General features: G+C 42.6%; 1 protein-coding gene across 1 annotated transcript; it reads right to left on the minus strand.

Annotated features, from left to right (window-relative positions):
• Positions 1-928: 928 nt before the first annotated feature.
• On the minus strand, positions 929-9,275 carry ST8SIA3 (ST8 alpha-N-acetyl-neuraminide alpha-2,8-sialyltransferase 3). The gene is made up of 4 exons (XM_039230487.1): positions 9,021-9,275; positions 7,489-7,611; positions 4,512-5,069; positions 929-1,720 (listed from the first exon to the last, which is right to left on the minus strand). The coding sequence occupies exons 1-4, from the start codon at positions 9,197-9,199 to the stop codon at positions 1,438-1,440; spliced, it is 1,143 nt and encodes a 380-aa protein (XP_039086418.1). The 5' UTR covers positions 9,200-9,275; the 3' UTR covers positions 929-1,437.
• Positions 9,276-72,089: the final 62,814 nt, after the last annotated feature.

Consider the following 72,089-nt stretch of genomic DNA (forward strand, 5'->3'; position numbering starts at 1 on the left):
GTGGGAGTGATGTGATTTCTACTTCTAAGGCTGAAATAATAATAATAATGAAAAGACACAATGGCCAACTAATTCCTTCGTGGCAGGTCTACACAGTTTAAATTCCAAGGGTTATTTTATATCAAATCTTGCCACTTCCTAACAACTTTTCCTTATGAAGCGCTTAATTTTTAGATATACAGATCTGATTTCAGTGGGGAAAGGGACTATCCAGTGTCTACAATTGTCTTGAAGAGAACAAATGGTTCTGAGCAGTGCTGATGGACACAGCGACACTGAAGATGACCTCACCTCAGCACTATTCACATGGGGGCCTGTCCCGGTCAACCTCCAGTCTTCTACTTTGCTCTAACCCTTTGTTTTTCAAAGACTCTGAAAGGGCACCTTGGTTACAATGCTTTAAGGTATATGAGGATTCCATAACAACTTTTAAGTATTTTTCTTCCTTTTCCTCTCTGTGACCCAGGATCTTAAGCTGACTCATTGCCTCTATATTCTGAGAGAATGCTCAGCCCACCTATTGGGTTGAGATTGTGGGAGGCGCTAAACTCAGGCTGGCACGCCCTCACAGATGTGGCAATAGAATGATCTGCCACAACAGCACTCATGTCAAGAGATGCAATGCCACCCATGACATACATTTTCTTTGTGACAGTGAAAAATGCACTGTCTTATATGCCATTATATGCCGTTCAGCACAGAGGGACCACTCTGCTGTAGAATGACAGCATGGACTAGTGAGAACCTGGCAAGTGGCATTTCTTATAAAAGTAATCATAAGGGGATCCATCATGATTTGGTCAACATCAAAGTTACCCAGAGCCTTGATCACATCAAGCAAGTACAGGTGCAACACATACAAGCAAAGCTAATTTAATATGATTCCTAGCAAATTATTAAACTCCACAGTGGTGGGGCAAGGGGTTGTAGGAAAGAGATTGAGAACGACAGCGAGAAATAGAGAGTGAGAGATGAGATATGCAAGTGGTTTTTTGTTTGTTTGTTTGTTTGTTTCCATTTTGAAGAGTCTGATCCCACCCAGGCAGAACTGAAATCCTGCCCAAATTGGCCAGAGGCCTGTGACAATGAGGACTGTCTCTCATAGCTGCAGGAACGACAGCTCTCGTCCTCATAAAAAATGGGGAGGCAGTTTATTATCAAAACACAAACACAAAAATACTTCCGACCATTTCGTTAGCAGCATGGTTCCCAATGCAACATTCCCTTTATCAATCAAGTTTACATCATGTGGCTTCAATTCGTTTGTCTTGCCAAGACCCTTAAAAGAGCAGGTGCAGAAAGAGGGAGAGAAGACATCTTTCCTTTTAAGCAGCAGACAATCGTTATAAGGAATTCTCTAGGGTTCTATTCTGAAGACTATTCCGTTTGATTTGGGGCACTTTTTAAATGGCCATTTGGCACTTTCTGTTCAGAGTCTTAGGCACAGTGTGACAGAGTCAGCTTGGTGAGCCCTTCCCCGTGCATTCGATACAGCAGCTGAAACTCGGCAGGCAGCTGGTGTGACTCCTGCCACTTGGTGGTAAATTTGGTTCCTTTTTTGTCATAGTAATGGTATGGAAGATCTTCCCTTGTGTTGGGGTCAAATCCAAAAGGCCAAAATCCATACAAGTGGATCTCTTCACATATCGCTGATGCAAGGGTGTACATAAGGATACCTGTGCTCAGTCGTTTGGGTGACAAGTGTTTGTTTTTCCAGTACCTGTGGAACAGTAAGTACATGTGGATTCAGAGGCCAGTGCTGGTTTCAATCAGATAGGTCAATATGACTGGGCCGGGAGGTGGATTTGGACATGAAACTTAAATAGTACTTGCCTTTTTTTTTTTTTTTAATAGTATTTGCTTTGAATCTATATTTTAGAACACCTCTGGGCAGGACCGGCTACGTAATTTGTGAGACCCAGTGCAAAACAAAAATGTGGGCCCTTCCTTCAAAACTCACGGAGTTTTGAGAGGGGGATAGCAGAGCATTAAACCAAGCGCCGGCTCTTCTGAGCACAGCTCCTGTGTGACAGCACAGGTTATACATGTGTGACACAAGCCCCGCCTCTTGGCTGTGCTAAGGAGTGGTGGCTCTGACTTATTGGTGACCCCGCAGAAGGCCAGGAGCAATGGGAATGACTATGTTTCTCATACATAAAGTCCCCTTGGAAATGGGGAGGAGGTTGTTTCATCCAAGGGCACCTTCTGTGTCACTTTCTTATCCAAATCTAGAGGTTAAATGCTGTTTCTTTGGTCTGGAGAGATTGTGGGGCCTTATTTTTCAGTATCTTCTTTTAAAAAATCATATTCCCTGTTCCGTTGTTTTCTATGGGATTCCTGAGCCCTTCTTTAGCATGCCAGAACCTAAGAAAAGCATTTAAACGCTTTTTGAATCTAAAAAAAATGCTAGATTATGGCTGTTTTTCCTTCCATATTTAGACAGTAGTTTGAAGCCTTCCTACCTATACAGCCAAATATTTGAGACTGCTGCGGAGTCAGGAAATGAGTTCATAAGAGTGTGTATCATTGGCTGTGGAGGCAAAATTAAACTGTTCCTGAATCAGGTTCCTATGGACTGTATTTCCTTTGAGTTTTCATTGAACCAATGTGTTCGGTTCCAGCCTGAGGGGCTGTGAAGCATTATGGCTCACTCCATGGCCTTTCTGAAAAGCTAGGGGCAGGGGAGGGCATTCAAGCCAATTTCCTAAAGTTTCTAAGCACATGTCATTCCTTCTTTACTATTTGAAAGCTTCACAGACCTTTCCCCATTCCAGTTGAAATTTAAAACTTTAGTCTTGGGGCACCTGGATGGCTCAGTTGGTTAAGCATCCGACTTCGGCTCAGGTCATGATCTCGCGGTTCGTGTGTTCGAGCCCCGCGTCGGGCTCTGTGCTGACAGCTAGCTCAGAGCCTGGAGCCTGCTTCAGATTCTATATCTCCCTGTCTCTCTGAATCTCCCCTGCTCACACTATCTCTCTCTTTCTCTCTCTCTCAGAAATAAATTAATTTAAAAAAACATTATACAACTTTAGTCTTGGTTTTCTTACTAAGGAGATACAGTGACTTCTGACAAGTCCTTTGGTATGGCTGAACTTAAATAAAGTAAGACAGGAGCAAAATGATGAGGTCAAAAGGCCACAGGAGGACAGGTTGCTGGGAGGCATGGCTTCTAATTCTAATTTTGGGCAGTGACATTAGGTGGTAAATAATTCCTTTTCTTTGTACCTCAGTTGACTCATCTTTAAACTTAAGAGTTGGGCATATCACCTCTCAAAAAGATGGCCACACATCTTGGGAAGCTGGGATAGTCCCAATTTTTATTTGTTATCCTATTGTTATTAATAGCACCCTCTTTCTCTTAAAGACAGAGCTCCTGTTTGGACTATGTATTATGGTGTCACCCTACATGTTAGATACATACCACTTTATTAGATGATGATTCCTCCCTCTATGAGAGGTCAACTAAACAGGTCTTAAGTTTGGGGGACTTCAGAGGACTACAGGAGGGAATGATCTACTATGGGATAAAAGTCTTTAGAACTCCCTGAGTACCCATTCTCCCAGAACCCAATTTAATGTGTAGGACTATCCGGACAGTATGTTAGGACATGGAGGCTACTTGCACAGGGGAAATTAGAGTTGAGGCAGTTTCCTCAGATGATTTAAATAAAAATATCCTGCAATTAATTTTGCTTTATAAAATGCCCTGGATTAGTGGCTCCCAATTTTGACTGCATATTAGAATCATCTGGGGAGTTATTAAGAAAAACAGGTACCAGGGCCCTTCTCCTCCCCCTGCCAGATAAATTACATTAGGATCCCTTGAAGTGGAGCCCAGGCAACATAGTTTTAAAAGTTCTCCAGGTGATTCTAAAGTACAGCCAGAGTTAAGACTCATCAGACTAGACAAAAATACTGCATTTCTGGTCAATGTCTCTATCAAATTACAAGGGATAATAGCAAGCTCATAAAATATCTTTCACATGTTTTGTCACTGGAATCCCAAATTTTAAAGGCCGATTATACAGTTTATGATTTCTCTAAGTGGCTATCTAATCTTGGACATCGACAAAACCAAATACAAAAATCAAAAGGAACATTTTAAGTCAATTGCATCTTTTTCAGAAAATTGCTTGGTTTGGCTAAGTCAGCCATTGGCATTATTGGGACATAGCTCTCCATTAAAGACAGTTCTTGATTTTTGATGATTTCTGTGATTGGCTGTTAGGCTTACCACCAAGGGAGGGGACAGGGATTAGAGAGGGCAGACTGATGAAACACCAGTCCCCTCCCCACCCCCCCATTTGGCACTTTGTTACCAGCTGGAAGTAGGAGATTGAACTTCTTACTGAGAATGATTCATTCTTTCATTATAAAAACATAAGAGTTTGCCTTAAAGTGCTAAGCTAACCACAACAAGTAACTAATCGGATACCTCCCACCCCCAAGAGATTACAATATTGATTTGCCATCTGGTGGGGTAAGACTTAAAGGCAATAAAATATACACACCTGTTGACATGTTGCATTATATTTCCAGGCCAAGCCAATTGGACCTTTAACTGACCTCTGTGTTCAACAAAAAAGTCAACTAATGTCCTGGTAACAGTTGCTGAAGTGTGGAAGAAAAATGCAGGGATCCAAAGAATGGCCCCATCGAGCTTTTTTAAACTGAGGAAAAAGTTGTTACGGTCCTGAATAGTCAAAAGATTGTTGTAATATTTTTCCAGAATGCTGGGGTTGAAGGTGGTAAGGTTGGTTTTCCTTCCAACATCTCTTTGGAAAGCCTCCGTAGGGGCAAAATTGCAACGGAAAACAAAATCTGACTTATCTATTTCTTGTCCACACCGGCTCCCTGTCAGGATCCCACTATTTCCAACCACAGCACAAATATTAAAATGCTTATTCATAATGGGTGACACATCTGGAAGCAGTGATCGGAAGTTATTGCTAATAGAGAAAACATATTTATGGCTGGAATAATCATAGTGCATCAGTTGTCCGATCCGAACACTATTCTTGGTCAAAGAAAAATTTTTTATTACATCGACATGCTGAAGAATTTCTTGCCTAAAATGAAAAGAAATTCATTAAATGCATCCCATTCAAAAGAATTGATTTTCCATCTTATGTCTTATGCTGCCATTTCATTCAGACAAGAATCGTAGGCCCATTGTATCTAAGAAAGATTAAACATTCATAATAATTGCGGTCATTGGGGGAAAGACTGCTTCAGAATCTACAGATGTGCTAATTTCTCAATCAAGTTCTGGATGTAATCCTTCAAGGCTTATAAATGTTGTCACTTACAGTTTTAGCTGCCATTCTTTGGTTTTCTGCTCTATGTATTTGATCAAGGAGGAGCCATAGGTCAAACTATGTCAGAAAATATAGGGAGACAATTTACACAGGCTCCAAAGAGCTCAAATTAATGCATAAACATTGGTGACTTAGAGTTTGTAACCAGGTACTATTTGTTTGCTATTGGACTGTAGTGTTCAAGGAATATCAAATATCACTGGTATCCAAATAAAAGCCAAATAGATATGAGTCACTATAGTACTATCTATTATTAAAATATGGAAATGGTAACAACTGTGAATGTAGTTGCATCTTTAATAGAAATGAGGTGATAATCTCATTAAGGTCCTTTGAATAATGAAACGGGAATATTTTTCTACTTGATTATATAGAAACACAATTTAGTTGGAGTAACTTAATCCTTAGAAAAAGAGGCTATTGTGAATCCTGAAAATGTGTGTATACTCTAAGAATTAAGAGGATAAACAAGTCAAGGGTGATACTTAGCACTAATTTCAGGTCTCTTTCATGTTGAGCTTTAAGTAAATTGCGCATTTCCTCTTAAGGTTTCAGCTATTTAAAACATTTATGAGAGACCAGTAACATGTTACTTTGCTACTAGATTCTCTAATTCTAAGAAATCACGTTGTGAATTTCCTAAGTCTTTTGCCTAAAAAAAAACACAAAACAAAACAAAAACAGGTTTGAAACTAAATGCTGTGCATATCATCATTTTAACTGGAATTTTATTTAAAAAAAAAAACCACTTCATTTGTCAAAGTATAAAGCAACATAAACTGAATGCTTTAATCTAAAACTTCCAAAGTTACCAATACTGTTCTTTACAAGCTAGTCTTTACCTGTCATAAAGGTAAAGTAAATTTAAAATGATACTGGGAAAATTAAAGTTTACCTAATAAATGGATTGAAAGGAGGGAAGTTTTGAGAAGGAAATATTGTTCTGACTGGTCATTTGGGTTACATGGCCTAGTGTGGGAAGACAATTTTTACTGAGTTTGAAATATGTTTTGGGAAATGTATAATGTGTTCTAGCATGAAAGTTTTCTGGGTTGTCTATAAAATATCGGACTAAAATATTGGACTAAACCCAATGGGTTTTTTTTAAGGCACTTCTTTGGTTTTAGAATTAATCAGTTATTGCCATGGACTAGTTTCTAATTGAATAGTATTTTAAAAATTTTAATATAATCACATGACTATATGAGCTTTTAATGACACCATAGATATTTACTGAATTGGTTTTAATTCTATCACTCAATTAAAATAAAAAAGGTGCAGTAACCAGAAATACTATGACCAAACACAGCTCCCTAAATGAGTGGTAAAATGATTATTCGTAAAATAAATATTCACACCTCTAATGAATACACTAGATGGCTCACATTCCACTTAGTAGCATAATAATCCCACCAAAAAGGAAGATGTAATGACTTATCTGGGGTTGCTAAGAGTAGACCAGAATCACTCAGGATAATAAATTTGAATAAATCTCATCCTTCTTCCCCACCACACACAAACACACACTCACACACACACACACTCCCTCATGTGTAAACCAGGCTGTTACAAGCCAACAACCTATAAAAATGATGTTGGGTAGCTTTTATAATATATTAAGGGCTATAAAGGTTTAATGAAAACAAATAGGCAAAACCAGAACAAAACCATACTTAAATACCTGCAAATATTTGGGCCAAGATTTTTTACTAGTAATTGATAAGCAGATTATACTATTTTCTGTGTGTATCAGTGTGAGACAATTCTATTTTATTTCACTTTTAAACATTATCTCAGTGGGAGAATGAAAATGCATTAGGTGGTCTTTATGCAATTAACTCTTTTTTTTTAGTAGATGGCTTTGGCAGTGTTACCCATGCATGTTAACTAGAAATCATTGTGCTCAATTAAGCCCAAGTTAGGGAGCATATTGGAAATATCTTTTTCTCTTCCATTCAAATTGGTCTTCTTGATATTTTCTTTTTATGAGGGCACTGCGCCCATAAAAAAAGAGTTACCAATCAGCCTTTGTGCAGTCAGGTCTAGAAGACAATGCAAGTAACACCTCGCGGTGGGGGATAGATTTTTGTGGTTTTGGAGTATTTTGTTTTGTTTTGTTTTGAACTCCAGAATTCAAAAACACCTTTCGGATCTTTTCCCCCTATCCTACCTTTGATGTAAAAACGCTGTCCGATTAAATGTCCACTTAGAAGGTTTCTCTTGGAGTTCGTGGGTCAGAGAATTCGTAATGGGCACAAATGACGGATCTAGAAACTTCAGCGCAAATTGTGACCTGGAGAGGAGCATGAGTACACAGACAAACGTGCTGGCCTCAGCTGGGGGAAGCCAACGTAGCCATTAAAGTCCAGGCTGCTGGGGGCGGTGCGCGTGGCGCGGGGGGTGGGGGGGAGTGGGGGTGCACCTGGCACAAGCACTGGCTCCGTCCCGCCCCAGAGCCCCTCTCATTTGGTCCACTCCCTGCTCCCACACACACCCGGGGGGAGAGAAGGAAAACTAGGGAAATCCGCCTCCATTGTCCATCCCTCCGGGTGCGGGAGAGACCATAAAATGGCCGTCTCGCGGAGAGCCGGGGCGGGAGCCGGGCGCACTGCCGGAGCCCGAGGAGCCGCGAGGACCGCGGAGTCAGCACCGTGGACAGCGGCCGCGCCCCCGCCGCTGCGACCCGCGGCGCCCCGGCTGTCCGGGTGAATTGATTTTTGGAGAAAGGGCAGAGGAAACCGGAGACCCAGGGGAAGACTGGGGGTGGCTCCTGCCTTAACCTCTTACTTCCCGAGCCGAGTCTGATTTCGCTCCCTGTCCCCTGACTGGGGACCCCGGAGGCCGCAGGCAGCTCCACTCTTGCGCCCAGGTGGGGCTTCTCTAGGTTCCGCACCTCTGGCCCCTTGGACCACAGCTTGCGGTTTGTATTTGCCACCTGCCCCCGGGAGGTCCTCCTGGAAGAGCTCCTGAGGTTCACAGGTAGAGGCAGGGGTTCTCGAGGAGCTGCGCCTGGAGCCTTCCCTGTCCAGCCCCTCGCGCGGCGGCGACTTGGCCCAGGGGCGAGGGTAGGCGGCCCTTCGGAGGCTTGCTTCCCGCAGAGGGCGGAGGAATTGCAGAAATCCGGGAAAGGGGGGTGGGGGGCCGTGGTGGCAGCAGTGGGGAAAGGATCGAGGTAAAATACCCCAGGGGCTTCAGGAGAATAGACCAGCGCATCGTTTGATGGGGTGGGGCGTGACGGAGAAGAGGGAGCACCGCGCTCGGGGAGTCCGGCGCCTGCGCCATTAAGTCGCCCCGGACCGCCCGGAGCCCGGCCGCGGAGTCTGCGGACGCCGCCCCGGGAAGGCGCTCACCTCCCGCGCGTCCATCTCCCGGCTCACCGCCCCCCTCCCACACACACTCATTGCCTCTCCCTCCACCATCATTCTCCTTAAACCCTCCCCCCATTTTTGAAATGGGGGAAGGGATGCCGAGGAAGAATACGAGAAATGCAATCACATCGATTAGGACAACGGCTTTTAGGGGCTTCGGGTTAAAAATAAATAAATAAAGAAGGGGGAAGGGAGAATCAGAGAGGAGTGGAAGGACCACGCAGTATCTTGCCCAAAGTGTCTCGGAGAAGCCAAAACACCTATCACCTCCCCACCCCCCACCCCCCAAATAAACCAGATACCCGAGGGCTCTCCAATAGAGGCCCACACTCACCGGAATCCCGCGTGGAACATGTACATTCGGGGCGCCCCCGGGTTGGCGTACTTGGGAGTGGTGAAGATGTTCTCCTTCTTCAGGGACACGTAGCTGATGAGCGATAAAATCAGCAGGGCGACGCTGAGCATGACCAGTCCCAGCACACTGGCGACCCGGGCCATTTTGCAGTTTCTCATCCCGGGCTGGGCTGGGATCAGGGGAAGCAGGGAAATCGGTCCATTGAGCGGCCAGCAGCTCGCTGGAGTGCCAGTGTGTGTGTGAGTGTGTGTGTGTTCGCGCGCGCGTGTCAGCGTGTGTGGCGGGGGAGGGGACCGGGAAGGGGAGCCGCGGAGGCTCGGGAGGTGGAGAAGGGCAGGAGCCCCAGAGGGAAGCCGACCCCCCAGGCAGGGCCGAGCGGGGCCAGGAGTCTGGGCAGGAAGATGGAGGGTCTGCGCGGCGGCGTTGGCGATGGAGCGCGCCGCGCTGTGCGTACCGGCCGCCTGCTCAGGCTCCCCCGCGCGTTTCCAGCGAGGCTGCCATCTCCTCCGCCGCCTCTGAGATAAATGTGATTGGAATAATGTTACAGTTCGATCTAAGCACAGGATTTAATTAATGAACTCTAATCTCCCAAATAAGCGGGGGGAGGGGCTGTAGAGGGGAGGGGGAAAGGGGTAGCAGAGGGAGGGGAATTGAGGCTGGAAGGCTGCAGCCCACGTTAGTGGGCTTCCCGGCTGAGGATTTGCGCGAGGAGGTGGCTGGAGCGAGACAGAAGCCCAAACTTGCTTCAGCGGACCGTTCATTACTTTATAAATATGTTACAGGATAGGGTGATAACCAACTGGATTTGCTGCCTTGTTGGTTACACAGCAACTGCGTGCTTCTCCTAGATGCAAGGAGAGCAGTTTTAGGAAGATAAATATTTAAAAGTTTCTCTCTCCTCACTTTGAGGCACTACCCTGTGCCCCATGGGATAGCATGCGCTCAGGCACCCCAGCCCCGCCGGCAAAGAAGCCCGAAGAGCAGCTGGCCCAGCTTGGCTTGTGAGCACTTAAAATCTCCCTAGAAATTTCCAGAACCTCTCCCCTATCCACTTCCTTTGCCCACCACTGACACTGCTTCTCTCTGAAAGGTGGGCAGTGCCTAGCAAAGCTGTGAGGTGAGCTGTGAGTGGGGAGGGCCTGGCTTTGCACACCACAGGTGGTCAGCTAGGCAGTGTTCCCCAGCTGACCAGACCTGGAGCAATTCTCCCTGATTTAACTCTTCATTGCCCACTTTCCTCATACATCCCTGGGGCCAGGTCTTGGGGGTGGGCCACCTCACTTAGTCTTGCTTGGCCCATAAACGTTTATCAACCACTCTATAAATGCATGGAACTCACTTTTGAAGGAGTCCAAGAACCAGGTAAGAGTGGCTGCTTCTGAGGGTGGAAGGAAAGCTCACTGCCTAACATTTTGTATTGCTTGCCCTTCAGTTTGTTTTAGAATATGCATATGTTGCCTGTTATAACATCCATTGGGAATAAAAATTAACCCATTTTCAGTGAGGTTGCTGGATACTCAGAGGCAACCCAGCTATTTCTTTAGCTCTGTTCTTGGCAATTAACTTGTGGCATCTTCCACCCTAGTCTTACCCTTGGCCTGGTCCTCCCAATACTGGCCAATAAGCACTAATGAGAGAAGCTGGAGGTGAAAAATTGTTCTCCGAGAACCTTTTCCAGTAAAGCGAATTGACACTTTCCAAAGGTTTTATGATTTCTTTCTCTCCTGAACTTCTTGCCTTATGGACTTCGGTGGGCCTAATGTTATGGCCTGTCTGTGGCCCTCAGATTCCTGAAAGGGGTCAACTCCTGGACTGTAAACTCCTGCAGAGATAGGGCCATGTCGCCTTCCCTGCTGTTTGCACATACTGCCTGGCAACTGTCCCATGTAGAGGGAGGCCATGCTTCATAAATGTTTGAGGTCCCTTGTGAAAAGCATCCATCTGGTTGTGGACAGAGGCATGCAGAATGCAAGTGTCTCTTTCCAATGATTGACAAAGGGAGCTGTTCAGTTTGTACCCACTGAAGACATTTTATACCAAAACCTAAAAATGTGGGCCGAGAAGATACAAATAATCTTTTATTCATGGGGCTTATGTTATTTAACAAATGTTAGAAAAGGCCTGCACATCTGTATATGATGAACACTTGGGCAATATTTTTTGAATAATTACTGTAGTTTCTTTTAAAGAGAAGATCATAAGAATATAGTATAAAATGCCTAAAGGAGTAAGGTCATGTCTTAGCGAGCTGTCTAATAACTAAACGTGTTGGAAAAACTCTTCTTGAACACGGAGTCAAGGAACATGCCACAGAGCTCGGAGTAATGGTATTACTTTCAGGCTCTGGAACCAGCAGACCTGACTTCAAAAGCTTAATCTGGCACCCACAGCTGTGTGACCTTGGGTAAGTTATCAGCTTCTCTGTGTTCCAGGCTCCCCATCTGCAGAACCAGAATAAAAACCTCCCAGGAATTGGGGGAAGATTAAAAGACACGTAAAGTTCTTGGCACAGCTCTGGTTCTTTATTAAGCTGTTAATAAATATGAGCTAAACAGCTTGGGCAAATTTTCTGTGTATTTCTCTGACCCCATAAATGACCCACTACAGAGTTCATGGAAAGGGATGTACTTGGAGAGGCATTTTCCTACAGAAAATGGCAAGGATCAAGAAGCTCTTTGGTTTTCTTTATAAAAGAACATAGCAGGCTTTCCTGGGTCATATGATACAGCCTCATTCCACCCAGATTTAAAAACTGATACATTGCTTATGTTTAGCATACCTTTGTGAACTTTCTAAAGAAAATCCTAGTAGGATGATCCCCATATTGAATATGGGCCATTGAAAGCCATAGATGTAAAGGAACCAAATTAGCCAGAAAATGAGCCAGCAGGCAGGAATCCTGTGCCAGGCCTAGAGGTGGAAATGACAATTACCAGAGGAAAAATTTCTGGGGATGGTGCTTCACAGAGTGGTTGTAGTACTGGATATGGGATTTTTCAAGCCTGGGATGATAGCTACTTAATAAATTAAAACATAATGACATTTTTGTAGACTATCACTTAACAAATTTCATTAGAAATGAGACCTGTATGGGAGAACAGGAGGGTGAAAACAAGAAATACAGAAATGAAAGACCTCTCTGACTTCTGTTTTCTAAGGGAGCTGTTAGTTTGGACAAAGGTACTTCCCTCTCCTACCTCTGTTGAGTGCACACTTTTTGCAAACATGTCTCTGAGACCCTGTCTAGGTCCTCACCAACTCATACCTACCAAGAGTAGCTTCCAGACATTTTGGATGGGAAAGCTGGGAAGGATGATGTCTTTGGTAAGGAAGAGCTTCCTTCATTCCTTTATTTCTGTTTTCTTTCATCAATTCATTAAATAAAATGTGTTGGTTATCAGACATCTTGCTGGACAGATAAAGGGTTATAAAATCATCCTTGACCGCCCAATGCTTATGGTCTTGTGGGAGAGAGCTCAGTAAGCATAATGGCAGTGTCGTGTGAGTGGGCGCTTGGGTGGTACCATGGAGTAGACATACTGCCAGCACTACGGAGAGCTTGTCAACAGAGGGCTGATGGGAGAGGCAGAGAATAAATTGTGACAGGTTGGGGGGGTTCTTCAAGGAGGGCAACATCTGAGCTGGGCTTTAAAGTATTGGTGTGATTCATTAGGTAAAGAGGTTAAAAAAGGACCTTCCAAATAGAGCGGTGGTGAGGAGGTAGGGAAGATTAATTATGGTGGGCTTGACTAACAACAAGAGATGTGAGGTGACTGCCACAAAAGAAAAGCCCAGAAAAAGAGTGAGGGCCAGATTGTGAAGGGTCCTGGATGACTTGCTAAGGAGTTGGCTGTGCTTACAACTGTCCAACGTTTAAGAGAGGAATGGCTCAATCTAATTTGCACTGAATGGATGCAGGAGCAGCTGGACGCAGGCCCATGGGGAGATGGGAACAGCAGCTGCTCATGTGGACATCAGCTGATATGTTCTCTCCTTGTGCCAGAAGCATCAGTGTGCCTTAATTTATCAGTGAACCAAGTGACCATTTTCTGTTATGAGACACTCCTGAGTAAGGCACCAGGGAGTTGACTTTTGGAAGGGCAAGTGACCCCTCCTGGATCACATGGAGATCATAATCAAGGGAGCTCGGGAATGGTCCACTGGAAAGCTGTTTTTTGGCCACAAGTTACTGGAGTCTTTTCTGCACATTATTGCCTGACTTCTTAGTTCCTAGTAGGTCTAACAGTGGCCACAGGGGAAAGATTTGGGGACTCTGGGGGTTTCTTTATGACCTCAGGTGTGGGAAAGCCATTGTAGTCAAAGAAAGCCTCTCAAAAGCCCTCAGATGGGACTGGGACTAGAAAGATGCATGGGAATTTCCAGAGGTGGAGATTGTAGAAGAGGGCAGGTCAGGCAGCGCCAACCAGGCTGAACAAAGATGTGGAGGCAGGAGAAGAAAGGCATGTTGGGACCAGCGAATAGATATGCCCACTTGGAGTAAAGTGAAAACAGCCACGATGTAGAGAGCACTTCTTATGCGCCAGGAGCCTTTTATACGTAATCTGTCATCTTCACCCCGATCTGGAGAGGAAGGTATAATTATTTTCACTTCATAATTGAAGAAACTGATGGAAATGATCTTGCTCAAGACAAAGCTGCTTTGACTCTAAACCCCACCCTATCCACTATTCCAAACTGCTTGGAATTGGTTCCTGAGACAGAGTTGGAAGTGTGTGCAGCCCTGGGAAATCTGAAGGCATCATCCTTTGAGAGTGAGAATCCGTTAATACTGGTGAGGAGGAGGAGAAGAAGAAGGAGGAGAGAGATGATGTCATATAACATTTATTGTTCACCTACTATGATTTGGATATTACCGTAGGCATTTTAACAACTGATCTCATTTAATCTCTATTCCATCCCTCTGAGGATGGAGAAAGAATAAAGAAACTGAGGCTCAGAGAGATTAATAATTTGCTAAGGTCACACAACTAGTGTGTTCCAGAAGAAGATTGGACTCCACTGGTATTCCAGAGCTCAGAGGAAGAGGGGCTTTAACTTTCTCTCTTGGTTATTGTATCTCACGCAGGATGACTAAGGAAGAGAGTGCATAGCCTCTTTGAAGAAGCCATTTAATCATAAGGGTGGAGTGCCAGGGCAACCAGGAAACAACCAGAATGATTCATCTGAAGGGCAGGGGCTGCTCTGAGGCTGGAAGAAGGTTGGGTAGGGCTGGAGCCTGGGGACAGAGGGCCAGCCCTCCTGTGGGGTTAGCCAGGAGACAGAAACTTACTTTCCTTGTATCCTTTAGTGCCAGCACACCACTCAGCACAGCTGATGCTCAGTTTGGAAAGAAGGCAGGATACTCCTCTGCTCTACAGAATACCTGAGGTCCAGAGTGGGGAGAAGTTAGGTCTCCAGTACGGACTGTAGAGAAAGACTGTACACCTCAACTAGGGTAGATGAGTTGACTTACCTATTGAAGAGACCATGTTTAATGGAAATTAAGTAGTTAGATCAAGCTAGATTGATATTAATACATGTGCGTAGTACAGAATATAAAGCACAGGAGGGATGCAGGGGGAACAGTAAAACTCCCTCCCATCTTATTTCCTCAGAGACAGCCACTGTTGCTGTCCAAAGATGCCCTATGCGTTCACAAGCATCTCAGTATTAATTTTTAAACCTAAGTGTGGATGATATTTAAAATGTTTAAAATGATATTTATTTCAAGGTTTTTGTCTGCATCTTTACAAAAGACATTTTGCATAAATTTCAACATTTCGGATGTTTGCAATGATTACCTTTTCTAGAAGCTGAGGAATTACTCACTTTGCGCCTACAGACGAATGCTTCTCTTAAAGCTCAGTGAAGCGGCTCTGTGTGAAAGGAATAGAAGAACTTCAAATAGCCCTTTCTTCATTGAATAAATAAAATATATTTGGAAAGCCGTTTTAAGACTTTTTGTGATCCAGTCCCTAGGAAATGTTTTGGAAGGAGCTATTATGTTCAATTGTGTTAATCTCCTGGGTCCTTGCATAGAATTTCCACTTTTTAAATGTTTGCAGCGATTACTTCTTCTAGAAGTTCAGGTATTATACTTGAAGAAGCTACTTGAAAAATAATCTTACAGTTAACTCTTAAGCTATTCTTATGTCTATTGTATCTTTTTATTGCACTGACTGTGGGTATAGGAAATCACCCACGGTTAGAGCCGCCACAGTAATATTACCAGCGTACCATTAGGGGCGGTGTTTTAAAAAGGAATCTGATTTTAGCCTTCATCTTGAGTTTTGGGGCAGTTTTTGTCCCTTATGCTTCTAAAACTGTAATTGTCAACAACCTATCTTTGAGAGCAGGAGAAAAAAACCACTGTTTTGTTTGTATATTATTATAACAAAAGCTGGCAAAATTTTCCTTGTAATTATTAAAAATGCACTACCACTTGCTGATTTATTGATAGGTGCTGCTTACACAGAGGAAATGGTAGGGATTGTTGATGGATAGATTTCCAAGTACCCTCCTTTCTGAATTCTGGACCCCTTCTCCCAATTATAAGCATACACCCCTCACCTAAGATTTATTTTATGGTCATAGGAAATTCACAGAGATAAGAGATTGCTGGGCTTCTCAATATTGAAAAATCCAGTCTCAGTAGAGCAGTGGGTTAGGAGACTGAGCTACAACATGTTTTATTTTATGGACATCTATGTTCTATATCAAGTCATGTGTATAGTAATGCTATGTGATAGCATTTTATTCTTTTCCACAGTTATGGGAAAGAGAGACTCAGTGAGGTTAAATAACTTGACCAAGTTCACAGCAGCTTTTTTTTTAAATGGGATTTTAATATAGGACTGAATGACTGGACGATTATGCCTCTTTTCACCAAACCTTGTTGCCTCCCATGCTAGAAGCTTAGGGTTTGTGCACTGGGACATGACAGATTTTACCTTGAAGTGGTATTTCTCATTAAAACAAGAGCCAAGGATGTGGTACCCATCTTGGCTTCTGTACCCCTTTCTCCTCATGGTTAGCTTTCCTCCAGAACATCTGAATACAAGGGAAGTGACTTCTCAATGGATGAGATGATCAATAAAAACCTATGACAAATCTCTTATCTCTTTGTTTCAAAATTTTATTTTGTTCTGTAGCTTTAGAGCTTTACATGCTAAAGCGATTGAGTTCTGTTGAAGGTGGTGTAAGATGAGGTGATGTCTGGCTTTGGGTGTCTGTACTTTTGAGGAAGGCAGTTTTGAAGTAAGACGATCCGCAGGTGGAGGAGGTTGGCGGAGCGTATCAGAGAAGTGGCAAGCAGATCAAGAATGTAATTAGCACCTTCTCCCTAATAGCATCTGGAGTAGAAGGAGCCAGGGCAGGCTTAGAGGCAAGAGCGAGGTAACCGATCTTCTACAGGGTATCTCTGATGCTTGCACCAGCTATCTGACACCTGCCTAAATTCCTATGTAGAAGTGTGCCTTTCTTTTTATTCTTGCTCTGAGTTCAACTTGCTTAGTAAGGGAAAAAAAAAAAAAAAACCTCAATCATTATGTATGCTGTTTCCTTGATGAAGAATTATATTTCTTGTATTTTTACTGAAGGAAAACGTCAAGCAAAAGTGAGTAGAAAGCATGTTATAATACTGCTCTTCACATCTGTCATCCGTGATTAAAGTAAGTCCACCTGTTGCACATTAGTCACCACAAAGAGGTATCGCTGCTCACCCAGGGGCAGGTGCTACGTCAAGGGTAGTCAGAGAGCAGAAGACGGAGAGTATTGCTTCATTTCTTGGAGACCCGACATGATATACCGTGGAGATAGGCATATTCAGGTACCTGAAGTAGACCCCAAGGCGGTCGCTCAATTCTGCTTTTGGTTTTGGCTCAGCTCTTGGATAATCTTTCCCCATCTGGCAGGGGAATTAGGCCTTTCTGATCCTGCCAACATTGACTGCTAGCACAGATGTCTCTTCACCTCTCCTCTCCCTTCCTCCGTCTCTTTAACCAAGTAGGATTGACAAGTAAATGGAAACCTTATAACATTAAACTTACTTTTAAGTCTCTGTAGCAGCATGCTTAACTCTTGGGTTTTATGCTGGATGGTTGTGTGATTTAGCAATATTAGGTCGGATTTGCAAGACTGTGGACACTGCATCTATTATAGGTCCTGTGCAAGGCTAGCTGTGAAAAAGTGAGAGTTGCAAACAGCCTTAGACCTTTAGATAGTGGCTGTGAGCACTTATCAAACGATGCTTTCTTTGTGAGCTCAGTGGAAAGGGATGCTGGTTCCACGTAGGTCTTTATAGTTGATAATCACTATCTTTAGGGCCATCTTTGGGGAAAAAACTGACAACCATATAAATCTTACATTTTTATAGCACTTCAATCTTTTTTCAAAGTACTCTCACATCTATTATCCCATCTTGACCTCCCAAGGAAACTGTGAGTTGGGCACCGCAAGTATTTCTATCCTGATTTCACAGATAAGACACAAGGAGGTTAAATCACACAGACAGGCAAGAGGAGACTGAAGCTAGACATTCATGTCTGATGTTAAGACTGCTAGTTCCTCTACTAAAAAAAAAAAATACCCTCTTTTTTCCCCTCTGCCTTTAGCTTCTACTGTTGATATCGCTTTATTTAAAGCACTGTTTCTCAACACTGCCTGTTTATTTCAGTCACTTGAACAACTGAAAAATAATTCCAGGGTCCAGGCCGCTCCCCAGACCAATTAAATCAGGGTCTTGCAGGTAGCTCCCAGGCATCCGTGTGTCTTAAAGCTCTTCAGGTGATTCTGATGCACAGTTAGGATCAAAAACCATTGTTAGAAGCTGGCCAATGGCAACCCTCATGTCAAATTCAGTGGTTTTTTTTTTTTTCTTCACTGCTAGCCTGGACCCATTGGACATTAATTTCTTCTTTAAACTCACTCCTTTCTGGTGTTTTTTTTTTTTTTTAAACATTTTTTATTTACTTTTGAGAGACAGAGTGAGACAGAGCGTGAACTGGGGAGGGGCAGAGAGAGGAGACATAGAATCCGAAACAGCCTCCAGGCTCTGAGCAAGCATTCAGCACAGGGCTCGAACCCACGAACCATGAGATCATGACCTGAACCAAAGTCGGACACTCAACTGACTGAGCCATCCAGGCGCCCCACTCCCTTCTGGTTTTAATGAAAGGACACTCTCTCGGTTCCCTTTCTTTTCTAGTGGCACCCTTTTATTTTCTTCTTATTTTTTTATTTTCTTCTTCACCATCTTTGTTTTGTCTTCCCAACTTACATGACTTTGATTTTGCTCTTTTTCTGCCTGGTTACACAGGGTACAAAGGAATCGTGTGGGGGGGTTGTGCAAGGGGTCATTTATTTGCAAGGGCTTGGATGTTAGAACACAAGCCACGTAAAAGCAGAGGCTTTGTTCCAATCATTGCTGCGATTCTAGAACCTAGGACCATTCTAGAACCTAGGACAGACACATGCTCAATAGCTTGGTGAATGGATCTAACTTGACTGAATCTCAGATCTGGGTATACAGTTCCGACTTGCATTCCAGTCTTGCCCCTTTAATGCCATCTCTTGGATGTGCTACCATCTTCTCAAAACAAACCTGTTCAAAACTAAGCATATCTTCCTTCCTTCTACAAAACAGCTCTTTATTTATTTATTTTTAAATATTTTATTTTTATTTTTGAGAGAGAGATAGAGACAGTGTGAGCAGGGGAGGGTCAGAGAGAGAGGGAGACACAGAATCTGAAACAGGCTCCAGGCTCTGAGCTAGCTGTCAGCACAGAGCCCGATGTGGGGCTCGAACCCACGAACCGCAAGATCATGACCTGAGTTGAAGTCAGACGCTTAACCGACTGAGCCACCCCGGGGCCCCTACAAAACAACTCTTTAAAATGCTTGCTACGCACATCACTGCTTCCAACAGCCTCATTCTTCCAGTCTTGGAAATCAGCTTTGGATCTTCTTTCTCCTCTGCCCAGAGCTACATCATGGTCTCTGCATTTGGCTGACACTGCCCTGCCTATGGCCCCGGTGGGGAAACAGTGCTAGGCTGTGCCTGGGGCGCTGACTGGACCAGGAGTGGGTCCATCCGCCCGTTGGCCAGTTGCTCATAAAGCAACCAGGGAGGAAGCTCTCAGTTCCCTTGGAAAATGAAGAGACAACCTGGAGAACATGAATGGCCGATTTGGAGGAACTATCAGTCTGACTTTGTGAGGCAGCTTGCTTGGACACTGAATAGTTTTTAAAATTCAGTTCCAGGTCTTGTGAATCCTTTGTAGAAATTCAGTTTTTCTTAAGGGTGCTGACATGAGACTATTCTGACGACACCCATCCACGAACAATGATGTCAATGTCAGTACTAGTATTTCTTCCTTTGAAAATAATATGCTTTTCAATCTGCCTAGTTTTTGCCACCTTTTTTTGTAGTTAGGACCATCTCACCGGATCCTACCTACCTCCTGCTTGAAACAGGTAGCGACTTTTTAGCAGGTTTACTTGTTCCTTCTGCCTAGACTTCCTACCTCTAGTTAAACCATCTGGATTTAAAACTTGTATTTGTCCCTTTGAAAAGCTTTTTGCAAGATTAGAGAGGGAGAATGGCCCAGGGATTAAATAAAAGAATGGGTCTGGGGTCTGCCTGCCTGGCCTTGAATCCAGGGATCAGTGAGCTAAACTGGTGACCTGGGAAAATCTGGTTAATTTCTCCATGCCTCAGTTTCCTTATCTTACAATAGGAAAGAGTAGTAACTATGTCAGAGGGCTACTGAAGGGATAAAAACTAGTTAATTACGCAATGCACTTAGCACAGTGCCAGGTATATAGTAAATGTCAAGATATGTTAGCATTATTATTGGCATCTCCTTTGAGAAAACATCCCAGTTTCCTTTTCCTTCCCTACTCATTCCCCACTCTCCACAGAAGATTTAGAATTAGGCTCTTCTCTGCTTTCATCAATTACATAGTCTCCTATTATTTTGTAGTTTAGGGCTAAGCAATCTTTTCACAATCCAAATATCACAATGATTATTACTTTGAAATTTGGGTAACTTTGTACCTTCTACCTCCTACCTCAGAACAAAGTGATACTCCTGACTGGGTACCTGTAACTGACACTGTTGGCAAACTCTGTAACACTTATCTTTAGCTCTTGAGCAGAAATGGTAATTACATTCTGCCTTGAGGGGAGCATGGGCTCCTTCTGGCCAATGAGTCATGAAGGGAAGTGTCTGGGAGGATTTTTGAGGAGGATTACTACGTCAAATTTAAAATGATTCCTAAGCAAGAGCAGTTGCTCTCTTTCCCTGGACATTGTTGTGAGGTTTGGAATGGTGGCAGCCATCTTGGGACCATGAGGGGAGACAGCTAAGGATAAAGCTAATACTGTAGATGATAAGGTGGAAGGGCAGAAGGAACTGGGTCCTTGAGGATTTTTCAAGGAATTGATCTAACTGATCTTACAGCATCCTTTTGCCATGACCTCTAGCTATGTAAGAAAATAAATCTTCCTTAATGTTTAAGCCAGCTGAGTTGGGGTTTGATTTGGCCAAAGGCATTCTAACTGACATAGTGCCCATTCCACATTGTTTAAATTCTGATTGTTAAAAAAAATCTAGTCCCTGGTCTAATGACTCTGGGTCTCTTGAAGAGGGACTTTTTTCTGATAGTGGTAGATAAGGGGCAACATTTCAGTATCGATGAGAAGAGATTAAGAAAAGGTGGGAGGAGAGAAGGAAGACGATGGGGAAGAGGGTATAAAAGGTGAGGTGGCTTTGCCTGGCTCCCTGCCCCTTCTCAGTCTATGTGAAGGACAGTTTTCCAGCCTTATAAGAGCCCCCAGGGGTATGGTCCAATACCTTCCCTGCATAAGGACGCAGCTCTTCGTTTCTCTGCTGTAGCTCTTGTCAATTACTTGCTAAAACAACACGAAGAGTCAGTTTGTTTATTTCTCCTTTACTATTGCTTAAATAACTTGTTTCTAATATATTCTTCCAAAGCATCTCTGAGTTCACCTGAATACTATGCCTTCATTCACTAAATATTTAATGAGAACACACTGTGTGCCCAAGCAGTGTTGCATGCTCTGGGGATCTAGACATGAATGAGATAGAGAAGGTCCCACCCTCATGATACGGTGGAAGTGACAGATGATAAGTGAACAAAATTATTTCCTATGGTGCTGGATGCTGTGTATAAACTGTAAAAGGAAATGTGATAGAGGATGCGACTTTTCAGCTGAGGCCTAGAAGAGAACAAGGAGCCAACCAGATGGTGCAGGAAGAGGGAACAGCAAGTCAGTGGCCCAAAAGTTGGACTTAAGCTGGCATGTGTGAGATACAGAAAGATCAGTGTGGGAATATGACGAGAGGGAGACTGGCTCCAGATCCCATAGGTCCTTGTAGCACGTGGGGTTGGACTTCATCCTGGTTGCAGTGGGAAATCCTTGGGAGGTCTTAAGCAGCAGAGCAATAGGGTTAGATTTACAGTTTTGGGAAGCCACTCCTCATACCATGTGAAGAATGGCTACTGGGGGCAGGGGGCAAGGGTTGAAGTAGGGAAGATAGCTAGGAGCCCACCACCATGGTCCAGATAAGAAGAGAATCGTCGACAAGATGAATAGGACTTCTGTCCTCACAGAGCTCATTGTCCTGTTAGGGGTATGGATGAATAAACTGGAGATTGTGATAGAATATGTGCTACAATAGGAAATCTTACAACTTGCATCCTGTTACAATAGTTTCCCTATTATGCTGCCTGATGCTATGGGCACGTGGTTTGTAGAAACCAGATTGGGTAGGTGGCCCAGGGACGCAGCAATTGAGACGCAGGTTTCTCCATCTAGTAAGGAGGGAAAGAGCCGTCAAGCATTTTTATACATGCACATTTTGTGCTTTTTGATGTACATATGCCTTGATTTTTTAAGTGAGATTTTTAGTTCCTTTGCAGTGAAGTGGTACTTTTTTTTTCCCTTTTTGTAACCTAAGTGAAACCTGGTATACATTAACTGCTCGATCAGTGTTATTCAAGTGTTTGTCAATTATTTCTGCACTCAGTTAAGAGAATAAAGAAGAGTCTGGAAAAGAAAAGAATCTGGTACTTACTAGCAAAGAGAACTCAGGAAAGATCTTGGGAGGAAATAGTAAACACCACCAAACTGGGCATCAGAAAAAGTTTAATAGGGGTGTAGGCAGGGCTTATGGAGGCCATTAAGGGATGATGAAGCGTCATGGGACTAATGACGGTGAGGAGCTCTTACGCCCCTCCAGAAGGACAAGAAAATAAGAGGTCACCAGAACTTGGACAGGGTAGGTGATAAAGGGGACAGCCTATAGGAGCCGTGGCCTTTAGTAGAGAGATGCGGCCAACATGTGGCAAATAGATGCATGACCTCATACTTCTTCCAGTCTCTGATCTCCACCTGGGGTCTTTATTTTATTTTATTTTATTTATTTTTATTTTTATTTTATTTTAGAGAGACCATGAGTGGGGGAGAGCGGCAGAGGGAGAGAGAGAGAATCTTAAGCAGGCTCCATGCTCAGCATGGAACATGACACAGGACTCCATCTTTTGACCCTGAGATCGTGATGTTAGCCAAAATCAAGGGTCTGATGATCAACTGACTGAGCCACGCAGGTGTCCCTGCAGGTGGGGTCTTGGGTTAGCTGAACCTAACGCTGGAAGGCAAAGAAGCTCATTGATGCAGTTCAGATCCAAGTCTGTATCCCAGGGCTTGGAGCAGAGTGGATCAGAGTGGATCGTGACTCTGGAAGTGTCTTCTGTTTGAAGACAGCTGATAAGAGTGTCTTGCCCCTTCCTATCTCCCTTGTTTCTGGAGCATGCACTTCAGAATTGCAGGGATTGTGTTTCATTGAAATCAGAGTAAAGCTATCATGACCATCATCATCATCATCATCACCACCACCACCACCACCATTTCTGTTTACACAAAAGGAACCTGAATAGTTCGAGGTAACATAGTTCATATGGCAGAGCCAAGATTTTACCCCAAGCCTCAGGACTCCTGGCTCAGTACTTCCCACCATCACACTCAGTGTCTCCCCAGCCACCTGCTCCTGTCTGCACATGGATGACTCATCTTCATCTTCATACATTAACCCACTCTCAGAATGGCAGCTCACCACAGAGGATCACAGTATCCTCACAGAATCCCCCGAGCCGGCACACCATGGAGCTATTTGTAATTTCTTATTTGTACCATGTGCTACATCACAGGTCCTGGTGAAATTCCAAGGCTGGGACTCTAATTACCAACCCGGGGCTACCTGATCTGAATGGTCTCTCCTCTCAGCAGGACATGGCGTTCTATTGCTGTGCCTGCTGCCGGGAGGGCTGCCTTCCAGGGCTCGCTCCTCTGTGGGCTCACGCAGGCAGACGTCTGTGGCAGGGGTGGCTCTGTTAATTTTGAGATAAAGCAGCTGTTCTCCGCGGCTTCCTCCCAAGACGTATCAAGTGGAGACAACTTGGGGCTGCATTCAACTTTGTACGTTAGAAGTAGTGGCCATTCTTGAAGATGGAGAGCATTTAGGAAGAGGGGCCTTATAATAAAAAGTTAAGAACTAATACTTACCGTGTGTTTATTATGATGTCAGGCACTATTCTAAGGGCTTTAAATGTGTCGTGTAACTGAATTCTTACAACTTTATGTTGGAGGTGCAGGCACTATCCTGGCAGTTCATGTGTATTTCCTGGGTCTTTTCACACTTTTGCTCCACTCACGTGGAGACCTGTCACACCTCCTCCTCTCTCCATACTTCCTTTCTCATTCTTGCTCTCACAAGATGACCTCACTGGGAAAATGGAAGCGACCAGGACAAAACTTCCCCAGCTGCATGTCCTTCCTACCTGGTGAGTCTGTGTCAATGTGATACTCTCTGCCCTTCCTCCTGTTTTCATGGATGAAATGCTGCCCTTGTACTTGTGCACTAGACCCTGTCTGCCCTTGCCTCCCCAAGGGCATTCTTTTCTCCTGCATCATCAAATTGTTGCTGTCTGCTATTTCACTCCCAACTACCTCCCAACACACTTCATCTCTCCCACTCCTAGAACAAAATTCTTCTCTTGACTCCACACCCTCCTCTGGCTACCTCCCCAGTTTTCTGTTCCCTTTTATAGCAAAGCCTCCTCAAAGAGGTGTCTGTTCTTTTTTTTTTTTTTTTAACTTTATTGGGGAACAATTGACAAATGTAATTATATATATTTAAAGTGTAAAATAATGATGATTTGATGTACACATGCATTGGAGAATGATTACCAAGATCAAGACGATTACCACATCCATCACCTCACATAGTTAACATAGTTAATACCCAGAATTATTTTCATGGGGAGAATGCTTCAGATCAACTCTCAGCAACTTTTAAGTAATAATACAGTGCAGTTAACAATATGATATTGTATACTTGAAAAAGTTGTCTATTCTTGATGCCTCCAATTCTCCCCAGAACCCACTGTAACTAGGCTTTTGCTTGTATGTTTCCGGAGAGCCCACTTTTCTCCTAGATTCCCCTAATCTCCCTAAACCCTCAACCACGAAGGACCCCAGGACCCAGAACTCAGCCTGCTATTTTTTATCCACGCTTATTCCGTAGGTGAACTTAACCAGTCTCCTGGCTTTAAATATGCTGAAAACTTCTGAAATATTTTTAGTATTTCATTCATGTATTTATTTATCTATTAATGAGGTACAGTTGACATATAATATTATATTCGTTTTAGGCGTACAGCATAATGATTTGATATTTATATACACTGAGAAATGATTGCTACAGTAAGTCTAGTTGCTATCTGTCACCATATGTAGTTACATCTTTTTCCTTGTGATGAGAACTTTTATGATTTACTCTCTTGGCACCTTTCAAATATGCAACATGCTGTACATTACAGCTGCATGACTTCTTTATCTTATAACTGGAAATCTGTACCTGTTGACCCCCTTCATCTCCTGTGCCTACCACCCAAACTCCCTCTCCTCCATTCTCTATCAATTTTGTTTTATTTTGTTTGTCTTGTTTTTTAGATTCCACATATAAATGAAATCATGCACTATTTGTTGTTCTCTGACTTACTTCATGTAGCATGAAAATGTACAAATTTATATTCCCAGCTTGCATTTCCTCCAATAATCGGCTTATTTTTACCTTTACCTTCTGCCATATATTTTGCTTATTTATTTGTTTTACCACAGACAAATGGTAAACTCTATGAGGGAAGGCAGTTTTTAAAAAACATTGAATTATGGAACATTTCAAATATACAATAAAGTCCCTTATATTCATTATGCAGTTATAATAATCACCAACTCCTCGGGAATCTTGTATCATTCATACCCCCCCCCACTGGATTAATTTGAGGCAAATGATAGCCATCATACCATTTAATCTGTAAATATTTCAATAGATATCTCTGAAAGAAAAGAATACTTAAAATACAATCATAGCAATTGTTTAATATCATCAACTATCTAGTGTTCAAATTTCTCCAAATGATTTTTTATTGTGATAAAATATATATCACATAAAACCAACCATTTTACTAATTTTGAAGTGTACACATCATTGGCATTAAGCACACGGTTGTACAACCATCACTACTATCCATCTCCAAGATTTTTTCATCATCCCAAACTGAAACTCTGTACCTATTATGTAGGTACCCATAGATGACTTTTCAGTAGTGAATTTGTATCTGTACTTACAAGATCCATAGATAACATTTGATTGATATTGTGTTTATGTTCCTAGATTCTCCTCCCTCTTTTCTGCCTTTGAAATTATTGTAGATGAAACTGGGTGGAATTATTATTGAAATTATTGGACCTTGCTGATTGCATTCCCGTGGTAGTATTTAACACATTTCTCTGTCCCCGGTATTTCCTACAGACTGGTAGATCTGGAAGGTTCTTGAGATCTTTTGTTGTTTGCCAGTTCTTCAGAGGTGGTACTGTGTCAAGAGTCACATAGCGTCCAGTTGTCTCTCTCTGTGTGGTATGGACAATCATTGATGATCATGGTCCACAAAGTCATCAGGCAAGATGGTGCTATTCTATCATTTCTTTTCCATTTGTTATCCAAAACATAGAACACACTCCTACAGCATAGACTATCCTCTCCTAAACTATTGAATTACCTTAAGATACAGCTCATTCAGGAAGGGTGAATAAGTGCTTTGTCTTATTTTATTCTTTTCAGCTTTCAGGATAATCCATCCAGCATCCTCAAAATGTGATCATTTGAAAAATATCAGTGTGAACTCATGGATGTTTACAAATGTGACGCATTTCAGTGGCTTGTGATTATTTGTCTTATTTGATGCTCTTCCTCCACCAGTAAGAGTCCCTTCAAGTTGGCTCCTGTGATCTTTTGAAATGACTTTGGGTAGCTGCCTTGTTTTCTTGGATAAAGGGATCTTCCAGGCTCATTATGTAACACATTCTCCTCTAGACCTGTCTATTTTGTTCTTTGCTGTATCCCAGCTGTGTAGTGTACGCCAGAACGCAATCTCTGGTGCATAGTTGGTGCAAAATAAATACTTGCTAAATGAGTGCATACATGCTGTCTTTAAAAGCGACTGAGATAGTAGGGGCTGGCTAACAAGCATGGAGATGGCACATGGGAGAGCAGGGTTTGGACCAAGAGAGTTTGCTTTTCGATTTTGTGCTTTTTTTTTTTTTTATTTCTAGGAGAGAGAGAGACAGCGTGAGCAGGGGAGGGTCAGAGAGAGAGGGAGTCACAGACTGAAACAGGCTCCAGGCTCTGAGCTGGCAGTCAGCACAGAGCCCGACGCGGGGCTCGAACCCACGAACCGCGAGATCATGACCAAAGCGAAAGTCGGACGCTTAACCGACTAAGCCACCCAGGCGCCCCCCGATTTTGTGCTCTTAACGGAAACACTTGTGGGCCTTAACATGGGCCAGGATGAAAATACAAATTGGTCAGAAAGGTGTGACACACATTCATGAATGGTCAATCCAGAGGGCTCCCTGAAGAGAGTAGAGGCTACTGGGGGCTTCCCCATTCCCATGGGCATTCTCCAGTGCTGTTACCTGTAGTTCCGGAACCCATATTTACTATATTTATATAGTAGATGCTGATATGTGTTATTTTATTTACAGTTTGCAACAACCCTGCAAACTATAATATCTGCATTTAACAGGTGAAGTAGCTGTGACTCAGGGAAGTGGAGTGGCTTGCTTTGGGTCACACACCTAGATGGTGGAAGGGTCAGCACTAGAGTCGAGGCCTGCCTGGTTCAAAATGAAGGCATTTTCTTCCCGTGGCTTCCTACATCCAATAGACTTTGGGACGGGATATTCATTAGGGCAGCCCCATCTAGCATATTTGATTACCTTGAGCTTGGAGATATTTGATGACCTTAGGTTTGCAGGCAGTCCTATCCCCCATGGCAATGCCCTGCCTATCCTTCAGAGACCAGCTTACACCACATATCTTTCAGCTCTCCTGTCATATTCCCATGGTCCATTATTTCTCTTACCCAGCTGCCTCGAATCTGAGTGATGCGTGTATCCCCAGTAGCAGAGATGCGTGCTCAGAGAGCAAGTTCCATGCCAACTCATCCTTGCATTTCCCTATATTCTTCTCAGTACCCAGCACAGTGCCAGGCACACCATGGCCACTTAGGCATTTGAATTGTTATAGAATGTGTAAAACTGATCCTTCGAGTTTGAGGATCGTTCTTCCCACCCTCAGACATATTCATCCACGTGACAAAGACATTTATGTTCTTTAGCAAGTTGGCATCTCTGAGACGAATGGCTGAGCAGAGACACAGCACCTTTGGCAAAGTTTAAGGAACAAAAGAGTAACAGACAGTGAGGCTGCTTATAGCCATAGCCTCCAAAGAGGGTTGTACCTGATGATTGGCTGGGTGGAGTAGAGGGAGAAACATTAGATTTCTTTGCATTTAATTTTCGACTCATTCTTCAAAAATGCCTATATCTGTGTATGGTTTATAAATGTGCTAATATAGCAGTGCAGTTGTATATAATTTATAAAATTTTAAATGTACATATATTGGGAGCACATCTAGAATTTCTTACTTATAGAGAAGAGGGATCAAAAAAACTTTGTAGACCACTGATTTCTAGAAATTCCTGGCTGGCACCCTCAGTGGATTCTCATGGAAAATTCCAGGCTGCCAGTACTGGAGAAGAGGGGAAAGGAAACAATTACTCCAAGGCACCAGTGATTTGAGCAAGTGTCTTTGCAAAATGTACCAATAGTTGGTCTATCCCCAAGGGCCCAAATAGTTTTCTCCTCTCTGGGGAGGGTGGTCTGTTCTTGGTTGGGTGAGACATTAGGTATGTGGTCACAACCCTCTCCATCAGAGCCACACACCTTGGTGTCCCTGTAGACAACCCACACAGGCATTGGGGCTGGTTGCCTGCATTTCAGTTTGTAAGCTATTCTTGGGTTGATCTGCTCAACCTTCTCCCCTATCCCTCTACATTTTTCTTCTTTTCAGCTGCCTTAGGTATTGTCTTTGGCTAGCTACAGAGGTGGGTGAGAGGGGTCTGGCCAGGTTGGCCTGGTGTGACATGGTCCCTTAGGACACTGAATTTTGGCATATGGTGTCAGAATTGCTGTCCTCTCCTCCTGGTGCTGGGAAGTAGGGTTCTGTGGGTCGAAGGACTGCAACAGGGCGTCTTCCTCTAAAACAATGGGTGGCAGTGTCTGGGTTGAAGGAATTACCAAGGCTGAGAACCCTGAGGGTCAAGTATGAATCCAGCAGTGACAAGTGGAGGGGCCCCCAAACTGAGAACTAGAAGCAGGTGCTGAACAGGCACTGAGGATGGGGATGGAAGGAGTCCAGAGAGACCCCCTGCTTCTCTAACCCTCAGCGGGGGGTGCCACAGGTGCTGGGGAGGGGTACTTAAAGCCAAAAGATGAATGTGATGTATTTTCTTGCTGTATCAGTTTTACTTGAAGAATGGGGGAACGATTTTTACAGTAAAATAAATCGAGTAAATATAGAAAGACTATGGAATAAAATACAAAAAGCAAATGCATTTTTAAAGTGAAAACAGATTTTTGCTATAATCTCTTTATGCCTCTTCCCAGGTTGCAGAGGATTTGCCTTCCTGGTCCTCTGCTTGTAGGAAGCGTGGCAGCAGAACATTCGCCAATGGGTCTGTTGGGCGTGAAGGGCCAGGGGCGGGAGACAGGACGCCTTCAGCCCCAGGGAGCAAGTGCGAAAGAAGCTGACCCGGCCTGTTGCACAGCACCCTGGTCAGTCTTCACTGGAGAAATCCGATCCCACCCACGGGTGCGGTTTCAGCCTCACTTCTCTCTGCAAGCAGCTCTTGTGTCTCAGTGTCACCTGTACAGGGAGCTGGAACTAGAGAGAAATTTCCATTGTGTTAGAGCCAGGGCCTTTTCTGGGGGAAGGGAGAGTTCTTTTTGGACTGGGTCAAGGCTACTTACTGGGGGTTTGAGTAGAAGGGCATCTGCCTGTCTGGTGAAGAATCGCTGGAGGTTAGAGCAGGGAGGACCTGGTAAATCCTCTGCCTAACTCTGGGAGCCCAGGGAAGCGACTGGCTGGATCGTGGCAGAGGTAGATTCAAAATAACAGCTTTTTTTTTTTAGGTACCTGGGTGGCTCAGTTTGTTAAGCGTTGGACTTCAGCTCAGGTCATGATCTTGTGGTTCACAAGTTCGAGTTCTGCACTGGGCTCTGTGCTGACAGCTCAGAGCCTGAAGCCTGTTTCAGACTGTGTGTCTCCCTCTCTCTCTGACCCTCCCCTGCTTGTGCATTCTCTCTCTCTCTCAAAAATAAATAAACATTTAAAAAAAACCTTTAAAAAACGAAAAATAATTTTAAATTGTATTATGATTAGAACACTTAATATGAGATCTACCCTCTTAACAAAGTTTTAAGTGTATAAAAACCATATTTTTTATCTACAGGCACAATAATATTGTACAGTTAGATCTCTAGGTCCTACTCATCTTGCATAGCTGAAATTTTATACTCATTGACTAGTAAGTCCTTATTTCTCCCTTCACCATTCTATTCTTTGTTTCTACGGGTTTGACTATTTCCACTCATATACGTGGAATCATATAACATTTGTTCTTTTGTGACTGGTTTATTTCACTTAGCATAGTGTCCTCAAAGTTCATCCGTGTTGTTGCATATTGTAGGATTTCCTTCTTCAAAGGCTGGATAATATTCTGTTTTATGTATATACCACATTATCTTTATCTTTTCATCTGCTGATGGGCATTTAGGTTGTTTCCACATCTTGGCCATTGGGCATAAGGCTGCCATGAACATGAGAGTACAGATCTGTCTCTTTGAGATCTCGATTCCAATTATTTTGGACATGCACCTAGAAGCAGGATTGTTAGATCATCTGGAAATGCTACTTTTAATTTTTTGAGGAACCTCCATATTGCTTTTGATAGCTACACCATTTTGCACTCCCACCAACAGTGTGCAAGGGCTCCACTTTCTCCACATCCTCAACAACATTTGTTTTTTTTTTTTTATAATCACATCCAAAAAGATGTGAGATGATATCTCAGAGTGGTTTCGATTTGCATTTCTCTTAATGATTTCTGACGCTGAACATCTTTTCATGTATCTGTTGGCCATTTGCATCTTTTCTTTGGAAAAAATATCCATTCAAGTCCTTAACATTTTTTTAGTTGAGTTATTAATATTGTTTGGTTTTGGCCATTGTGCTTTAGGAGTTCTTTATATATTTTGAAAATTAACACCTTATCAGATACATGGTTTACAAATATTTTCTCCCATTCTGTGCATTCCCTTTTCACTCTGTCAGTTGTTTCCTTTGCTGTGCAGAAGCTTTTTTGGTTTGATATAGTCCTACTTGCCTGTTTTTGCTTTTGGCACCTGTACTTTTCATGTCATATCCATGAACTCTTTGTCAAGACCTGTGCATGAAGTTTTCCCCCCATGTTTTCTTCTGGGAGTTCTATAATTTCAGTTCTTAGGTCTAAGTCTTTAATCTAATATCAGTTTATTTTTGCGTGCAAGATAAGGGCCCAGTTTCATTCTTTTGCACGTGGACATCCAGTTTTCTCAACACCATTTGTTGAAAAGACTGTTCTTTTCCATTATATATTCTTAGTAATATTGTTGAAGTAACACCTTGCACCCCTCAATGCCTTTTGTTTGAGAGGAATGGAAAGGTCGATCAGCTCCAACAAGGCCAGGCCTTGCCATAATGATCAGAATTTCCTAGAACAGTCTGCTATAGATTTATACTAGCAAAATAGTGATTCAAAAAAAGTATACATATCCACAAGGATCTTTATAGTAACATTATAGAAAATAGCAAAATTCTGAGGCAAATCAAAAGATTTTGGTTGTATTCATTATGGAACAACCAGCCAATGCAATGATGTATATCATTAAAAATCTTCTTGCAAAGAATATGCACTGGCACGGGGCCTCAGTGATGATTACAGGGTCAGCGGAAACAACCATGCAATCAATCTCTGCTTGCTGGACAATAGGTGATTTTTATATTTTCTTTGTACATTTCTATATTTTTCAAATTTTCTATAGTGGATATTCATTATATTTCTTTTATATTATTTTACCTTTCAAAATAAAAATGAGTCTTTTCAACTGACTATAGTTACTAGTTAATGAAAAGCTGCCAATGTGCTTTACAATTACTGGGTTCATTGGGTGACTCACCCATTATCTCTACTTTGACTTTTCTTTTTGCTGAAGAACACCTGTTGGTAGTTTATGCAAAGAGGGCATGTGGATAGTTAAATCTATTCATTTTTGTATATTTAAAATGTCTTTATTTTGCCCTTACTCTTTAATGGCCATTTAGCAGACTGTATAGTTTTATTACATTTTCCTTCACCATTTTGAAGATATTCTGTTGTGTTCGGCATCTATTATTGTGTTGAAAGAGCAAGGTAGGTTTAATAAGCATATTTAATGAATACATTTTTTATAGGTAATCTCTCTCTTTCTCTCTCTCTGATAGCTTTGATGATTTTATCTTTAATATTCTGCAGTTTCACTATGCTGTGTCTAAGTGGGGATTTATTTTTTTTTTTAATTCTGCTTGGAACTTGTACACCTCCAATCTGAGGATTTATTATCTCTCCTCAATTCTTAGCTATATCCTCTTTGAATATTGCCTTGATATCAGTTTCCTCAGTTCTCTTCTAAGAAGTCTGATTACATATATGCTTGAATCTTCTGATCCATCTTTTATGGTTTGTATTATTTTTTTAAAATTTGTAATTGAGGTAAAATTTATATACAGAGAAACGCAAAGACCTTAAGCATGCAATTTGGGAAATGTATGCACCTGTGTATCTATAACCCCAGTTAAGATTTAGAACATTTCCATCACCAGGAACATTCCTTTATGTCTCTTTCCAGTCAATTCCCACCTCTCATAGACAATTTTTCTGACTTTTTCCATTCTATATTAGTTTTCCTGTTCTTGAACTCCTTATAAATGCAATCATGTAGAATACAGTTTTTGTACCTCGTCGCTTTCACTCAAAATATTTTTGTGATTCAACCATGTTGTTGTATGTACCAATAGCTTGTTACTTTTTTTATGGCAGAGTAATATTCCATTGTAGAAAAATACCAAATTTTGTTTAATCTGTTTTTCTGAATTATCTGGGGGGACTAGGGTGTCTTCTACTGATTGCTTTTTTTCTTGAATTTAGTCACATAAAATCAGAGGGAAAGTCACTGAAATTGATACTGTGTTACTTCTGCCTCTCAGTTCTGCACTCTGGCCCCCTGTTAGCACCCAGCATTTCTCTCTCACCGCGCTCTTGCTCTTCCCATTCCTCTGCTCTGTCACTAGCTGGGAAGAAATATGGTTGCTCCATATTAACCACTGGGGAGTGTGGTAGATAGAATAATGCCTTCCCCCAAATGTCCTAAATCCTAAAACCTGTGAATTTGCTCCCTTATATGGTGAAAATAACTTAGCAGATATGATTGTTTAATGAACTTGAAGAGTATCCTGTATTATTGAGGTGGACCCAATGAAATCAAAGGATTTTTGTAAGAGGGGGTCAGAGGATCAAAAGCAGAACAGAAGATGTAATGAAGGAAAAGCAGAGTCAGAAAAAAGTGATGTGAGGATGGATGCAGAGAGAGAGAGAGAGGCAGACAGACAGACAGAGAGACGGAGATTTGGAAGATGCTTTGCAGCGGCTTTCAAAATGGAGGAAGACGGTCATGAGTCAAGGGATGCACACAGTCTCTAGAAAGTAAAAAAAGCAGAGGACAAATCCTTTCCTGGAGCTTCCAGAAGGAATGCAGCCCCACTGACTTATCTTACACTTTTGACATGTAGATTTGGGAGAAAAGAAGTTTATGTTGTTTTAAGCCAAAAGTTTTTGATAATTTGTTACAGCAGCAATAGGAAACTGGTCTGGGGATGGAAGGTTTGACCTCCCTTCTAGGTTGAAAATCTAGAATGCGCTCAAAAGAGAAAGGCACGACTTAGCTCAAATGACACTGTAATGGTGGGATTTCAGCCATGCAAGTGGCTGCATACCTCATTTCCAAGGACTGTGCTCCAGGGATGTTCGTCATGTGTTGTAATGCCTGCACTTCTCTTACCACAATGCCACTGCTTTGGAGTAACCTTGTCTAAGAAGGCTCCTTCCACAATGCTACTGAGCCTCAATGCTATTGAGCTACCTTCCCGGCTCAGTATTTATCCCAGGTTTTGTATTTGAGGCACAGATACAAATGTATTTGAGGACAGATACAGTGAAGGAAACTGGGTGTAAAAATATGAGAGGTTCTCTGGTTACATGTTGGAGGCCTCGTGAGGTCCTGGGCTCCTGGGAGGAGATGCCGGGCTGGTGGAAGGAGGCACCCAGGGAGGGCTGGTCCAGTGAGGTCTTGCCCTTCGGTCCTGCACGCCTGGTGAGGTCACGTGGCAGCGGCTCTTGTAACAGACTGTACGGAGGAAAAGTTGCAGTAAGAAACAAAGGTGATTTTACTTCCGATTCTTCAGAGATAGCAATATGTCAGCAGCCCCCAGAGAGGCTGGAAGTAAATGAATCAGTGCTAGAAAGTGAAGGATACCATCCGCACTGAATGGCGAAAAGGACTCCTGAACAGTATCTTCATTGATTTTTCCTGTAATTGACACAGCATCTTGGTTTGCCTTCAGGCTTCAGGAGGAGAAAATGGGGAGCCCATGTGCACAGCTTCCTTGGGTTGGAATTTACTAGAAAAAAAATTCCCTGAATGAGCTTCTCGCCTCCATAATTTCTCTTTCTCTTTATGTCTTCGCTCCACCATCTCCCTTCCTATCCCACTGCTTGCTTCCTTAACTTCTTCCTCCCTCCTCTCCCTTCCTCCCCTCTGTTTTTCTCTTTCTCTCTCTTTCTCATTTCTTTTCATACAAATAAGAACTTAGAGAACACATACCATATGGGTAACCTATTTTTGCTGGATGTGACATTCAGGACTTAAGAAAGAAAAAATGTAACACATTCCATCTTTCATGTTTGATTAAATCTCATTTGGTCAGAAGCTCTGTCTCTTTCTTTGTCTCTGTGTCTATCTCCAGCTCTCTCTCCAGCGTGCTCTCTCTCTCTCTCTCAATATATGCCTGGCACTCCATCTGAGAACTGCCTTGTGGAGTAGGATGCAGGAAGAATCCCAGGCTTCCTTCCCAGGCCCCACCTCACAGGGACAGAAAGATCAGCTCCTGACCTTCTGCCCGGCTGTGTTGCTGGTTACAGATTTCACAGACAGGAAGAGCAGAGGCCAGCCCTATAATTTTCAGAAGAGTCTCCTGAAATGATTCCCTCTGGAGGGCAAGCCTGGTAGCTGAAGTGGAGTGCTGTTCCTGGCTTGAAGCTAGCCTTACAAAGCCTGGGAGCAGAAAAGGATCTCCTGACCCAGAGGGAAGAGCTTTTGGAAAATTTGTCAGCAGTTGGGATGTGTCCAAGGAAAGCAGAATTCGGTGCTGGGGAGGGCAGATGGTTTTAGGATCTCTGTTTGTACCAGGCGTGCTTGTCTAAGTGCTCAGAGAAATGGGAGAGCATCTCAGACAGTATAGCATAAAGATGTCTCATGAGGCCAAAAAAAATTCCTTAACAACTTAAAAATGAGCGTGAGGGTTTTGTTGTTGTTGTTTTTAAGAGTTGGCTTCACCTACTAGAACTAACCTATGAATTCAGCAAAGTCGCAGGGTACAGAATCAATATACAGAAATCGGTTTACATTTTTATACACCAGTAATGAAGCAACAGAAAGAAAAATCAAGAAACTGATCCCATTCACAATTGCACAAAAAACCATAAAATACCTAGGAATAAACCTAACCAAGGATATAAAAGATCTGTAGGCTGAAAACTATAGAAAACTTATGAAGGAAATTGAAGAAGACACAAAAAATGGAAAAACATTCCATGCTCATGGGTTAGAAGAATAAATATTGTGAAAATGTCATTACTACCCAAAGCAATCTACACATTCAGTGCAATCCCAATCAAAATTGCACCAGCATTCTTTTCAAAGCTAGAACAAACTATCCTAAAATTTATAAGGAACCACAAAAGACCCCAAGTAGCCAAAGTAGTATTGAAGAAGAAAACCAAAATGAGATGCATCACAATCCCAGACTTTAGCCTTACTACAAAGCTGTAATTATCAAAACAGTATGGTATTGGCACAAAAACAGACACATAGACCAATGGAATAGAATAGAGAACTCAGAATTGGACCCACAAATGTATGGCCAACTAATCTTTGACAAAGCGGGAAAGAGTATCCAATGGAAAAAAGACAGCCTCTTAAACAGATGGTGCTGGGAGAACTGGACAGCAACGTGCAAAAGAATGAAACTAGATCACTTTCTCACACCATACACAAAAATAAACTCAAAATGGATAAAGGACCTGAATGTGAGACAGGAAACCATCAAAACCCTAGAGGAGAAAGCAGGAAACAACCTCCTTGACCTCAACCGCAGCAATTTCTTACTTGACACATCCCCAAAGGCAAGGGAATCAAGAGCAAAAATAAACTATTGGGACCTCATCAAGATAAACAAACTTCTGCACGGCAAAGGAAATAGTCAACAAAACGAATAGGCAACCGATGGAATGGGAAAAGATAGTTGCAAATGACATATCGGATAAAGGACTAGTATCCAAAATCTATAAGGAACTCACCAAACTCCAAACCCGAAAAACAAATAATCCAGCGAAGAAATGGGCAGAAGACATGAACAGACACTTCTTCAAAGAGGACATCCAGATGTCCAATAGTCAGCATCTCTCATCATCAGGGAAATGCAGATCAAAACCACACTGAGATACCAACTCACACCTGTCAGAGTGGCTAAAATGAATAAATCAGGAGACTATAGATGCTGGCGAGGATGTGGAGAAAAGGGCACCCTCCTACACTGTTGGTGGGAATGTGAACTGGTGCAGCCCCTCTGGAAGACAGTGTGGAGGTTCCTCAAAAAATTAACAACAGAACTCCCCTATGACCCAGCAAATAGCACTGCTAGGAATTTACCCACGGGATACAGGAGTGCTGATGCATAGGGGTACATGTACCCCCATGTTCATAGCAGCACTCTCAACAATAGCCAAATCATGAAAAGAGCCTAAGTGTCCATCAACTGACGAATGGATTAAGATGTGGTCTATCTATACAATGGAATACTACATGGCAATGAGAAAGAATTGAAATCTGGCCATGTGTAGCCACATGGATGGAACTCGAGAGTGTTATGCTGAGCAAAATAAGTCAGGCCGAGAACGACAGATACCATATGTTTTCACTTATAAGTTGAACATGAGGAACTTAACAGAGGACCATGGGGGAGAAGGGGAAAAAACAGTTGGGGAGAGGGAGGGAGGCAAACCATGAGAGACTCTTGAATACTGAGAACAAACTGAGGGCTGATGGGGGTGGGGGAGAGCGGAAAGGGATGATGGGTATGGAGGAGGACACTTGTTGGGATGAGCACAGGGTGTTATATGGAAACCAATTTGACAATAAACTATGAAAGAAAAAAAGAAAAGGATAGAGAAATGTAAAGATAAAAAGAGTTGGCTTCAAATTTGCCTTTGCAAACCATATTCATTCATTCAACATTTATAAAATTCCTACTGTGTGCTAAGTAGTGTGTTTTATGTTGTGAATATAATAGTCAGCAACAAATCAGATAGAATGTCTTCTTTTATATGAAAATATAAAACTGCCAGCACGACAGATGCCATGGAGGAGAGAAGGTGGGGTCACAGGCAGAAAAGCAGGACTGCTGGCTTAATCAGAGAGGCCAGGACACAACTCCCTGAGGATGTGGTGACTCAGTGCTGGAGCCAAAAATCTTTAGGAAGAGTAGGAGTTAATCAGGGGAAGAGAGTGGGAGAGGGCCAAGGAAAAAGAGTAGGCATGTGCAAAGACCCTGTGGCATGGTGGTTTCAAAGAACCAAATGAAGCCCTAACCAGCTGGGCAATGCTGACGGTAGAGAGAATGGTAAGAAGTGAGGTTGGAGAGTCAGACTAAGGGCCAGAATGTGTGAGGATTTTAGTCTTTATCTCAAAAGCCTTTGGAGGGCTTTTTAGCAGCTTTAACGTGTATGTGTATGTGTGTGTGTGTGTGTGTGTGTGTGTGTGTGAGAGAGAGAGAGAGAGAGAGAGAGAAAGAGAGAGAGAGAGAGATCAGGAAAAGTCAAGAGTGGGGAAAGGTAAGCCAGTTACAGGCAGTGATGCAAGCAATAGGTGGTATTGGCTGGGATTAGGGTGGAGGTAGAGAGAAGTGGATGGAGTCTATAATAGATATTTCTAAGAGAAAATTGGTGTTTTGAGTGATGAGTTAGATGAGAATGGCAGGCAAAAGCAGTTAATGAGTCCTTGGTTTCTAGCCTGAGCAGCCCTATGTATGGATAGTGTTACCATTTGATGGCATGGAGAACCATAGAGAAAGAGCAGATGAGGGATGAGCATGAATTCCGTTTTAACCATGTTGGATTTGAAGTGTCATTGAAAGATCTAAATGGAGATTTCAAGTTAACTTCCCAACGTTCTTCATGGCTCAACTGCCTTAAACAGTTTCATTTGACCCCCATAATATGTAGGTGGGCAGAGCAAGTTTTATCATCCTCACCTTTAGAGGAGAAAACTGAGGCCCAGAGTGGTTAAGTTGCCTGCCCAAGGTCACACAGCCAGAAATTTGTAGAAATGGGGTCAGTTTAGTTATTTTGACTCCTAGTGTGGATCCTCGTTTACCACTCTGCTTTCCAGCTAAGTCATCTCAATAATGACGTGCTTCCTTGTGCTGTGCAAAGTGCTGGGAGAAGATCTGTGACAAAAAGGGGCTTCTGCCTTGGTGGCCCCCTGGTCTGCCCACAAATGAGACTGATGCCTCAGAGCATCCTAAGTTCCAGTGACAGAAACTGATTGTGTCAAAATGCTTTTGTGTGTGGTCATGGTTAGAGGGTCAATTATCGTATTCAACCGAGAGGACTAGCATTTAGTTGTCTCATTCATTCTTCACAACGGCTCTGTGGTTTTGTGGAGGTGGGTATCCTGACCTCCCCTTTTAAATTTCTTTTTAATGTTTATTCATTTTTTGAGAGAGAGAGAGAGACAGAGAGAGACAGAACATGAGCCGGGGAGGGACAGAGAGAGAGGGAGACACAGAATCTGAAGCAGGCTCCAGGCTCTGAGCTGTCAGCACAGAGCCTGACATGGGGCTCGAACTCATAACCCGTGAGATCATGACCTGGCCAAAGTCAGACATTTAACTGACTGAGCCACCCAGATGCCCCTCATGACCCCCTTATTATGGACAAGTAAACCGAGGAACCTGGATTAGAAAGTAACCAAGCTGGGATTGAAACTTAGGTTGGTGTGATGGTAAGATTGTGTCCCTTGAACGAAGCCTCCCTGATTCGTCATGGGACGGGGGGCTGAACTAAATGGCCTTGAAGGGACCTTCTAACGCTCCCATGTAATTGTCTGATTCATGAAAATACTGTTGGGGGAAAAATAACACTGGACATGATCCTAATGTGAACAGTCTGTTGCTTTATGTTATTTTTTTCTTGAATACCAAGGGTCACCTCTGTGGATGCATAGAATACTAATGCTCATTTTTGCTTGATCTTACAAGAAAAAGTCAAGTTCCAAATAAAGCAATAAAACAATTCTTATGGAGCTGTCTTAACAAGGAGGCATTGGTCTGTTCTACTAATTTTTCCTTTTTAGCAGACTGTTTTCAGCTTGGGAGGGAGAGAGGACTTTTTGGGCATGGGGAGAAGATTTAGAAGTAAAAAGTTTAGAAGCGACTTAAGAAACCAGAAGCGGGTCAGATACCAGACATGCCCTGTTTGTGGGGGAAAGTTTTGCTAGCCCCCTCTCCCTTCCTGTGGGGGTTTCATCTGCCCTTTCATCTCGCCTGAGCATGTCCCCTGATCCCCCTCCTCTAAGACACACTCAGTGCCCTATATCAGTGCATTGCCACCCATCCACACAGAAGAGTTGCCTGGCAGGGGTGGGGGGTGAGGGGACTTGAGAAAACATGCCGATGCTGGGCAAAATCCCAGATCCATTACTTTTGACTTTTAGCCCTGGGGTTGGGTGACTGTGATGTCCCACACAGCTGGAAGCCATGGGCCCGGGGCCAGGGGGTTTGTGCGCAAAAGCCTTCTTGGGACTTTTGGGCATGGCTCCTTTAAGAGTTACCCATGGGCGAGGTGACCCAGGAAGAATTTCAGAGAGGTAGAGGGACCTGCAGGTGGCTGAGGAGGTAGATGGAGGTCATGCCAGTGTCAGTGGGGGTGCGGGCAGTGGTCAGCGACAGCTCCAGGAGAGAAAGAAGGAGGGAGGCCGGATGGGAGGGAACCCTGAGTCCAACCATTAGTTCAATCGGAGCCACTTTCAAGGAGCCTGAAGTGGGAGGGGTCAGGGACTAGGGAGTCTATGAGAAGCTGGGGGCAAGAGGAAACTGTTCTAGAAGCAGTGGCATGTTGTGGACAAGGCGAAGGGAAAACTTGTTGAAGTGGGAGCTTGAGCGTGGCTGTACACTGCAGTCAGCGCCAGCAAGCGGGGAGGGGCCGTGACAGTGACTGGCAGAGCTTCCCCTTTCTTCCCAGGATGGGATCTGATTTATTCTCATTCTCCTTACTTCTCTGTGCCTCACTTTCCACATCTATAAAATGGGGGTAATAATAATAGCTGCTCCAGAGGCTGTGGAGAGCAGAGAGCCTGGCACATAGGAAGCGTGATATGATATGCGCTTGCCATCACGATGTCCCCGTCCTCCCCTCCCCCTCCTCCCCCTCTCCCCCACTCCTCCTTCCTCTCCATCTTCCCTCTCCCCCTCCTCCCATCCCCTCCTCCCTCCTCCCTCTTCCTTCCTCCTCCATCATATTCTTCTGTCCGCACTATCATCCCTCTCTCCCTCTCCCAGGTCACATCTGCCTGGGCGCGTGGCCTGGGAAGCTGGCATCCCAGGCTGGATGGATGGCCTGGGTCCGCCACAGAATGGAGGACTGTTTAACTCCTCTGCCTTGAACTCTGGCTTTTTGATTATTGCCTTTAAAGTCTCCAATAGCTGTGCGGATTTGTCACAGACGTGTATACTGGGTCCTCACAACATACGGCACCACGAGAAAACTCTCCGTGTACCTAAGTGAGGAGGAAGGCTCATCTCCACAGCTGTTCATAAAACAAGGGTTTTAAATGTGGGTAATGGCACCCCCGAACCCTTGTTGGGCTGTCTGTTCCTGAGTCTGTCCCTGAGAATGGAGCTGTGGAATGAGACAAAGACTGGGTATCGGATGACTTTGGTCCAGCCCTTGTTCTGCCAGCAAGCTGCTGTGTGACCCCAGGCTAGCGTCTTCACATCTCTGGTCCAAGTGACTTCCTGGGAGGGCACTGGGCTTCAGTTCTTTTTTTTCTTTTTTTTAATTTTTCTAAAATGTTTGTTCATTTTTGAAAGAGAAACAGAGCATGAGCAGGGGAGGGACAGAGAGAGAGGAAGACACATAATCCAAAGCAGGCTTCAGGCTCTGAGCTGTCAGCACAGAGCCTGATGCCGGGTTCGAACCCACGAACTGTGAGATCATGACCTGAGCGTAAATTCGGAGGCTTAACCGACTGAGCCACCCAGGCGCACCTGGACTTCAGTTCTGATGGCTGACGCCCACTTGTTGGCTTTCCCAGGGCCACTGCCTGCTCTTGCCGGCTACTCCAGGGGTCAGGGGGCCTCACTCACATCTGTCTGCTAGAGTTCGCTCATCAAGACCAGTGTCTGTCATGAGAGGAAGCCGCCAAGGAAAGACAGGGCCCGGATTTTAGGGGATCCCGGAAAGCCTGGCTATATCCTTGGTAGGATCCCTCTCTCGACGAGGAAACCCATTATTTGCACCTGATTCCTTTTGACCCAAAGCCAGGGTCTGCAGGAGCGAGGCATCCTGTTTCAAGAACTTCTCATCTCAGCACAAGTTAAGTGTCAGATGCTTTCCCGAGACCAGCAGAGCCTTGAGGGCAAGGTGTGCAGAGTAGGGAGAGTTAGCAGACCACCAAGGAGAGAAGGGGGCAAAGGACTGTCTTATGTCATAGTTGACATGGAGGGGCACATCACGTGTGTTAGCTGTGCTGTGACTGTAACGATTATTTTTCCTTACCATTCTGAGTAGTGTGGTCTGGTGGTTCAGAGGTGTCTTGGAGGTAGACAGAGCTGGGTGTTCAGTCCCAAAACAACGTACTAGCTGAATGACCTTATACAGCTTGTTAAAATACTGCTCTGGGCCTCAGTTTCCACATCCTCAGTCTTCCTTGCAGCAACAATACCAGCCATTTAAGTAGCCCTCACCGTGGACTGGGGACTGTTATGCACTCACCCAGTCCTCAATTTACAGACCAGGAAACTGAAGCTCAGAGAGATTATGTGACATGGAAAGTGAATCAATGTCAGAGCTGGGGTGCCAACCCAGGCAGGCTAGCTCCAGTCTCTACTCTTAGCTGTTATGCCTCGTTGTCTCCCGAAAGTCTTGGCATTGATCTCATGTCATCCTTGCCCACCATGTCACAGTTGTTGGCCAACCTCAGAGTCGTCTCCCCACCCCCACCCCCCATATTCTTTGAAGACTTTACCTCCTGGGTGGCTGTCACTCTTGCCAGTACTTAAGCTCTAGTTCTTGGTAGGTGATCCTTCCTTACCTTAGCCTACCTGCTCCTTGACCTTCCCCTCCAATTCATCTTCCCTTCCACCCAACCGTCCTCTAAGGTCATAGCCTTGGCTGCTATTACCAATCCTTCCATTCCAGTCATCTTGCTTCTATACCCTGCACGTCACATCTAGTCAGTTCCCTCTCTCTGTTCCCTAAACCTAACAACTCATCCTTGCTCACTACTTGCAAGTCCACTGAGCTTACCACCTTCTCACTGTTCTTCTCCCCTCTCGGTGGCCGCACTCCCTCCTTACCCATCTTCAGCTCTGTGGCCCATCATTATATTTACATTCTCCCATATATAGTTCCCTTGCTAACTTCTCCCTCAAAAGTCCAACTCTGATCAAGTCCATCTGTCCCCTTGCCCTGCGACTGCACCGTCAAAGTTGAATGGGACCAGAGAAATAGGCACAGAGACTCTGACTATTCTTGCCTTCAATTCACCACCACTAACTTCCAGTGGACAATTCTATTGCATCTCTCAGGTCTGCTCACACTTTCACATTTGACTAATTTCTACTTTCTTTCTCCTCAAACCTTCCTCATATTTACTACCAGCTGATGATCTTGCTATTTCACTGGGAAGACAGAAGCCATCAGAAGAGAAGCCCATTCACTACCTGCGTCTGTGCTCAGTGTTAAAAGAAGCGGTTTATCTATACAATGGAATACTACTTGGCAATGAGAAAGAATGAAGTCTTCCATGTGCAACAACATGGATGGAACCGGGGGGTATTGTGCTAAGTGAAATAAGTCAGTCAGAGAGAGACAAATATCATATGTTTTCACTCATATGTGAGACTTGAGAAACTTAACAGAAGACCATGGGGTAAGGGAAAGGGAGAAAATATTTTCAAACAGAGAGACTCTTAAATACAGAGAACAAACTGAGAGTTGATAGGGGTTAGGGGAGAGGGGAAAATGGTGATGGGCATTGAGGAGGGCACTTGTTGGGATGAGCACTGGGTGTTGTATATAAGCGATGAATCACGGGAAAACCAAGAGCACACAGTATACACTGTATGTTAGCCAAGTTGACAATAAATTATATTTTTAAAAAAATCAAATGCAAAATGGAGACCGTCTTGAAAATTTCTTCCGTGGACAAAACCATTTAAGCCACATAAGCAAAATTAAACCTAGCTTATGAACATAAGCGAAACTTAATTTAGGTTATTTCTTGTAAATGCCTCTGATCGTCATAGGAGAAACTTGGTCATTTTCCTAAAATGGTATGAGATACTCACTTCTAACCAACCCCCTGCTGATTAGAAACCCTGATTGTAATAACCAATCATTATAAAGGTTAAACAACTATTTCCTCATTTCCACTTTATAAGATACCCTGTAAAGAAACCCAAGTCATTTTTCTAAAATGGTATGAGACCCTCACTTTTAACCAATTCCTGGTCACCTGGAGCCCCCATTGTAATAACCGGTCATCTTAAAGGTTGCACAACTTCCCCATTTTCTCTTTAGCAGACACCCTATAATGTCATGGCCCTAAGTTTCATATCAGTTTTGAGTTTGACAGCACCTAGCTTATGAACTGTCCTTATATGCACACTAAATTCTAACTAAATACTATGTTATTGATCTGGTAGTTCCAATTTTGCTGTTTCTGGATTTTTTTGTTGTTGTTTCTGGATTTTTGACACTAGAAAGTTCTACCTTCCCTGCTTTTGCTATGGATAAGCAATCTCCGCTTCTTTCAGTCCAGAATCTCAGCTTTTGCATGGGATTCCTTCTTCTCTCTTATTCAAGGACATAGTTCCTGAAATTACCCCTCTTTCTTGGGAATAATTAAAATTTCCCGTCCTTTGTAGACCATTTCCATCCTCATGTAAACATGCTGTAATTTCTCACATTCTTAGTAAAACACAGACTCTCTTGAGCATCTTTAGCAATTGCCTCATCTTTTGGACCTTTTTATGGCAAAAGCTCTGAAAGGCTGTCCACTCTTGCTGTATACAATTGCTGTCCTCCAGTCTCTCATGAATCCACTATAATAAAGATTTTGTCCCCAACAATTCAAAAGTATTGTTCTCATTAAAATTACTGATGGCTTCTTGGGGCGCCTGGGTGGCTTAGTCGGTTAAGCGTCTGACTTTCGCTTAGGTCATGACCTCGCGGTTCGTGGGTTCGAGCCCCACGTCGGGCTCTGTGCTGACTGCCAGCTCAGAGCCTGGAGCCTGTTTCAGTCTGTGACTCCCTCTCTCTCTGACCCTCCCCTGCTCACGCTGTCTCTCTCTCTCTCTCCTAGAAATAAATACAACATTAAAAAAAATTAAAAAAAAAAAGATTACTGATGGCTTCCTTGTTGCTAAAACCAATGAGCAATCCTTAGTCCTCATTTGCTGCAGCACAAAAAGGTAGCCCTCAGCACTCATTGTACCCCTTTCTCTCCTCTATCCTTCTTCTTTTTCCTTGAGTCTTCGACACCGCATCCTTCTAGCTTCCCTCTTGCTACGTGGTTGACACCCCCTCAGAATCCTTTGCTATTGTCCTCATCTCCCCAGATCCAATACCCAGTCTTCAGGTCTCTTATCTTTTCTATCTTCTCTCAATCCCTTGATCATCTCCTCTAGGTTCTTGGCTTTAAATATCATCTGTATGCTGATGACTCATGTTTCTATTTCTAGCCCAGTTGTCATTCCTGACCTCCAGACTCATATAGTCAATAGCCGCCCCAACACCTCTGCCTGTCACCTTCAAAACTGATCTCCTGGAAGTCGTGTAGTCTGATGGTGTTCAGGGTGATCACTACATGCCTTCTGATGGGTATGTCTAGTTCTAAGACTCTTGGTTTTGGTTTCCACACATGGTCATGAGAATTGGTTGATGAGAAATTATTCAGACAAGGTACTTGCCTGTGCTTGACTGTGCTTACATCTAGTGCCTGTCTCCATGACTCAGTACTACTGGCATTCATTTGGCTGCTTCTTTAATGAAAACTTGCATGAGTCTGCTGGTTGGTCTTTCTGGATGGAAAAAGAAATTCGAGGCAAGCAGAACTCTTGATTATTTTCATTGTCCTACAGAAGCCAGTACACAGTTGTCTGGATTTCTGATTTCCAGCACCTAGAACACAAAGGTGGCCCTTGTGAAGGAAGAGGGCCTGGGTCAGAGGCACAGCTAGATCAGCTTCCTTTCACCAGGTTACCTGGGTGGCCCTGGGAACCTATACATACTGTGGCCTTAAAATATACTGTGGAGGCAGTGCAGGGTGAGCTAATTTGGGTCCCCCCGAAGGGAGAGAATGTACAGCAAATTAACAAATGAAACCAAAACCAAGAGCAGAAGTGAGCTTGCAGGCTGCGTGGTCGCCGAAGTTCTCATTCTGGGACACAGTCATGATAACTCCAATTGGAATTCTAAAAAAAGATCAGAGAAAGGCTGGTCCTAATATTACTTGTGTTCCCCCGTTGACAGCTTTGAGGCCAGAAGCTGTATCTTATTCAGCTTGCAAGGTACCCAGCCTGCAGTGGTACTCAGAAAATCTGTAAAAACTGAATAAATTATTCAGAACTGTATCTCTGTCAGGAAGCTAGGGAAAGTGGCAGCTTTAGGTGCTCATTTAAAAGGGAGTGTTTGGGATGCAGAGGTATTGTCTTTGAGAAGCCAGTTTTGGGGAGTCGTGGTTACAGATCTGAAGGTATTTGTAAAAGCCTATTTAGCTGGAGCCCCTTTGTGTGCTGGGGTGTGAAACTCTATGAATGTATTATCAGCAGGACCTTGGTTGGGTTTGTGTGATTTGCTTTGGCCAGAATCAGGCTCCTACTTTTTTTTTTATTTTTTTTTAATGTTTTATTTATTTCTAGGAGAGAGAGAGAGAGACAGCGTGAGCAGGGGAGGGTCAGAGAGAGAGGGAGTCACAGACTCCGAAACAGGATCCAGGCTCTGAGCTGGCAGTCAGCACAGAGCCCGACGCGGGGCTCGAACCACAAACCGCAAGATCATGACCTAAGTGAAAGTCGGACGCTTAACCGACTAAGCCACCCAGGCACCCCGGGGCTCCTTCTTCACACATTCCTTGGAGGAAGCGAGACCAATAGGACCACCTGCTACTCTAATAATACAATAATACACACACACACACACACACACACACACACCCCAATTAATGGGGGAGATGTTTTGGTCTTTAAAGGAACAGACTCAGCTTGCTCTAAAGGTACAAGATCCAAAGTGGTAGACATTAGTCGCATGTAACTGTTAGCACTGCAAATGCGGCTAGTCCAAATTGCATTGTGCTGTGAGTGTAAATTAATCACCAGGTATTTAAGATTTGATACAAACTAAAGGACGTGAAATCCCTCATTAGTAATTTCTATGTTGGTTATACAATGAAATGATAACATTGTGGATATATTGGGTTAAACAAAGTCTTTAAATTACAGTTATCATCACTATGATTTTTTAATGTGGCTACGTAAACTGTAAAATTATAGAAGTGGCTCAGATTATGTTTCTATTGTATAGTGCTTCTCTAACAGATATTCTATCAGGGGACCATTTCTAGAATACCTGTATTTCATTTAGGTCTTGAAGGAATTTTAAGAGGAAAATGGGATCCTGCATGGAAAAAGTACAGATACCTGACCCTACAAGGTATCTTTAGCAAAACAAGGTGCCCCTGTTGGCCTCAAACCACCTCTGGTTTTCCCTGTGTTTGACCTTGTGCTCTAAGGATTCCAAGTGTCAATTTCACCATCATTTCAGCTGGTAAAGAACATACAGTAATGGCAGCTGACAGTAATGAGCTGGGGGCTTGGTCCAACTATTCTGTTCTCTCCTGTTCTATTACTGAGCACTTGCTATGTGCCTTACGCTGTCCTAATTACTTTATCAACATTTGCATTAATGAAGTAGACACCCGAGTATCCCCGTTTTACAAGTGAGCAGATAGACAGTTGGCACCCAAAAGGATCAAGAGAGTGTAAGTTACAAGAGGTGGAGGGTGAGGGGCAGAGGGTAGTTACAGGTTGTTCCTGGCTTGACTAGTGGGTGAATACTAGACCCATGCCCCGGTTGGGGTGGCAGGAGGGACCGGTTCCCTTGGCATCTTTCCAGCAGATGCCTGGCAGAATGCCTTGTGTGTAGCTTGTGTTCATTAAACATTTGTTGATTCGCCACCTGAGCCCTCTTCCTTCCCCCTCATTTTAATCATGCTCCTTCCTTGTTCCCATTACCTCTTCCCACAAAAACTGCTCCATATTATTGGTGTGTGATGGACCAAGGATGGCCATTAGACTCAGGGGGACTCAGATTTGGAACTAAGTCCTGCCACTTAGTGGGCTGAGTCCCTGGGAGAAAGGTGAGGCTCTATGCCCTCCCTCATAAGATGGGGGTACCTAATGCCTACTTCCCAGGCTGTAATGGGCATTCAGTGACAGGTTGAATGTAACAAAACTCCAAGCATATGGAAGGTGCTAGTAAATATTAGCTAGTGTCATAATTTGTCCTTTTCTTGTGTCTATCTCTGTTTTCCTGATCTCACTTTCTGGAGGAGAGGGAGAAACTGATGCCTGGGAGACAGAGGTTAAGAAGAGAGTTACCTTGGGGTACCTGGGGGGCTTATTCAGTTGGGCATCTGACTCTTGGTTTCAGCTCATGTCATGAGCTCATTGTTTGTGAGTTCAAGCCCCACATTGGACTCCGTGCTGACAGTGCACAACCTGCTTGGGATTCTTTCTCTCTCTCTCTCTTTGTCTCTCTCTCTCTCTCTCTCTGCCCCTCCTCTGCTCGTGTGTGCTCTGTCTTTCAAAATAAATAAATAAACTTAAAAAAGAAGGGAGTGACCTCTATGCTGAGGTCCACTCTGATTAAATATATATGTGTAATTAGCAATACACATAGGGCAGCTGCCCTTTGGAAGCTGGTGATATGCTTTGCACCGGCAGGTAGCAAACAGCAGAAGCCATGTCAACAATGTGATTTCAAAGGTGATCTCCCTCTGGTCTCTTTTGTCACCGTCCTGTGCCAAGCCATGTGGCACATGACCGGGAGCCAAATGAAGATCCTTTCTTTCATTAGAGGTGGAGCACACACCGGGGCAGAGCCCAGCCCAGGGCTTGCAGACCTAGCTCTGGCTCTCAGGTGCAAGGTGCCTTTGAACAAATCTATTTTCCTCTCCATGGTCTTGGTGTCCTCTGTCTTCATCTGTCGAACTAGGGGATTGAGTCTGATGGTCTCAGCTCCCTATCTCCTTGAAGGGAACTCCAGAAGGTAGAGATTGTGTCTTTCTTCTTTGTAGCTGGGTCCCTTATGTCTTTCACAATATCTGGCATATAGTAAGTACTCAATAAATGCTTCTTGAATAAGTGGTTGATCCTCAGCAATTTCAGCTGTGACCTTCTGCTCAATAGATGGTGTTGACCTTAAAACCTCTCTTGGGTGGGATGAGTAATAAGGGGATTGCACAGACATACGAGTTGCTTAGAGTGAGCCGAGAGGTTCTAATCAGTTTTCACCTTTCCCACCCCTATGCTATGTACATACTCCTCCAGCATCTACACATTGCGTAACATAATAAAAAAAAAAAGGAGGGATAAAAGTAAATCTAGTTAATTCAAAAACTCCTGAGTGCATTGAAAACAATGATTAGGATGTTTAAACATGGTACTATTTTTGTTGACGGTTAAAACATAAACATATTTAGTTTACTTTTTGTGTAGTAAGCAAAACAAAATAAACATCAACAACAAAACTACCTTATTTGGATTCAAGAGAAGGAGCCCAACCAATGCTTATTGAATTGTGTCAGTTTGCATACACGGAACATCTAATGTGGCGACTGAATTGTCATGTGCTGTGATTACTTCTGTCGGCAGACCCGAGGGTGGGGGGGAGATTTCCTTCTCAGCGACTCACAGACCCCCTTGATATGTTTGCCCCTTGCGGTGGGCAAGAGTAGCCGAGAGAACCCACGTATTTTATTTGTGAAGTCCATTAATCTAATCCTTCAACCAAGACAATGCCTGCAGACCATTCCCCTGGCCATTAGGGAGACAGCGGGTTCCTGGAATCCTCCTCCTTTAAAGGGAAATGGTGCACATGGGGGAGCACTGGTCCCAGGAAGTGCTCAGCGTACTCAGCACCCGGTGAGTAATAAATAGTCATTAATAACTTACGAGTAAAAGCACATCGTATCCAGAGCACCCAAAGGGGGACACTGCGCTTAAAGTTATGAGCTGGCTTATGTACAGTGAGGACGGGAAAGGGTGGCAGGTGGGTGCTGAGCTCAGACCTCGGGAGCAGACAGGCGTGACTCAACTTCTGGGGCGCAGACAAAACAGGGGCTCGGCCTGAGGAGGAAGCACTGGACAGCCTAGGGCTCACAGGCGGCTCTCCGGCTGTCCCTCAGGCCATCTTCTCGTCTCCTGGCTCTAATCAATAGCTCTTCACACACACACACACACACACACACACACACACACACACACACTGAGAAGACTTGCACAGACCAGGGCAGTAAGACACACAGAGCATCACAAAGAGATGACACAAATTCAAGGGACGTCGTCCTAACAGGAAGATTTTCATCCTACTGTCTTGGCCGCCTTAATCCTTTCTCCTTTAAAAAAAAAAAATGCTTCCTTCCGAAAGCCCAAGAGAGATTGCTTCCCTCCTTCCTCCTTTGCAGGCTCCCAGGGCGCGCTCTGGGCGCTGCCAGGCTGGGCTGGCTGCCCCACTCGGGTGCCCAGCGGTGTCAATTTGCCTCAGGCCCCTTTGAGGCTGGAGTAGCGAGGCAGCAACAGACCCGCCCTCTGGGAGCCTGCGGCTGCTTCCCTGCTGCACAAAACTTAGTTCTACGTCTCTCTTTTGTTCTGAGTCAAAAGAAGTCCCTGCTCTGGGCACTGGATAAACACACTTCGAGGCGGCGGGGGGGTGGGGGGGGGTGGGGGGGGTGGAAAGGCTGCAACAGTGTGATTTTCTCTTTAGTTACGATTCCGTAACTAGATTTGCTGAGTCTGCCAGAGAGAGGCAGGCTGGGTCTGGGGGGCTCCGAGTCTGGGGACCTGACTTCCGGCCCCCGCCGACGCGCACAGCAGCAGCCTAAGCGGCCCTGAGCCAGCCTTATTGCCTCAGCTTCCTCATTGTGAAGTGAGAAGGATGGTCCAGGTCGTCCCACTGCCCCTGAGAGATGCTGTGTGAAAACGGGCTTCCGGATCAATGGGGTTGACGACGCAGCCCACTCTGGTATCAGCCAACAAACTGCACTTGGTTTTGATCTCAAAATATATTAACACAGTCCTTGCAGGAGAGCCTGTGAGGCCGGTGCTATTGTTATTCTTCTTTCACAGATGAAGTCCAGAGAGGTTAAGGGCCATGCCCAAGGTCACACACCCAGTAAGGGGCATAACTGGGGTTCAAGGTGAGACTTGCCTCCAAGTCTGTGCTTTGAACCACTGTAGCCACTCGGTGCACATGCGGTAGTTAGGCAGGGCCCTGAGAAGTTTGGCAGGAAACAAACCGGTAACCAACCCAGCAGCCCCCAGACTGGCTTGACCCTCAGGAAGCAGCAGAGTGAAATGACTGAGAGCAGAGTCCGGGGTTAGATGTGGCCGAGCTTACATCTTTCCCTTCCCTTTAAAATTGCAGTGACTTTGGGAGGCGCCTGTGGGTGGGTCAGTCGGTTAAGCATCCGACTTGGGCTCAGGTCACGGTCTCACCGTTTGTGGGTTCGAGCCCTTCACCAGGCTGCACAGAGCCCGCTTCGGATCCTCTGTCTCCCTCTCTCTGCCCCTCCCCTGCTTGCTTTCTGACCCTCTCTCAAAAATATATAAACATTTAAAAAATTGAAAAAAATTTCAGTGGCTTTGGGCAGGTGCCCAAGCTCTAAAAACTTGAGTTTCCTCGGAGCGCCTGGGTGGCTCAGTCGGTTAAGCGTCCGACTTCGGCTCAGGTCATGATCTCACAGTTTGTGGGTTCGAGCCACCCATCGGGCTCTGTGCTGACTGACAGCTAGCTCAGAGCCTGGAACCTGTTTCGGATTCTGTGTCTCCCTCTCTCTATAACCCTCCCCTGCTCACACTGTCTCTCTCAGAAATAAAATTAAAACATTAAAAAAAGACAACAACAACATGAGTTTCCTCATCTGTGAAATGGGGAAGACGGTGATGATAATAAGGTTTCCAGGAGGATTGAAAGAACAAAGGCATGAAAACTCTTGCATGATGCCAGCCTTATTGTCTGGATACCTACACACACTGTCCATGTGATCCTGGCCCACCTCTCCCTATTTGCTGGGTGGATGTCAAAGGCCCGTGTAGCTTTGAAGGGCACGTGGTGAAGATAAGGGAATCAGCAGCATGGGACCCTCAGTGCCCACATGGAGGAGGGTTCTTTCCCTGATGCCCAATGTTCTGCATGTGAGCAAGTAGTACGCTTCTGCTGTGTCAGGGCACTGATATTTCAGAGTGATTTGCTACTGTAGCTAGTGTTCCCCTCATTCATATTCATATTTCCTCCACTAGTGATCCACACCCCCCCCGCCCTGTGTCTGGATCTCAGTGCGCCCCCTCCTCTGCATTTCCTCAGCTCCCATCGTCACACTCAGGCAGTTCCCACTTCGCTACGCGTGGGCTTGTAGCGCTAATTGAAGAGGACAGAGACCTTGTTCTGTACTCATTCTGAATCTCCCAAAATGCCTAGCGTGAAGCCCGGCAAACAGTAGGCACTCAATCAATACTTGTTGATCGATTTGAGGGAGGCTGGAATGATCCATATCAAACTGCAAGCATCATCTGGGAGCTTGCTGATTAAACAGATGAATCTTGCAGCTTTTCTTTACGCCACCAAGCCAGCCTTTGCTGAGCGGAGCTTGGTGTCGGGGGCTCTGGGCTGCAGGTCGCTCACTGCTGACTGGTTCCTGGCTGATGTCCCAGGACCAAGGTGCTGCAGGCCTCTTTCAGATGGCCGGAGCATCCATCAAATGGCCTGTCGACTGAAGGTTATTCTTTGTTCTCTCTGCTCTTCCTGCTTAACAACAACAAACCCCCCTAAACTCCATGGTCGACCCTTTTCTGTTGGGCTCCTGTTTCTCTGTCTGTCTGGAGAAGAGTGGAATAGAATAGAAGTATTTTCCAATTATTGTGCCTGTATTTTAAAATAGAAAATATATAGTTGTGTGATAAAGTCTCACGGAAGTGTCCTGACAAGGGGCCTGAGAAGCCTGCAGGCAGGGATTAGACATTTTAAACATTAAGTTCGTATACTTTGAATTGGGTGTTTCTGTTCTAATTCTGCAGCCACTGACAGGTTAGCGAAAACTTCGGCCATTCCAGGTAGTTGCCACCATGGTGATCAGAACTATCCTAGAAACACTGCACTTAGTTTTGTTCATTTTTTTTTTCATTACTTTTTGTAGTACAAGTAATATGTTTAAAGAAAAACGAGAGAACACAGATGAGCAAGCCAAAAATTAACATCATCACATTTCCGTGAATATCTGAATATTTGGTTGTACATCTTTTCCAGACTTTCGAAAGCCAAAATATAAATTTCTTATATAGCTCCCATACTCTCTACAGATTGTATACTGTCGTGTAAATTGGCTTTTGCTTAGTGTTTTTCTACCTTAAATATAAACGGTATTATTTAAAATGATTTCATATGGTTTCATTTATAGGAAGCGTAGTTCAGAAAACTATTATTACCTATGGTTGGATTTTTAAGTGTTTTTCTGTTTGTTTTCTTCTGCTATTATATACATTCTTTGATGGACGTTCTTGTATATAAGCCCTTGCCTGCTGGTGTGATTATTTCCGTAGGACAAATTCATAGAAATGGAATTATGGGGTCAAAGGGAATGTAGATTTTAAAGGTGTTTGATACCTGTGGCCAGAAAGGTCACAGCAATTTGCCCTCCCTTCAGCATTCCAGCTAGTTTTAAGCTCATCTGATCCAATCAGTTTGTGTATGTGGATACCAACAAGGGAGGGGTGGGGTGGGGGGAACGAGTTTGAACACTTAATGTATTTTTAAAGCTGTTTATCTTAATTCAATCTGTTCTGGTTGAATTCTCCTGCTCTTTGACGCAGACTTGTGGGTTTAGATACAGTTTTCGTGTGATGCAGGGTTTGCACAGCATCTTGAAGTGGTACATTTGCATGAGTATAAAGGAGAGGGGTTCGTTTTCAGCATAATTCAAACGGGCAAAAGCAGTGTCTGGAGAGCTGTGGGTTCTGGTGTGTATATCAGGGGAGGTGTGTATATTCATCCTGGAGGTCATAGTGCTTGTTGTTTCCATGGGGGTGGGGAGAGGAGGAGGAGGAGGAGGAGAAGAAGAGGAAGAGGAAGAGGAAGAAGGGGAAGGGGAAGGGGAAGAAGAAAAAGAAGAAGAAGAAGAAGAAGGAGAAGGAGAAGAAGAAGGAGAAGAAGAAGGAGAAGAAGAAGGAGAAGAAGTAGAAGAAGAAGAAATCTGCTTTTGAGATGCTCAGGGACAAGAAAAAGCAAGGTGAAGTGTGGGCCGCTTTATCTTGCCAGGAAGAATATTGGAACAGGGAACATTGCACTGGGGAAACTGGCTCTTTAGTGCGTGCAGATGTATTAAAATTCTTTTCCTTAATGTGTCAAAAAAAGCTTTCAAAGTGAAAAATAGAAACAGTTAATGACCCCTCTTCCTCCCTCCCTGCCATGCTCTCTTCTCTTGCCTGCCTTTTTATTCCCACGCTGCCAGGCTCGCTGTCGGGCGGTAAGAGGGATGGTCAGCATCTGCGGTGGGCACAGACCCTGTGCTGCAGGGAGCACCTTTGCCTGTGGACAAGACCCTTCAAGGTCACATGTCCTGATTAGCTCTTTCTCCTAAGGAATGAAAGGGGTTGTCTTATTCATGAATCACTGAGCAAGATTGCTTCCAGAAGTAGGGCAGTAGCTAGTTGTCTTGTACAAAGGAACAGGGGACGCATCTTCTGGTTAAACACCATCATGGCCGGTCCAGTCAACTGTCCAGATTATACCTCTCCAGGAAGAGGTTTGAGATAGTGCCAGGCAAGGGGAAGAGAACTGTAGTTGATTAGGAGTCCTGGCTCTGCCAATGACTGTCCCAGTCATTCAGCCATACTGAATCTCAGAGTCTTAATGTGTCTAATTGTGTTGACAGGGTGGGTTGTGAAGATCAGATGGACTAATCTTTCGAGGCTCGCTGATTGATATATATTTCCTGAATTCCCAGGTAGAAGTTGTTTTTCCCGTCACCCCCTCTTCAGTACAATCGTGGCACATTGTTTACATAGTTCTCACTACACTTGGTGAGGACAGTTTATAGAGTTTGTGTTCTCTGCTGGTCTATTGTGTCAGGGTAATGATAGTGGCCATGATGAGTAAGACTGTCAAGTTTTAGAGGCTTAGCCCAATTAAAGTGTATTTATCAATCACTTGGAACTGAGGGACCCAAATTCCTTCTTTGTTGTAGCTCTGTCATCCCCTAGATCCCTGGAACTGTATACACCCAGCCAGAAAACACAAGATGAATGCATGGAGGATGCATACCTGCTTCTCCGCCATCTTGGATCATGAGTGACTCATGTTACTTCTGCTCACATTTCATTGGTGAAATCAATGGTTCCACCTAGAGGCAAAAGAGACTGAGAATGAGAGCCCTGTGCAGATGGACAGCTGCATCGGAGATAACTCTATTCAATGAAAAAGTAAGTTTTGAATCTTTAGTGGACAATTACCTCTTCCCTATCTAAGGTCTCCATGAGGGCAAGATCTTGTCCTTTCTTCGTCTTGGTACCCTGCATCATTTCTGATGTAGGTGTTCAGTTCAGTAGAATGGCATCATCTAGCTATTGAATTTCTGTAAAGTTAGCTGCACAGAGAAGGAGAGAGAAAAAAAACCCCACCAAAATAGTGCCTGTGATTCTGTTTTCCCATCCTAGGCAATAGATGGGCAACTAGAATGCAGTCTGCAAACTATGAAGTGCAAGCCTAATGTCTGTTTTTGTCAATGAAGTTTTAGTGGGCCAGAGCCCTGTCCATTCGTTTATATTTAGTTTTTTTTAACAGTTTATTGTCAAGTTGGGTTTCCACATAACACCCAGTGCTCATCCCCACAAGTGCCCTATATTTAGTTTTTAAGGCTGCTCTGGCGCTACAATGGCAGAGGTGGGTACTTGTGACAGAGACTGAGCTTAAAATATTTGCATCTTGTCCTCTTCAGAAAAAGTTTGGTGATTCCTGCACTAGAGAGAGAATGAGACAGGAACCTTGGATCTGCCATTCTTTTGTCAGTTTCTGTTTCCTTGAGCTCCTCTTCAAGTGAGCATCTCATTGTGCTGAATGTGATTATCAGCCTAATGTTTAAAGATACATGTTTTTAATACAACATGGTGTCTAAACACAAACCAACTACTTGGGAAACGCACAGACCATGTATATGGCGCTTTATCGGTAATTTCAGGAATTTTTAAAGGCAATATTTATCTCATTCACCTTTTCCAGAGCTTACTGCTTCTTTTAAAATGTAACTCTGCCATAAAAGCATGTTGAATGAATGCATAAGTGAATAAAACAAGCTTTTGGAAGTTAAAGGGATCCTACAAATCACAGTATTGCCATTACTTTCATTTCTTAGTTATTGTATTTCAGGAAAAAAAGATATCTCGCATCTGAATCTAATAAAAATAAACACTCAACCCCAAGATGCTCATTAGAAGTTTATATCCTGCTAGTTTTGTGATTGATGGCCTCTCTCTTTTTGGTTAGTTCATTGTCATAAACAAAAGAATAGTTTTTTAAATTATTATTATTTTAAAGATGAGCAGGGGCATGACAGATACCGTGACTAGCAAATAGTGGAAAGGGGATTCATATGTTAATATATGCACAGTGGCAACTGAGGCATTAATGCATCTCATTGGCCTCCTTCCCTTCCTTGGCTCAATTTCCTGTTCTTCCACAGACGTTTCCTGAGGCAGTATCCCAACTAAACTACTTGCACGAAAATTCTTGTCTCAGGATCTGCTTCTGGGGGAACCCGAACTAAGACAGCTTCACTTTTTAAAATTTTATTTTGTGGCCTTCACAAGGCCTTCAACCAAATCCTTGAATATGGACCCTTAGGAGGTAGAGAAGAAAAAGGAAGAAAATGTTGAAAAGTTTTCTAATTTCAGCCTTTCCCAGTCTTGAAGCTTACATGACAAGAAACCAAAGAAATATTTAGGGGGAAAAAGATGATGAAATCAGACCTTCCCAACTTTGGAAACACCTATGAAGCAAGGTTGTGTTAACAATATAGCCTGGAGAGTTATCAAAGTGATTCCTCCTATGAGAAAATCAGATTGCCTTTAATAATAGAAATAGTCAATCAGTAAGAGGTTTTAAAACTACCACAGGGAGTCCCGATGTAAAGCCAGGACTGAGAGTCACTGCTCTGTATGTTTCAGTCCATGACATCATAGTCGCTAGTGCTTAGTACTATTTCTATGAGCCAGGCAATGTGGTAAGTCCCGTGAATATGCTGTTTCATTGAATTCTGACAGGAAGTTGTGGGGCAGGATTTTTTATTATCTACTGAGGATATTTTACTTCAGGAAGGGATGTTGTACATGAACTCCTTCATATATGACCCCTATATGATGTGAACAATCAGGTAATTTAATAAGAGGCACTTCGGGGCTCCTGGGTGGCTCAGTCGGTTAAGCGTCCAACTTCGGCTCAGGTCCTGATCTCATGGTTGGTTTGTGGGTTCAAGCGCCACATCAGGCTCTGTGCTGACAGCTAGCTCAGAGCCTGGAGCTTACTTCTGATTCTGTGTCTACCTCTCTTTCTGACCCTCCCCTGCTCATGCTGTCTGTCTCTCTCTCTCAAAAAAATAAATAAGACATTTAAAAAATTTAAAAAAAATAATAAGAGGCACTTCTATGGAAATGAAAGAAAAACACAGATTAATAGGTGGAGCAAATAATAAACTTAATTTCTGAGTTTGGAGGGTAACCAGGTGAGACAATGTCTACATTTGAGTTTGAAGCAAATTTAGTTGGTGGAATGAGGATGTCAGTTTCAATCTGATAGATATTCCCAATTTGCAGTTTGATTGTCTTTGATATGTCAGTGGATGTTCTTTTGAACTTTCAGATACATTTTATTATCTGTGTCTCTCCTGTACTGAACAAAGTTAAGGAACTTGCCTTTGTGTCTGAAAGTTAGCCTCATGTCTTCCTCACGTACCTGTGTTCATGTGCTTTCTCTTTTTTAGTCACACTTACCAAAGATTGGTCTCATCAAAGGATCAGTTTTATTTTGTTGATTTATAATTTAAAAAATCTTTTCTACTTTCTTCCTTCTACTTGGATTATTTTGTTGTTGCTCTTCTTGATTTGAAAGTTGAGTTCATTTCATTTCAATCTATCTTTTGTATTAATAAATAGGTTTATTGGTATTCACTGGCTTCTAAGTACTGCTTTGGCTGCATCCCATAAAGTTTTCCAGGCAGCACTCTTGTTTTTGAGTTATAAATAGTTTGTAATTTGCTTGTGTTTCTTCTTAGCTTGGGAGTTATTCAAAATCTCTTGAAATTTTTAAGCACCAGAAATCCAGAAATAGAAAAACTAAAGCCAAATCAGTAAAACGGTATTTAGTAAAAATTTTATGTGTATGTGTATATATATAAAAACAGATTGCAAACTAGGAGCTTTAAAATTAAAAACTGTTATGAAATTCAAGCATATGATGTTACAGGATGGCTTATGAAGTGAAAATGAGAAAGTAATTTAACCTTTCCAATGATTGGTTATTACAATGGGGATTTCCAGCCAGCAAGGAATTGGATAAAAGTGAGTATCTCATACCATTTTAGGAAGATGACTGGTTTCTTTTATGATCATCAGAAGTATTTATGAAAAATAACCTAAGTTAAGTTTTGCTTATGTTTACTGAAATAAACTGGATTTAGTTTTACTTACATGGTTTAAGTGGTTTTGTCTACTTGGGAGATCTTCAAGCCTGGTCTCCATTTGAGTTTATTTAATGATTCTCCTCTTTTGACCATCTTTTCAACAAACTCGGTGTGTGACTAACCAGTACAGCATTACTCTCAGATACCGTTGTTGATGTAGTCAGATGGAGAATCACATAGTTGGTGCCTCCAGCAGTTGACTAGTTGGGATGGAGGGTCATGTAGTCACTGTTTTCATCATCTGTATAACCATCCTTAGATTCTTTCAGTTGTCTAATCCTGAAGGATACATTTGACCTATGAGCGGCATTTAAAACCCTGGAGAGGTTTTAGGTAAGTCCTCTAGGGAGGTTGATATGATGGCTGCAAAGAGGCTAATAGCCCAGGATTGAAAAATTCCCCAGAGCAGAGATCCCCAGGAGCCAACACTTAGCCAGATAAATAAATAAAAAGGCTTATATTAAGATTTGGGTTTAAGTCAACCTATACTTTTCTAAATAATATGTAATTGGCTCTCAGTTTTTCTGAGTTGTTTACATAGGTCCAACATATGCAATCACATATCTTCATGATTACTTAGGAGAAGATGAACATGAGCATATTTTATTTGAGGAAGGGATGTTGCACTTGAACTTCTTCCTATATGATCTCTTTAAGATGTGAACAATCAGGTGATTTAAGAGGCATTTCTGTGGAAGTGAAAGAAAAACAAAGATTAATAGTTGGAGCAATTATATACTTAATTTCTTGAGTTTGGAGGGCAGCCAGTTGAGAAAATGTCTACATTTAAGTTTTGAGCAAGTTTAGATGATGGAGTGAGGATGGCAGTTTCAATCTGATGGGTTTTCCTGATTTGCAGTTTGATTCTTTGATGACGTCTGTGGGTGTTCTGGTGAACTCTTTTGATTGGTCTATATAGCAACAGACATGAAGGTTGTTTATACATATTTTATTGTGGTAGTTTATCTGAGGTTTACAGGTAGATGATAAAACTTTATAGACAAGAAACAGAACTAGAATCTGATCATGAGTACATATATTGTAGTTTTTCTATTGAAACATAATTTTTTCCCCTATGGTCTTCCCATTTTAATCAAAGATAATTACAGGGAAACTAATTTGTAAAAATAAGTCTAATCTTATTAAACTTGGCTTGATTATTTATATAAAGGTAGCAAGAATAATGATTCTATGCATATTCTCAAATAGGACATTTCAGCCAAAGCTTCGCTAATATCCATGGACCTTTATTGGCTTCATAAAGTCAACATTAGTTCTTTAAGATTGTCTGATAATAAGGAATTTCAGGTTAGACCTTTAAAAGTCTCTCTAGGCAAAGAAGTCAAGCTAAGCTAATCCTTGCCTAATAAGGACTTGCCTAATTGTGTACCATTACAAAGAGAACAGATTCTTACTGAATTTATGTAAATACATATAGTGTCGTGAAAAACAAGAAACTTGAATATGAATTTCTGAATTCTGGAAGGATCAGATAGGGAGAAAAAATTAAATGTTTCAATCTTTGTTTGCAAAATTACACTTTACCAAATTGCTGTAAATTAGAGGTAGCTACAAAGAAAGGGGAAAGGGAGTCCTTTAAACCTGGAAAACGAAACATTAAGGAACCAGATATATTTTATTTTATTTATTTATTTTTTTATAAATTTTATTTATTTCTAGGAGAGAGAGAGAGAGAGAGAGACAGCGTGAGCAGGGCAGGGTCAGAGAGAGAGGGAGTCACAGACTGAAACAGGCTCCAGGCTCTGAGCTGGCAGTCAGCACAGAGCCCGACGCGGGGCTCGAACCCACGAACCGCGAGATCATGACCTAAGTGAAAGTTGGACGCTTAACCGACTAAGCCACCCAGGCGCCCCAGGAACCAGATATATTTTAAATGAACTCACAAAAATTATACCATTTTCATCAGTTCATCCAGTCTCATGTAATTAATTCATGTTTGTTTGATCTTGGGTTAGCAGCTTTATGAATCAAGCAATTTTTCCATAGAGTTCAAGAAAATTTTACCCAGTTCAGTGTTACAATCTTAAAGTTATCAGGAACCTGTATCCTAGAGTACTGTATTCTAGAGCATTGTCCGTGAATCTACTTGAAGATGAAGCATTTTTCTTGTAGTTGATTTGTAAATATTTTCAGAAAAGAATCAGGAGCAGAATAATAACAGTGAATGAGAAAAGACTTAAAAATGGCTATGGTTAAAGCTCTGGTGAGAGTTCACTAAAAATGATGCAATTGATAAGTAAATTGGTTATTTTTGTGATATACAATATTATAAAATAATAGCTGGGGCTGTGACTGATAAAACTATACCAGGATATATCAGATTTTTAGTAATTTCATATACATTTCTGAATAACTTATGTTAGTAGTATATATCCATATAAATATAACACAAGAAACTTAAGTATCACTTCTTATTTGATAATGTTTCCCATGCAGTTTAGCAGCAAATACGTTTAAATTAATTAACCTTTCTTTTTGTAAAAGGAGAGAGCAAGGACCCTTGAGATCTTCCAAGGACCCTCTGGAAAATCACTAAGTTAGTTCAAGGTCAAAAAAACTTCATTCAGAATTTGATTTTGGGAAGTTTGTTAAAAACATTAAAAGGTTTAAAAAGCTTAATCAAATAGAATCACAGGTCACTGTGAAACAACACTTATTTATCTATTCAGCCAAAGTGTCAATTAAGCTAATCATCAGGGAAATACAAATGAAAACCACACTGAGATACCACCTCATACTGGTCAGAGTGGCTAAAATTAACAACTCAGGAAACAACAGACGTTGGCGAGGATGTAGAGAAAGGGGGACCCTTTTGCACTGTTGGCGGGAATGCAAACTGGTGCAGTCACTTTGGAAAACAGTGTGGAAGTTCCAAAAAGTTAAAAATAGATTAACCCTATGACCCAGCAATAGCACTATTAGGAATTTATCCAAAGGATACAGGAGTGCTGGTTCATAAGGGCACATGTACCCCAATGTTTATAGCAGCACTTTCAACAATAGTCAAATTATGGAAAGATCCCAAATGTCCATCAACTGGTGAATGGATAAAGAAGATGTGGTATATATACACAATGGAATACTACTCGATGATGAGAAAGAATGAAATCTTGCCATTTGCAACAATGTGGATGAAACTGGAGGGTATTATGCTAAGTGAAATAAGTGAGTCAGAAAAAGACAGATATCATATGTCTTCACTCATATGTGGAATTTGAGAAACTGAAAAGAAGACAATGGGGGAAAGGAAGGGGGGAAATAGTTTCAAACAGAGAGGGAGGCAAACCATAAGACTCTTAAATACAGAGAACAAACTGAGGGTTGATGAGGGGGGGTGAAGGAGAGGGGAAATGGGTGATGGGCACTGAGGAGGGCACTTGTTGGGGTGAGCAGTGGGTGTTGTATGTAAGCAATGAATCATGGGATTCTACTCCCAAAGCCAAGAGCACACTGCATACACTGTATGTTAGCTAACTTGACAACAAATTATATTTTAAAAAATCTCAAGGGCAAATACAGAAAGTTACATAGTTTAAAAAAAAAATCTTAGCTCTGGGCCGCCTGGGTGGCTCAGTGGGTTAAGCGTCTGACTTCAGCTCAGGTCATGATCTCACGGTTTGTGGGTTCGAGCCCCGCGTCAGGCTCAGTGTTGACAGCTAGCTCAGAGCCTGGAGCTTGCTTCAGATTCTGTGTCTCCCTCTCTCTCTGACCCTCCCCTTCTCACACTGTCTCTCTCTCTCTCTCTCTCTCTCTCAGAAATAAATAAAACATTTAAAAAAATCTTAGCTCTTTCAATATTTAAGAGTTAGTTTTTCTAAGTAATTAAAAAACCTGATAAAGACCGTGTGAAACCTAGGAAATGTTTCAAGGAAATGAAGACTATTTGTGTCCTGCGGCACCTGGCGTGCTCAGCCGGTGGAGTGTGCATCTCTTGATCTCAGGATTGTGAGTTCAAGCCCTAGATTGGGTGTAGAGCTTACTTGAAAAAATTTTTTTGTTTCCTAAGACGATTACATTAAAGGTAAAGAAAACCTTATATAATCTTTTATTAAGAGCAGACCTTTGTGGGGGCGCCTGGGTGGCTCAGTCAGTTAAGCGTCCGACTTCAGCTCAGGTCATGATCTCATGGTTCGTGGGTTTGAGCCCCTTGTCGGGCTCTCTGCTGACAGCCAGCTCAGAGCCTGGAGCCTGTTTCAGATTCTGTGTCTCCTGTCTCTCTGACCCTGCCTTACTCATGGGGTCTCTCTCTCTCTCAGAAATAAATTTAAAAAAATTTTTTTTAAAAAAGCAGACTTTTGTGATTTTAAGAGAGGTAAAACTAAACTCTAGGTTTGTATCAGAATATTATTGAACTTATTTTAAAATCCCTAAAAATATTTCCACTCAATTTTAGCCCACATTGACCTCACAACATAAAATTTTTTTCCTACAAACCTTCAGCAGTTTTCTATATTCACTTATGTTTCATCTTATTGTTTTTCTTTTTGTTATTCTGAAACAGCCAGTCATTTTTTTAAGGAAAACTTACTTAAAAAAATACATCGTGTATTCTTTGCATTCTCTTCACATAGAAACATGCCATTTTCTTGTCATACTCTGTATACAAAACCGTTTCCTTTTGCTCTCATTGTTTCTAATAGTTATATTTTTACATATGTTCATAAATTTTCATTAGTGACTTTGACTTTCCAAGGAAAGTTAGAAAGCAAGCGGCTGAGCATTCAATAGTAGCTTAGAAAATTTATTAATACAAAATATTAAACTTATAATATTTTAGAGAATATATTTTCATAGTATAATTTTTTAATGTGGCAAAAACATACTTATTAATAGACCCAAATATCTCTGGTCTCTCTATAAAAATTAAGAAGCCAAAAGTAGATAAACTTATGTTTAGCAATGAATATTTAGTAGCCTCAAGTATTCTTTTATCCTTTTAATTAAAAAATAAAAAAGGAAAGCAGTTTGAGTGTTATTGGAAATTATTTTGATTGAATATTTGGTGTTATGTAAAGCAAAATAGTTGGGAAAATGTTTTTGGCAAGAACATTACACACGCACGCGCGCGTGTGTGTGTGTAGATAGAACTGTTTATACCAAGGGACTCTATAATTATGTTTAAAAGACGTTTTCCACTCTAAACCTGTATTTCTACTGAAATGGAGTGTAAAGGTATTCGTAAATAATAGCCTCCATACTGAAAGGAAGTGACCGAGTCTAGTTTGATGGGTTCGCTGGGTCAGAAGATAGTCATTTAGTAGAGCCTGCTGTGAAAAGTGGAGGCTTGAGCATGAAGACAGTGTGAGGCTATGAGGAGCCCCACCTAAAGGAGAAAATAAATATTCTTGTTATATTCCTAATCTGTTGGTTCTGATATTATAAAAAGTACCAACCAAGATAAGGATGTAAAAAAGAGCCTAGGATGGCTCTTTTTGTCTGATTTCAGTTAGGCTGTTTTTTGGGGGCAAGAGGTTGTTAGTGAATATATTGTATGCAAATATCGAGTTTCAGCATAACATTACTATTTCCTTAGTGTAAAAAGAAAATCTGTAAAGAAATTTTCCCCAGGAAAGCTGCAAAGTATTGCTGGTAGTGCCTTTGGCATTTTTGATGATCTCATACTACTTAAGTGCAAGCCATACTTTTTGTATGCTATCAGAACGGAAGTTTTGAAATGGAAATTTGTTTATTCTACATGTTACTACATAATTTCCTTGAGCATCTCAGGATAAGTATTTTCATAAAATAGTTTGTGGGAAACTTATATATAGAGCTCTTCAAGTAGACTTTTATTACAAAAAAAAAATTTGTGTGAGTAGTGAGACTTTTATCAGGAAATACTCAACAAAAAAGAAGCCAGAAGTAGGTAACCTATGTTTAGCAATTAATATTTCTGTACATTATCTTATTTGGAAATTATCTGGATATTTAATGAGAATCTGTAATTTAACTTAGTGTAAACTTTTATCTTATTTACGTCTATTTAAATTACTTGTTTTTAACAATTATGTCTGGATTAGACATTAACAGCTAACATCCTCTTAAGTTATTTTTCTTTTTGACAAACTTTGTAACAGAGAGATAGTATAAGCTTATTTGACTAAGAAACCCAGGTAGAAAAATTTGTATGCTTGCATTACATTTAACATTGCAAATCTTGAAGACATGCCTCTTTTTATTAACTTGAACTATATTTTTAATTTTTTATAGTTTATTGCCAAGATGGTTTCCATATAACACCCAGTGCTCATCCCAACAAGTGCCCTCCTCCATGCCCATCACCCCCCTCCCCCTCTCCTCCACCCCTGTCAACCCTCAGTTTGTTCTCAGTATTTAAGAATCTTTTATGGTTTGCTTCCCTCCCTCTCCTTAACTATTTTTTCCCCTTCCCACCCCCATGGTCCTTTATTAAGTTTCTCCTGTTCCACATATGAGTGAAAATATATGGTATCTGTCCTTCTCTCGCTAACTTATTTCACTTAGCATAACGCCCTCGAGTTCCATCCATGTTACTACAAATGAACAGATTTCATTCTTTCTCATTGCCATGTAGTATTCCATTGTATAGATAAACCACATCTTCTTGATCTTGAACTATTGTTGTTGTTGTTTTTTAACATTTTTTATTTATTTCTAGGAGAGAGAGAGAGAGAGACAGCGTGAACTGGGGAGGGTCAGAGAGAGAGGGAGACACAGACTCCGAAACAAGCTCCAGGCTCCGAGCTGTCAGCACAGGGCCCGACGCGGGGCTTGAACCCACGAACCGCGAGATCATGACCTGAGTGAAAGTCGGACGCTTAACCGACTAAGCCACCCAGGCGCCCCTGAACTATTGTTTTTAATGTTTATTTATTTTTGAGAGAGAGTCAGAGCGGTAGTGGGGGAAGGGCAGAGAGAGAGGGAGACACAGACTCCGAAGCAGGCTCTAGGCTCTGAACTGTCAGCACAGAGCCTGACGCGGGGCTCGAACTCATGAACTGTGAGATCATGACCTTAGCCTAAGTTGGATGCTTAACTGACTGAGCCACCCAGACACCTGAACTATTTTTTATTTTTCAAAGATTACCTGCAATTGTGTAAACTTGAAAAACATTTGAATTAGCTCCTATATTTCTGAGAATTTTAGGAATACTTAACTTATGTAAGTGCTTATTTTTTAAAGCCAATTATATAGAACTCTTTAAAATTAACATACACATCTGACACACATACATATATAGATATATGTAATTGTGTAAAGAGACTGGCACAGCTGTAATAGTTCTCATTTAATTTTTTTTTTTGCCACTTTCTTAGATACAGTAATACAAAACTCAAAATAATAGCTTGATCCAAATTGTGTTTCTGGAAGATGGACTAAATTAAGAGTACCCATTCAGATAGCCAAAGGTTTTATACTAAATATTTATTATTTGAATTTTCTAAGGATTCTTTTAAAGAGGGTATTTCCGGAGTCATTTTGTCTTTTAGAGGTTTCTGCACACCAATCAAAGAATGCAGTCCAGTGTCTCCCAGAGTTTTGGGATCCTCTTTTCTCAATGGTACAATCCTCTTTTCTTGAGGTGGACACTTACCTAAGTTCAAGGCTCCCCAAAACAGTCATTTTAATTCCAAGTTATCCAAAAGTTTACCCATTTTCCAAAATGACACAAGATCCTCCCTATGTGGGTATACACATAGGAAGTAGGAGTTTGGGAGGGAGGTGGAGGAACACTTTTTTTTAAGACCAGGTGGAACCCATCTTTGCCTTTAGAATCCCTAAGGAGACTTAACTATGATGGGTCCTGTTTTCCAACAGCTGTTCCAAAACACAGGGAATGATGTGTCCTCCACCCCCTTTGGAACAGAATAGGGTAAATTACCAAAAAGCTTCAGCAAACAAAATACAAGTATTTACCAAAAGTTGGAGAAGTCCCCATTGCAAAGGGAGCAGAGCTCAGTTCTGAGAGACCCACCCTTGACCTCCATTGTCACTAAGAACACGGTGAGAACAATGGGTTCTGAGGTTACTATACCTGGTTGTTCACCAGCCTTGGGAGTCACTGGGACTCTTCTTTGGAGTTCATTTCTGATGCCAGAAACTGTTGAAAATCCAGAAATAGCACATTTAAACCACCAGATCAATAAAATAGTATTTAGTAAGAATTTATTATGGGTATAAGAACAGTTTACAAACTGGTAGCTTTCAAATTTAAAATTGATATGAAACTCAAGGGTATGATGTTACAGTGTAGCTTATAAAGTGGAAATAAGGAAGTTGTTTAACCTTGATAATGATTGGGTATACAAAGGGGGTTTTCAGATGGGCAAGGGATTGTTTAAAAGTCATTTTCTAACATCATTTTTTGGAAGATGACTTAAGTATTTATTATGATGATTTTATGTTATAAGAAATAATGTAAGTTAAGTTATGTTTGCATTAATAAAACAAAATGGCTCTAGTTCTGTTTATGTGGCTTATATGGTTTTGTCTGCTTGGAGGATTTTCAAGTCTGGTCTCCACTTTATTGCATTTTAACAAAGTATAGGTATTTTTTGTAGTTAAATTTTTGTTGTTGATACCTAATTATATTGCACTGTGACCAGTAAATGAATTCTATATGTTAACATATTTTTCCTTTTTAGTCTAAATAGACAAGAAAGGTTTTCAGAATTTCTATCTAGATGGAATGGAAAGCGGGATCTTGACAGGCTCTATAGATTTTACCTAAACTTGAGAAAACATCGATGACCCATGTTAAAGAATGAAGGGGGATAAAATTCATATGTTGAAACCTAATCCCTAATGTGATGATGTTAGAGGTGGGGCCTTTGGGAGGTAATTAGGTCATGGAGGTGGAACCCTCATGAATGAGATTAATGCCCTTATGAAGGAAGCCCCAGAGAACTCTCATATCCCTTCTGCCATGTAATGACTCACTGGACACCAAATATGCCAGTCCTTTATCTTGGACTTCCCAACTCAAGAACTGTAAGAAATAAATGTCTGTTGTTTATCAAGGAAAAAAGAGAGAATGCAAGGGATGGCTGAAGGAAATTATGGGAAGACTAAAACCTTTTCCTCACCCCCAAGTTGCCAGTGGTATAGACCATTAAAAACAATCTTTGTATCCCCTTCCCACCTTTTGTATTCTCTATTTTAGCGACTTGGTCAGAACAAATCTTTAACATATGTTGAGGTGAATAGTTACACCCACCATAAAATAATTAGTACTATGTAGTAACATAAAAAGTATCAGCAGCAGGAGCAAGAAGAGTTATAGTTCCAATTGACCAGGTGTCTGTCGCCAGGTACACAAGAGAGGACATGAGGCTTCAACAGGACCCTACAAGATGAATAAGATGGGGCAATGTGGAGTGGAGTGGAGGGTGTTTCCAGGAAAGAGAGTAGCGCATCAACTTGTTGGCAATGGAAACTAGTAAATCATGTTCATTTGCCTGAAGGTAGAAATATAATAAGTAGAGTTTGCAGCCAAGAATTCATGCTGTGGAAGAATGGGAACTCAAGGTGATTAAGCAGGATAGGGCAAGCATGTTTTGGGCTTTTATTTGTTTATTTTTAACATTTATTTATTAACATTTATTTTTGAGAGAGAGAGAGAGGCAGAGAGGCAGAGAGAGAGGGAGACAGAGGCTCTGAAGCTGGCTCTGTGCAAAAGACCAATGTGGAGCTTGAACTCATGAACCAAGAGATTATGACCTAAGTGGAAGACTGACACTTAACTGACTGAACCACCCAGGTGCCCCAAGATTTTAAATTTAGAGCAAGGACTTTAGTGTCATATGGGAAGTGGGAGTTGCTGTTGGTAAGGCTTGGTAAGTATTTTAAGGATCCATCAGTGGTGGGCAAGAGGGACTAACCCATCAATGATGGACAAGATAGGTTAGAAAGAAGAGGACAGAGTGGTAATGAAGAGGATGGCATAAGTCAGAGATATTTTGAAGGAAGAATCAATAGGATTTGGGGACTAATTGAATGTGTGGGCTGAGAATAGAGAGGAGTCAAAGATGACTCCTTGGTACCCAGCCTGCTAGGCTGGGAGATGATAATGACATTCAAGACACAGGAAAGTAGGTTTAAGAGGAAGACCACTAAAGATGGTGGCTTTAGATGTGTTGAGGTTGAGAATATCCAAAAGGAAGGGTCTGAAAGTCATCAGACTGCAGAAGATAGAGGTGGCAGAAAGGTTGTAGAGAAAGTTATAGAAACCAGGAAGAGAGAATTTCAAAGGTGTGTGGAGGGTGGGGGAGGTTGTTAAATGTGTCAAATGCTGTAGAGAAATGAAAGCAGGGTGATTAGACAAAGCACTTGAGATTTAGCCTTAAAGAACCATTTAATATTAATGATGAGAGTTGGGTTGCAAAGATTTAAGGGAGAAGGGGCAGCAAAGCACAGGGGGCTATTGGTCTAAAGGGCTCAAGTAACATTGCTTTGTCTAACTAGCAAAAATGATTTTCAAGACTTTGTGATGGAGGTCCCTAGAGTTCGGGCAGGGAACAGAGGGCTGTAGGCCTTTGAGAAGTTGGATTTAGAGGAGAAATTAAGCCACTAAATCTTCCAGACTGGTGAAAAATGTGTCTCAGGCATAGTATGGAAGGATGAAGGGACCAAATTGGGGCCACTGCTAAGGGCATAGACCTGTGTTGGTGGCCAATATAAGCTGGCAGACCCAAGAACCATCTCATCTTTGGAGAAAATGGGGTAGGAAGGTGACGCTGCCCTCCTCACTGAGTCAGCACTAGATATGGTAATTTAGGGGGGCTTTCATGGTGATCAGAAATAATCACTCTTGCCTCAACAGTTTCCACTTGTGAAGATTTCTTTCTTGAAAGGCTCTGTTGGGTCATTAAGGTTGGGGAAAGAAAATGACCCTCCCCTTGATGGGCCTGAAAGATAAAACTCTTTTCTTTCAGTTCACACTTAGCACAGATATTAGACTTCATTAGCTGTATCTCAGCTCTGAGAGGAAACCTCACAGGACTTATATTTATAGCTTAAGAACCTAGTGCTCTTCCCAGAGGGAGCAAATTGGGCAATATCAAGTTCTTGGTTGGAGGTGGGGCTTGAAGGGAGATAGTCAGGTTTTTAAGAAAAGGAGGTCTTACTCCTTCTGCTGAACTGCCAGAAGCACCCAGGCCCATCTGTTGCACCTGTGGACACATGAAGCAGACACAAGTGTGCTGGCCTGAGGATGGGAGGACTAAGGCTCAATCTAGCTGGTTGCCCTTGGCTAAGTCATTTTCCCTCTCTGGATCTCCAGTTTTCCACTGTAAACTGGTGGATGTGAAAGAGATGTGGGAAAGTAACCCATCAAGCTTTTCAAACTAAAACTCTGTGTTCTGCAAGTTGAGGGTGAAGGCAAAGCTGTCAAGTGAGGAGGAGATTGAAGCGGCTCATCTTTTTTGTGAGAAGACCCAGCCTGCCTCAGGGGGATATGGGGTCTGAGCCCACTTCTGCCATAGTTGATGAATAGTCACAATTCACCTAGGCCTTTCTGTCTGAGCTTAAGTAGGTGGTGCAAACTACTGTTTAAAAATACACAGAAGTACTCCTTTTGTAAGAGACAAAAAGCATGGTTTAGAAATCTGGTGGAATTCAGCGCTCTGAGATTTCATAGGACAAAGACCATATGAACACTGGGAATCCTTACATCGTGAGATTGGGACTTGCATTCCCTATGCTTTCTAGGAGAGGGGTTTTGAATATCATTGCAAATTGCAATGAATGAATATGAATATCATTGCAATTGGCTGGCCAGCCATGATAACTGGGTTGTATATTGATGTCAAAGGAATAGCTTTGGATTTTACTTTTTTATCTGGAGAAATTTTCTGCTAGAAAGACCAAAGACTGGTGTTGCCACATAACTTGTGTGTATATGTGGGGGTGAGGCTGGGGAGAGGAGCATACATATTTAAAGAAGATGCTCTCTATAACCACATACCTTGAACTTTTCCATTTTTGTGATGGAGTCCTTCCAAAAATGGGAGAGAAACCTCTCCAGATTCTGTGTCCCTCATCATCGATTATCCTTGTTCTTTCCTCCCCATCATAGATAAACTTCTTGAAAGCCTCACTTACATTTGCTTTCTCCAGTTCTTCACCTGGCCCTCATACCTTACCCACTCCTGGCTTCTATCCTCATAGCTCCACAGAAATGTTTCTTACCAAGGTCTCTGTGTAGCTAAATCTAACAGACATCTTTCCTTCTCTTATCTCTTCAGCAGCATTGAACAGAGTTGACCTGCATTGGATCATGCTTTCCCCAATGCAGAAGATTATTATATTCTTTCTCTAGCTCAGCATTCTCCCTATCCCTCTGGGGGCTCATTCTCCTCTATCTAACCATTAAAATGTATTGTTCAAGAACTGTCCCCACTTCTCATTCCCATCTCACATTATGCCCCTTTCTAAACAATTTCATTCACACCGTTAGCTTTAATAACCTTCAAAGAGCCGATGATACTCAGATTTTTTTTTTAAAGTAGGCTTCATGCCCAGTGCAGAGCCCAACACAGGGCTTGAACTCCCAACTGTGGTATCAAGAACTGAGCTGAGAAAAAGAGTTGGGTTCTTAACCAACTGTGCCACCCAGGCACCCCTAAGATTTGAATCATAGCCAGATCCTGCATACACTCTTGGAGTCAGAATGTCTTTCCATTTCTGGTGCCAGTCCACCATTAAGACCATGAAACATGTGTGAGTCTTTATAAAATTAAATGATCTCTCTTTTCTACTCGAGCTACCAAAATTGAGTTGGTACTTTCACCAAGATAATGCAACCTATGATGTTAGGGAAAAGCCTGGTCCCACTCTGAAGAATACAGTTCCTTTGGAAAGATAAAATGCATGTATGTGAAATAATATATCTCAAGGCAATCTGTGAGGGAGTGCACAGAAGGGAAGAGACCATGAACAAAATTGTGGCAAAAATAGCGAAATCTGACTAAATGAGATGCTAGAGCCCTTCCCTTTGTGCAAATATATCTCTTAGTTAGAAACAGAGCCCAGCAATCTGTAGTATTCTATCAGAAATTAACACCATCACCAACTCTCATCAAAAAAACATATGAACAGCACATCTAAAAGCTATTTAGCAGAGCCACTCAATATTACATGAGAGGTTTGAAGATGCCCACTTTGAAATTGCTCCTTTTAATCACATACTGGAAGCAGCAAGATGTAAGAAAAATTATTCTTGCCTCAAATTAATTAGAATTCTCTCTGGTTGAAAGCTTTTTCAATGAAAGAAAAGGAAAAATAATTAATGCCATATAAAACATGATGATGGAAAAGGGCTATGTATGAATGCAATGACTATTTAAACCACTCAGTGCTTACAAAGCATCCAAGGCTTTGTGCAGGGATACTGGTCTTGGTGACACACTCAGGAGGAGGATTCTTTTTACTCTTAAGCTAGTGGCTCTTAGAGCATGTTAGAAGCAGAAGAAGCAATGTTGCAGCCATAGAATTTGTCCAGAGATTGATGCTGGAAAAGAAGGCTGGTTGAGGGCAAACCTGAATGAGTAGAAATTTCTTGCATCTGATCCTTCTCAGGATATCTTCAACTCTGTCCTGATTCCAGATACCCTCTCATTAACCCTGGGGTCCTGGTCCCATTGGGTGGGACCTCCACACCTTCTATCAGCCTTCTGTCCTTCATCACAATGCATCTGTCCAACATCCCATCTTTCCAGGGTCTTCCTTACCCCTATTTGTGTTATGTTACTTTTCAGTTAACTGGTTTTTATTTGAGCATTGCACGTAACTATGCAACCCAAAAGAGTGGCCCCCAGGGAGAAGGTTCAGGCCACTTGGTAAGAATAGTCTCCTAAAATCACAGCACATCCAGTGTTGGGGGAGGAATGTTGACTTTGAGGTAGAGCAATCCTGTCTGGG

The sequence above is a fragment of the Hyaena hyaena genome, unplaced genomic scaffold, assembly GCF_003009895.1.
Source record: "Hyaena hyaena isolate Hyena2069 unplaced genomic scaffold, ASM300989v1 scaffold_47, whole genome shotgun sequence".
NCBI lineage: Eukaryota > Metazoa > Chordata > Mammalia > Carnivora > Hyaenidae > Hyaena > Hyaena hyaena.

What these genes read in the sequence shown, in the direction of transcription:
- ST8SIA3 (XM_039230487.1), bottom strand. Translation starts at nt 9,199, where the DNA reads ATGAGAAACTGCAAAATGGCCCGGGTCGCCAGTGTGCTGGGACTGGTC. An exon ending in ATGTTCCACGCGGGATTCCG is followed by an intron (nt 7,612 to 9,020) that starts GTGAGTGTGGGC and finishes GCTCCTCTCCAG; the next exon opens with GTCACAATTTGCGCTGAAGT. An exon ending in ATAATGCAACATGTCAACAG is followed by an intron (nt 1,721 to 4,511) that starts GTGTGTATATTT and finishes ACTGTTCCACAG; the next exon opens with GTACTGGAAAAACAAACACT.